The 66,415-nt window shown below is 37.0% G+C and overlaps 1 protein-coding gene across 3 annotated transcripts; it reads right to left on the reverse strand.

The window, feature by feature from the left end:
- Nucleotides 1–1,345: 1,345 nt before the first annotated feature.
- TMEM156 (transmembrane protein 156) lies at nucleotides 1,346–53,596 on the reverse strand. Of its 3 annotated transcripts, XM_089911791.1 has the most exons (8): nucleotides 53,466–53,551; nucleotides 32,168–32,246; nucleotides 29,916–30,185; nucleotides 28,697–28,957; nucleotides 25,377–25,496; nucleotides 23,093–23,176; nucleotides 3,951–4,056; nucleotides 1,346–1,908 (listed from the first exon to the last, which is right to left on the reverse strand). In XM_089911791.1, exons 3-8 carry the CDS (start codon nucleotides 30,061–30,063, stop codon nucleotides 1,896–1,898), a joined length of 732 nt encoding a protein of 243 aa, XP_089767917.1. In that variant the 5' UTR covers nucleotides 30,064–30,185; nucleotides 32,168–32,246; nucleotides 53,466–53,551; the 3' UTR covers nucleotides 1,346–1,895. The 3 variants fall into 3 exon arrangements, with proteins under 3 accessions (XP_089767917.1, XP_022421620.1, XP_089767916.1); XM_022565912.2 differs by lacking the exon at nucleotides 32,168–32,246 and having other exon boundaries at nucleotides 53,466–53,596; XM_089911790.1 differs by lacking the exons at nucleotides 32,168–32,246; nucleotides 53,466–53,551 and adding an exon at nucleotides 49,067–49,228.
- Between the last annotated feature and the right edge of the window lie 12,819 nt (nucleotides 53,597–66,415).

Raw genomic sequence — 66,415 nt, forward strand, 5'->3', positions numbered from 1 at the left:
TCCAAGAGCGTATTCATAAGTCCAATTTGTTCGTAAGTCCAACAAAGTTAGCCTAAGTACCCAACTAACACAATCGGCTATATACCACTGCTTTTACGCTTGCTTCTGGACATCCTGGGCTTGAAATAATGATACTGTACTCTATACAGTACTGTACACAAAAGCACAACCACTTGTAGAGGATGCACACATGTGACAAGGTATGCCAGACACATGAATTTACATGATTGGACATGCGAACACATGTTCGCATCTTTGAAAGTTTGCAACTTGAAGGTTCATATGTAGGGGTCGTACTGTAATTAGCAATGTTGAGCATCTTTTCATGTGCCTGTTGGCCATCTGTATGTCTTCTTTGGAGAAATGTCTATTTAGGTCTTCTGCTCATTTTTCGATTGGGTTGTTTGTTTTTCTGTTGTTGAGTTGTATGAGCTTGTATATTTTGGAAATTAGGCCTTGTTCATCTCATCATTTGCAAATATTTTCTCCCATTCCATAGGTTGTTTTTTCATTTTGTTTATGTTTCTTTTGCTGTACAAAAGCTTGTAAGTTTCATTAGATCCCATTTGTTTATTTTTGTTTTTATTTCTATTGCCTTGGGAGACTGACCTAAGAAAACATTGGTAAAATTTATGTCAGAGAATGTTTTGCCTATGTTCTCTTCTAGGAATTTTATGGTGTCATGTCTTATGTTTAAGTCTTTTAGCCATTTTGTGTTTATTTTTGTGCATAGTGTGAGAGTGTATTCTAACTTCATTGATTTACATGCAGCTATCCAACTTTCCCAGCACCACTTGCTGAAGAGACTGTCTTTTTCCCGTTGTGTATTCTTACCTCCTTTGTCAAAGATTATTGACCATAGGTGTGTGGGTTTACTTCTGAGCTCTCTATTCTGTCCCATTGATCCATATGTCTGTTTTTGTGCCAATACCACACTGTTTTGATTACTGTAGCTTTGTAGTATTGTCTGAAGTATGAGAGGGTTATGCCTCCTGCTTTGGTTTTTTTTTTTTTTATTTTTCCCTCAAGATTGCTTTGGCAATTTGGGGTCTTTTATTTTTCCATATAAATTTTAGGATTATTTTTTCTAGTTCTGTGAAAACTGTCATGGGTATTTGATAGGGATCACATTAAATCTGTAGATTGCTTTGGGTAGTAAGGCCATTTTAACAATATTAATTCTTTGGAAAGTATTTTTCAATGTTAAGAACTATCCTCTTTTTTATATATGATTTTACTGTAATTAATAACTATAATTATTCTTGACATCAATGATAGCTATGAAAAGATGAAAGCCAAAGGAAACAGAGGAAACATGTTGTTATTAGATTTAAACATTCAAGTATTTCACTTAAATTCATTTTATTTTGGTGTTTTGAATTTTTTTTAAACATCCCAGTGCCAAAAGGAGGAAAGCTTTACACATGCAAACAAATGTATAAACAAACAACCCAGGTCCTCTTAAGCAATTTGCCAAATAGAAACAATCCATCTATATAAGAAAACACATCAAATCAGAATCTGCAATGTGGGCCAGTGAGAGAAAGGATTTGCATCCTCAACCCTGTTTTTGGTTCCTCAAAATCAAAATCTTGGGACTAGTGTAAGCTGTATAATGATGGATAAACAAAGAGAGTAAGTGTTCTCTTGCTTTTTCCATGGGTTTCATTAGCTTGTTTTCCATGACTCATAATGCCTTCCTGAAAAAAACTCTTGTGCCTTTGATCTCCTGGGTCAAATGAGTGCTGTTGAGTTAGTTTCCATCAACCAGTCAGCACTCCTACTGGTTCCTATTGTGCATCCTCAGCCAGACCAACTATTACCAGTTAACTCATTCCCAGAATAGAATTATGAATACTCTTCAGAAGGGTTCGGTCCAAGTCGCCCAGAGGAATTCATAAGGATAGTCTGAAGATTTAAAAAAAGGCAAATATTATTCACACAAAAATGTTGTTGACCTGAAAATAATTAGTGGAAAAAAATTTTAAACCGTTTATTAAAACTATGTCTTATAAGAACACGAAAAACTTCCTAAAGTCACTGATTAAGGGCTCTTTCCAATCCTTTGTTATGCCATGGACCCTCCTTTATATCCCCAAGTAGACAGTGTGGTTAGTGGTAATAAACTCCTCAGCCTAGGTCCCAGGAAACCTAGGGTCTCCTCCAGCCTCTGCCACTATATTTTTTTGGCTTATTTTCTACTTATATAAAATAAAAGTGAAAGTGTTCACACAAGTTTCTTTTGGTTACAGGAGTCCATGATTCTAGTAGAGAGACACAGAAGTTGAGATTTATCCATTCACTCAATACTTATGTCCACTAAATATTTATTGGACATCTATTAAATGCTAGGCAACATGTCCTCTGAATGAGGGGTCTCCCCATAACACTCCCCAAGTCCCTTGTGGGTGCCTCCATCATGGTACTTGACACTCAGTTGGAATTAGGGATTCCCTAATCTGATTCCTCCACTGATGGACTGCATGTTATTTTGCCAATGAGTAGCAGAATTCTTGGCACACAGTAGGTGCTCCAAAAGCATTTGGTAAAAGGACAGAGGAGAGCTCTTCACGTGCAAGCTTGAGCATCCAAGAATGAGGACCAGAATGAGAAATGTCAAGCATAATAGCCAGTAACATTTCATTAAAACAATTATATGATGACATTATATTCTACCTAGGAATTTCTGAGCCAACAGCACACCCTGATTGCACTAAAGACCCAAGCACGAAGACCTGCCTCTCTCTAGTCCTGAAGACAAAGTGTTCCTTGGCACTTAGTTTCCAGTTTGATGTATTGGGCCATCTATGCTGGATCCCTTTGGTTGTCTCTCCAGATCTTCCCTCCCCTTTTGTCCACTTTGCTTGGTGCTCTGGGAGGCCAATCTATATGAACTGTCTCAATCAGCTCCAGTGTCCTCTGGCTCTGGTTGGGTTTGGCCAATGGGGAGTACTGGACATTGGGAAAAAAGGAGAACAGCCAAGCTAGGATATTCATTCTCTCTCCTCAGGGCAACCACAGGCTGTTGTGTCCATGACCAAACGCCACAGCTCCTATCAGGCAGCCCTCCCCACATATTCCTTCTGTGTGTGTATGTGTGTGCTTCTGTCTTTGTCTCTCTGAGTTCCTTGTCCCTTTAGTCTTAGGGACAGTAGCAGTGCCCCCAGTTACTAGTCCTAGGATGCTACACTGTCCTTTTTTGGTTTTCCCACATCCTGGCTTAATAGGCCCTTTATGAAACTCTCCCCAAATTATTCAATATGAGTATACCATCAGTTTCCTGCCAGGACCCAAATATTATAAACAGTAAATGATCTAGTCTATTACCACCAAGCACAATAAAAGAATACTAAGAAATGCTAGCTTCCCTTCTAGTCCCTGTTATAATTTTTATACCCCCTGCAGTGGTTATCAGTAGTGCCTTTAACAAAATAGCTATTTAATAAATATTTGTTGAATGAAAGAAAAAGATTTCTAAGACACTTCTGATCACAGTTTTGTATTCAAATACATGGAAATCAATGTGCATTAATCTAGGTTATCAAGTATTTAATTTAGAGAAGTTTTTATTTCAGTAGTTGAAAGTCAGTGAGTAGTTCTGCTTTACAAATTTACATTCTCTCTTTTCTCATGTTCCAAGTGAAATAATGATTAGCCTACTGGACTTACGACTCAACCCCAGGAAACAGTACCAAGAGATGAGCAGACATCTCAGGGCACGTGTTGTTCAACAAACTAAGAGATTAGTTTACTGGTCCTTCCTAGACCTTGGAGGAAACAGTGATTTTATTTCATGCCATCTAATTCATATGAACTGATTTTGCAAGTTCATCACTTTCTATCTCCTACACCCGGATAGAAATGCAGTTTGGGGAAAACTATACCTCCTTGGATCTATTCACGTTTATAATGAACAGTCAAATCGTCAATAAAGCTGAAGCATCACTCACCGTGTATATTGACCTTGCTGATGCGCCGTGGAAGTAACTTCTAGTTCTGGTATTGGAGGAAGCACGTCCTTGACATGAGCCATAGGCAGCCTCTGCATGGTCTCTGCTGTTTAAGAAGGAGAGCTGTTCTAGTCTGTATTTAGTCAAGAGCAATGTGAAAGTAGACACAGTATATTCCAATGTAGTCAGAGAACCATGCCCTCCACCTAGACAGGACTTTGGCAGTTTCCACGACTTACTAAATTTCCTGCCTGCAACTCTGACACTCTTTTTTTTTTTATTAGTCATCAATTTTATACACATCAGTGTATACATGTCAATCCCAATCGCCCAGTTCATCACACCACCATCCCCACCCCCCAGCGGCTTTCCCCCTTAGTGTCCATACATTTGTTCTCAACATCTGTGTCTCATTTCTGCCCAGCAAACCAGTTCATCTGTACCATTTTTCTAGGTTCCACATACATGCATTAATATACGATATTTGTTTTTCTCTTTCTGACTTACTTCACTCTGTATGACAGTCTCTAGATCCATCCACATCTCAACAAATGACCCAATTTCGTTCCTTTTTATGGCTGAGTAATATTCCATTGTATATATGTACCACATCTTCTTTATCGATTCATCTGTCAATGGACATTTAGGTTGCCTCCATGACCTGGCTATTGTAAATAGTGCTGCAATGAACATTGGGGTGCATGTGTCTTTTTGAATTATGGTTTTCTCTGGGTATATGCCCAGTAGTGGGATTGCTGGGTCATATGGTAATTCTATTTTTAGTTCTTTAAGGAACCTCCATACTGTTCTCCATAGTGGCTGTATCAATTTACATTCCCACCAACAGTGCAAGAGGGTTCCCTTTTCTCCACACCCTCTCCAGCATTTGTTGTTTGTAGATTTTCTGATGATGCCCATTCTAACTGGTGTGAGGTGGTACCTCATTGTAGTTTTTATTGTTGTTGTTGTTTTTGGTTTTTTTGCTGTACGCAGGCCTCTCACTGTTGTGGCCTCTCCCGTTGCGGAACACAGGCTCCGGACACGCAGGCTCAGCGGCCATGGCTTACGGGCCCAGACACTCCGCAACATGTGGGATTTTCCTGGACCGGGGCATGAGCCCGTGTCCCCTGCATTGGCAGGTGGACTCTCAACCACTGTGCCACCAGGGAAGGCCCCTCATTGTAGTTTTGATTTGCATTTCTCTAATAATTAGTGATGTTGAGCAGCTTTTCATGTGCTTCTTGGCCATCTGTATGTCTTCTTTGGAGAAATGTCTATTTAGGTCTTCTGCCCATTTTTGGATTGGGTTGTTTGTTTCTTTAATATTGAGCTGCATGAGCTGTTTATATATTTTGGAGATTAATCCTTTGTCTGTTCATTTGTTTGCAAATATTTTCTCCCATTCTGAGGCTTGTCTTTTCATCTTGTTTACAGTTTCCTTTGCTGTGCAAAAGCTTTTAAGTTTGATGAGGTCCCATTTGTTTATTTTTGTTCTTATTTCCATTACTCTAGGAGGTGGATCAAAAAAGATCTTGCTGTGATTTATGTCAAAGAGTGTTCTTCCTATGTTTTCCTCTAAGAGTTTTATAGTGTCTGGTCTTACATTTAGGTCTCAAATCCATTTTCAGTTCATTTTTGTGTATGGTGTTAGGGAGTGTTCTAATTTCATTTTTTTACATGTAGCTGTCCAGTTTTCCCAGCACCACTTATTGAAGAGACTGTCTTTTCTCCATTGTATATCCTTGCCTCCTTTGTCATAGATTAGTTGACCATAGGTGCATGGGTTTATCTCTGGGCTTTCTATCTTGTTCCATTGATCTATGTTTCTGGTTTTGTGCCAGTACCATACTGTCCTGATTACTGTAGCTTTGTAGTATAGTCTGAAGTCAGGGAGTCTGATTCCTCCAGCTCCATTTTTTTCCCTCAAGACTGCTTTGCTATTCGGGGTCGTTTTTGTCTCCATACAAATTTTAAGATTTTTTGTTCTAGTTCTGTAAAAAATGCCATTGGTAATTTGATAGGGATTGGATTGAATCTGTAGATTGCTTTGGGTAGTATAGTCATTTTCACAATATTGATTCTTCCAATCCAAAAACATGGTATATCTCTCCATCTGTTGGTATGACCTTTAATTTCTTTTATCAGTGTCTTATAGTTTTCTGCATACAGGTCTTTTTTCTCCCTAGGTAGATTTATTCCTAGGTATTTTATTCTTTTTGTTGCAATGGTAAATGGGAGTGTTTCCATAATTTCTCTTTCATATTTTTCATCATTAGTGTATAGGAACGCAAGAGATTTCTGTGCATTAATTTTGTATCCTACAAATTTACCAAATTCATTGATTAGCTCTAGTAGTTTTCTGGTGGCATTTTTAGGATTCTCTATGTATAGTATTATGTCATCTGCAAACAGTGACAGTTTTACTTCTTCTTTTCCAATTTGTATTCCTTTTATTTCTTTTTCTTCTCTGACTGCCGTGGCTAGGACTTCCAAAACTCTGTTGAATAATAGCAGTGAGAGTGGACATCCTTGTTTGTTCCTGATCTTAGAGGAAATGCTTTCAGTTTTTCACCATTGAGAATGATGTTTGCTGTGGGTTTGTCATTTATGGTTTTTATTATGTTGAGGTAGGTTCCCTCTGTGCCACTTTCTGGAGAGTTTTTATCATAAATGGGTGTTGAATTTTGTCAAAAGCTTTTTCTGCATCTATTGAGATGATCATATGGTTTTTATTCTTCAATTTGTTAATATGGTGTATCACATTGATTGATTTGTGTATATTGAAGAATCCTTGCATCCCTGGGATAAATCCCACTTGATCGTGGTGTATGATCCTTTTAATGTGTTGTTGGATTCTGTTTGCTAGTATTTTGTTGAGGATTTTTGCATCTATATTCATCAGTGATATTGGTCTGTAATTTTCTTTTTTTGTAGTATCTTTTTCTGGTTTTGGTATCAGCGTGATGGTGGCCTTGTAGAATGAGTTTGGGAGTGTTCCTTCCTCTGCAGTTTTTGGAAGAGTTTGAGAAGGACGGGTGTTAGCTGTTCTCTAAATATTTGATAGAATTCACCTCTGAAGCCATCTGGCCCTGGACTTTTGTTTGTTGTAAGATTTTTTTATCACAGTTTCAATTTCATTACTTGTAATTTGGTCTGTTCATATTTTCTATTTCTTCCTGGTTCAGTCTTGGAAGGTTATACCTTTCTAAGAATTTGTCCATTTCTTCCAGGTTGTCCATTTTATTGGCATAGAGTTGCTTGTAGTAGTCTCTTAGGATGCTTTGTATTTCTGTGGTGTCTGTTGTAACTTCTCCTTTTTCATTTCTAATTTTATTGATTTGAGTCCTCTCCCTGTTTTTCTTGATGAGTCTGGCTAATGGTTTATCAATTTTGTTTATCTTCTCAAATAACCAACTTTTAGTTTTATTGATCTTTGCTATTGTTTTCTTTGTTTCTATTTCATTTATTTCTGCTCTGATCTTTATGATTTCTTTACTTCTACTAACTTTGGGTTTTGTTTGTTCTTCTTTCTCTAGTTCCTTTAGGTTTAAAGTTAAATTGTTTACTTGAGATTTTTCTTGTTTCTTGAGGTAGGCTTGTATAGCTATAAACTTCCCTCTTAGAACTGCTTTTGCTGCATCCCATAGGTTTTGGATTGTCGTGTTTTCATTGTCATTTGTCTCTAGGTATTTTTTGATTTCCTCTTTGATTTCTTCAGTGATCTCTTGGTTATTTAGTAACGTATTGTTTAGCCTCCATGTGTTTGTGTTTTTTACATTGTTTTCCTTGTAATTCATTTCTAATCTCATAGTGTTGTGGTCAGAAAAGATGCTTGATATGATTTCAATTTTCTTAGATTTACTGAGGCTTGATTTGTGACCCAAGATGTGATCTATCCTGTAGAATGTTCTGTGCGCACTTGAGAAGAAAGTGTAATCTGCTGTGTTTGGATGGAATGTCCTATAAATATCAATTAAACCTATCTGGTCTATTGTGTCATTTAAAGCTTGTGTTTCCTTGTTTATTTTCATTTTGGATGATCTGTCCATTGGCGTAAGTGAGGTGTTAAAGTCGCCAGTATTATTGTGTTACTGTTGATTTCCTCTTTTATAGCTGTTAGCAGTTGCGTTATGTATTGAGGTGCTCCTATGTTGGGTGCATATATATTTATAATTGTTATATCTTCTTGGATTGATCCCGTGATCATTATGTAGTGTCCTTCCTTGTCTCTTGTAACATTCTTTATTTTAAAGTCTATTTTATCTTATATGAGTATTGCTACTCCAGCTTTCTTTTGATTTCCATTGGCATGGAATATCTTTTCCCATCCCCTCACTTTCAGTCTGAATGTGTCCCTAGGTCTGGAGTGGGTCTCTTGTAGACAGCATATATATGGGTCTTGTTTTTGTATCCATGCAGCAAGCCTGTGTCTTTTGGTTGGAGCATTTAGTCCATTCACTTTTAAGGTAATTATTGATATGTATGTTCCTATGACCATATTCTTAATTGTTTTGGGTTTGTTTTTGTAGGTCCTTTTCTTCTCTTGTGTTTCCCACTTAGAGAAGTTCCTTTAGCATTTGTTGTAGAGCTGGTTTGGTGATGCTGAATTCTCTTAGCTTTTGCTTATCTGTAAAGCTTTTGATTTCTCCATTGAATCTGAATGAGATCCTTGCCAGGTAGAATAATCTAGGTTGTAGGTTCTTCCCTTTCATCACTTGAAGTATATCATGCCACTCCCTTCTGGCTTGTAGAGTTTCTGCTGAGAAATCAGCTGTTAACCTTATGGGAGTTCCCTTGTATGTTATTTGTCGTTTTTCCCTTGCTGCTTTCAATAGTTTTTCTTTGTCTTTAATTTTTGCCAGTTTGATTACTATGTGTCTCGGCGTGTTTCTCCTTGGGTTTATCCTGTATGGGACTCGCTGTGCTTCCTGGACTTGGGTGGCTATTTCGTTTCCCATGTTAGGAAAGTTTTCAACTATAATCACTTCAAATATTTTCTCTGGTCCTTTCTCTCTCTCTTCTCCTTCTGGGACCCCTATAATGTGAATGTTGTTATGTTTAATGTTTTCCCAGAGGTCTCTTCGGCTGTCTTCATTTCTTTTCATTCTTTTGTCTTTATTCTGTTCCGCAGCTGTGAATTCCACCATTCTGTCTTCCAGGTCACTTATCCATTCTTCTGCCTCAGTTATTCTGCTATTGATTCCTTCTAGTGTAATTTTCATTTCAGTTATTGTATTGTTCATCTCTGTTTGTTTGTTCTTTAGTTCTTCTAGGTCTTTGTTAAACATTTCTTGCATCTTCTCAATCTTTGCCTCCATTCTTTATGAGGTCCTGGATCATCTTCACTATCATTATTCTGAATTCTTTTTCTGGAAGGTTGCCTATCTCCACGTCATTTAGTTGTTTTTCTGGGGTTTTATCTTGTCCCTTCATCTGGTACATAGCCCTCTGCCTTTTCATCTTGTCTATCTTTCTGTGAATGTGGTTTTTGTTTCACAGGCTGCAGGATTGTAGTTCTTCTTGCTTCTGCTGTCTGCCCTCTCAACTCTGAAACTTTTGACCCATTTCTCTCAACTCTGTATCTATCCTTTAGTTGTTTTTCTGGGGTTTTATCTTGTCCCTTCATCTGGTACATAGCCCTCTGCCTTTTCATCTTGTCTATCTTTCTGTGAATGTGGTTTTTGTTTCACAGGCTGCAGGATTGTAGTTCTTCTTGCTTCTGCTGTCTGCCCTCTCAACTCTGAAACTTTTGACCCATTTCTTTCAACTCTATATCTATCCTTTCAATTCCTCCTCTCCCATCTCCTTCTGAGCACAAGACCTGCAGTATAGTTAAGGTGGAGCAAAGTCAAGAAAAAATTTAAGGTACAATGTCAAGTAGCAAGAAAAGAATTTCAGTTTGGAAAGTACAAACACTTCCTTCTTTGCATATTGTTGAAATATGTCCCTAAGAATAATATTAATAAATAACATCTTTGATTTCAGGGACAATTTTACCAAAAAGCAAGATTACAAATTAGATGAACTCTAACCTGTCTCCCTTTGCTATGACTCTGTGACTTTATAAAACTCTTCTAATATTATCTTCAACTGACTTCAAATAGAAGGTAAAACTTGATGTCCATGGCTCAATGGTATCTCTTTTACTCCACTGGGGTTCTGGGTCTTGCTTTTCTAGTCTTTATATTGAAACTTGAGTTCTACATAATACACGTGGTTTTTTGCTTCACAGATGTCTCTACTTTTTATACAAAGCCCTGAACATGGATGGAAATGAGGTGACCTCTAATTTAAAGAGAAATTTGTGTAGTTGCTTCTTAAGAATAGATACCAGAAAGGAAGATTTAAGTATAATCAAGAATATGATGCTTTTTTTCCTAGAAGATTATTAAACACTGGTGTAGTTTACCAAAAGGGAAATCCTGTCAAAGCTTCTGTCAGAATGTTATTCCTTTAATTAGAAAAAAATTTTTGATAAGAAAAACTTATTTTTTGGATTTAATTTTCTGTATAAGGAATATTCACCTGATTAAAAATTTTTAAACTATGAAGGGATATTCAGTGAATATTCCTTTTTACCCCGTCTCCCAGGCAATCACTTCCCACCATATCACATAGTTCTTTCCCTTCTAGATACCTAGATAGATAGATAGATGATAAATTTATACTTTAATATATGTGTTATTAAAATGTTGTTTTTGTTCTTCTTTACACAATTGGTAGAATACCATACATATATATCATGAATGATATATCTTAGTGATCTTTCCACATAAGTGCTTCCTCTTTCCTTTTTACAACTTCCTGGTATTCCACAGTATGGATGTAACACCATGTCTTTGAACAGCCTAGATGGTGTCTGCTTAGATGGTGTCTAATCATTTTTGATCTTATAAATACACAAGCAATAAACATTGTATAGATGCCATTTCTCTCCTATGTGAGTAAATCTATAGGATAAATTCCTAGAAATAGAATTGCTGGCTCAAAGGGCTTATACATTTGTAACTTTGATAGTTATTGCCAAATTACCTATCATGGAAGTTGCACCAATTTTGCCTCTCAGTTTACCTTAGTAAAGTATGAGAGTACCTCTTGCCCCTTGCCATAGAGTGTAATGTCAAACTTCTGGATTTTTGCCAATCTGATAGATGAAAGTGGCATCTCAGTGTAGCTTCAACTTGCTTTCCCACCTGAATGAAGCTCCATGAGAGCAGAAATCTTTATTTTGTTTGGTTCACTGCTGTGTCTCCTATACCCAAGTGACCAATATTATTGGCACATAGTAAACAACAACAAAAAAAATTTTTTTTAAGAATTTGGTCTGAGTGAGACCAAACAACCTTTCATATGTTTAAGAACTATTTGTATTTCCTCTTTCTGTAAACAGTCCATTCTTGTCCTTTACCCATTTGCCTACTAGGTTATGGTCTTTTCTTCATCAATTATTAGAAGCTCCTTATATACTAGGAAAGGTTGCTTATCTGTGATGAACTACAAATAACTTTCCCTCAATTGCTTTTGCTGTGTACATTCTTTTTCATAGGGTCAAATTTATTAGTGTTTTAGCTGAGTTTTGTGTCATGATTAGTCCTGCATTAGTTGTAAATGAATTCTACCATTGTTTCTTCTATTACTTTTGTGGTTTCATGTTTTCATTAAAATCACTGATCTGTATGGAATTTACTCCAGTATTAGTGTGGGCTCTGGATTAAGTAAATTTTTTTTCCTAGATGATTATTCAGTTGTTCCAACATCATTCATTCAGTATTTCTTTGTTTTCCTACTGATTTGATATGCCATTTTCATCATTTACTAAAGTCCTGAACTTTCTAATATTTCATTGGATATTTTTATCTAGTCTGTACCAGTACCATAATGGAATGGATACTTCTGTTTATTCTTCTATGTCCATTTTTTTCCTGTCTACTATTGACAGTTTATTTTTCATTGGGATATGGAAATGAACTTGTTTATTTATTGGTTTAGGGAAAATTGGCATCTTTTTATATTCATCTTACTTTCAAGAACATTATATACTATTCCTTTTCTTCAAGTCATTTTTATGTCTCTCAGGAGCATTTTTCTGAAGTTTTCTTCAGAAAGATCATGCACATTTCTTATGAAGTTTATTCCTAATTACTTTATTTTCTGCAGCTGTTTTAAATGCAGTATATCTTCTAACTGGTTGTTGTTTAAATATATAAATGTTGTTTGACTTTTTATATTAATTTTGTACCCTACCCCTTACTGAACTTTTCAAAGATGTTTTCAGGGAATTAGATTTTTTGGGTACATATCATCTGCAAAATAAGTGATCATTTTACTTATCCTTTCCAACTTGTGAACCTTGTGGTTTTGCCTCTTATCTAATTGTGTTGACTAGTACTTCTAGGATAACTGTAGATAAAGTGGCAATAGTGAACATTCTTGAACGTTTCTGGCTTTAGCTAAGCATGCTTTCAGTATTTCCCTACTAAGCATGATTCTGAGTTTTTGTTTGAGACAGATATATTTTATCATATTATTTATCTTATTTTTATTAGGTGTTTTTATGAAGAATGGGTATTGTATTTTGTCAAATATATTTTTTTCATTTTTAACAACTTTATTGATATCTTTGACATATAAAAATAGTAATTATATAAGGTGTACGTACAACTTGATATTTTGATATATGCATACATTGTGAAAAGATCACCACGATAAAGCTAAATAACTTATCCATCACCTCCACATAGTTACCATTGTGTGTGTGTGTTGAGAAAATTTAATTTAAAATCTATCCTTTTAGCAGATTTCAAGTATGCAATACAGATTAAATAACACTTATACAAAATACCCAATTGTTTATACTTAGCATTATATCTTCCTTACTTTGTCTAAATTTTATACATTTTGCTTTTTGTGTGTGGTTTCTGGATTTTTAATTTAGATTTTACTATATGAATTATGCTTTCTGTAATTTAGTCTTAGGTGTTTTGATCGTTAGGTAAATTGTTTTTAATTTTACTAGTTTTACTAAAGGTTTACAAAATCCCTACAGCTATTGCTGTGAAATGACCTAAGCCAATCTAACCATGCACAACCCTTAGGTTCTTACCAGTAGATAAAATCAACCACCAAAAAGTTTGAGCATGGGTAGTCTCACCAGGAGAAATTTTTCCTCACATACGGGCATTTATTAGGTATTTGTTAGCCAGTAGAGAGAGGGCAAGGACACAGCTTGGGAACCCTGCTGTATAGGCTTGATGTGAGTCCATGCTCCCTGTCACTTGGGCTTCACAGCTCACTTGGGGAGGACAGGACAGGCTCCAGAGGTAGGACTTGATTAGGCTTGCAGTTGGCATCATGCAGCCAGGGACCTGTGCAAGGAGTTGGACGATTCCTAAAGTAGAGGTTACAGTGTTGGCTGGGTTCTCATACCCCATTAGTGTAGCCATGGAGCATTTTTCTACAATATTTTATCCAGCTAACAAATCTTGAATGCCTCTAATTTCAACACTGAACATACAATTCGGACTTTGATTACCACTAATTTTACGAATGAAAACTCATTTCTAATATTCATCATTCTACTTAGCAAAGTCTCTGGTTGATAGCTCAGACCCTTGTGGTGTGCTTAATATTTAACTGTAACATCATGTTATCTATGCTGAAATGTTTTAAATCAATTGAATATGGCATAACAGCTATATTTGTCTTTTAAAAATTAGAAGTAAATTTGTAGAATAAATAATGAGAAAAGTAGGTCTTCTAAGTCTTCTTCTTTTGTGCATATAATCAAATACATTTTTATCATCTATAGAAATGATCCAACAATCGTTCCCTTAGATCTGTTAATATGGTGAGTGATATTAATAGATCTCCTAATGCTGAACTGTTCTTGTATTCGTGGAATAAGCCCCACTTGATCATAGGAGTGTGTGTATGTATGTATGTATGTATACATATTTTTTTAAACTGTGCTACTGGATTCTTTTGCTAATATTTGTTGAGGATTTTTGTATAGATAGACATAAGTAAGATTGATACTTTCATTTTAGACAATCTTCCTTGGGCTTGAATATAAATGTTTATTTCATAAATAGACGTAGGAAACATCCTTTTTTTCTATGGTCTATAACAGTTAAAATACCACTGGAAATATCTGTTGTTTAGAAATTGTTAAAATTCCGCTGTGTACTGCTCTTCCTGTTATTTTTTGAGAGATAACTGACAAATTTTCTATTTCTTCTATGACAATGGTTTTGTTTAGATTTTCTGTTCTTCTGATGTGAGGTTTTGTAAGTTTTCTCAGAAAAGTATCCGTCTTAACTAGACATTTTAAAAATTAAGGTAGCAACTACTCTTTAAGGGAATTAGATGCCTTTTTGAGGCCATGTCCAGCAGACACAGAGGGCCCTTTCATTCCTATAGGAATGCTAAAATCACCACCAAAGTCCACATTTTTTCCTATGGAGCCTTTAGCTGTAAAGAGTAAATGACAAAGCTTTCCTGACTGATTAGAGCAAAGGTGGGAAAACAAGGCCAGTCTTTCCATTTTTATTTTATTGTCAGTAAGGACCAACCGCACCTATGAGACTAGATCTATCAGCCTTATCTGTGTCACACTGAAAGTTCCCAGGCGTCTGTGATTTTTGTCCTCTGAAATCTGTGCTTCTCAAGGGTGGCTGTAGCAAGCAGGATCTCAAACAGCCCCCAGATTCCCACCCCTGGTGTATATGGCCACCCTCGTGACTCCCTTCCCTTGAGCATGGGCAGGGCGGTAAATAGCATCTCATTCCGGTGACTAGGTTACACTAAGATAAGAGATGTTGCAGGCGTAATTAACATCCCAAATCAGTTGATTTTAAGAGAGACTATCCTGGGTCGGTCTGACTTAAAGAGGTGAAAGCTTTTAATAGAGAGACTGGGCCCTCCCTGGGGTCAGAGAGCATCCCTCCCTGGGCTCAGAAAGCATGCCGCCATGTCTGCACTGTCTATGGAAAGGGTCATGTATCAGGGGTCTGCAGCTGGCCTCTAGGACCTGAGAGTGGCCTCTGACTGAGAGCCAGTTAAGAAACCAGGGCCTTCAGTCTACAGCCTTAAAGAAAGGAATTCTGCCAACAACCTGAACCACCTTGGAAGGAGAGCCTCCAGATGAGAACACAGGCCAGCTCACATCTTGATTTCAAGCTTGTGAGTCCCTGAGATCCAGCAAAGTTGTTCCCAAATTTCTCACCCAAAGAAACTGTGAGATAATGAACATGTGTTGTTTTAAGCCCCTAAGGTTGTGGTAATTTGTTACACAACAATAGAAAACGAATAAAGTGATCAACAGAGCCTTGGCTTGAAAATCCCCGGAGGTAGTAATTTAAAATGCAGGTTCTAGGACCCTGCCCCAGATCTACTGAATTACAGTCTCCTTTCATAAAGGCCCAGGAGTCTTTGATGGTTAATTCTGATGCACATTAAAGCTTCAGAATGAATTTACCATGCGAATAATTGTTTAGACATCCTTGACAAAGCCTCTTTTTTTAAACTTTTTACCTTATATTGGAGTATAGTTGATTAACAATGTTGTGTTAGTTTTGGGTGTACAGCAAAGGGATTCAGTTATACATATACATGTATCTATTCTTTTTCAAATTCTTTTCCCATTTAGGTTATTACAGAATATTGAGCAGAGTTCCCCGTGCTATGCGGTAGGTCCTTGCTGGTTATCTATTTTAAATATAGCAGTGTGTACATGTCAATCCCAAACTCCCTAACTATCCCTTCCCACAACCCCTCCTCCCTGACAAAACATCTTATAACCTTCCAGAATTTGAGATTTGGAGATAATTCTTTTTAAAGGTTAAAATCTCAAAAGAGCCTATTCATGAAACCAAATAATTATCAAAGAAAATTAACAGAGCTCTTTTTGTTGGAAAGCCAAACTGCTATCAGTTGCTTATTCATTAGGTTTGCTGATGTTCTATAGTATGGTATAACCATAATTCAGAAAGCCATTATCTGTCCAAATGACAGCTAGTCCGAAGTAACTCTCTAGTGGTACGTTATCTTCTGTTTCTCCTAGTATCCAAAGTCATGTAAGTTACACGCTAATAGGAAAACTTCTGAAAAATTGATAAAAAGGCAAAAAGGTGGGATATCCTGTCATTTTTATACCTTCTTTAGAATAGCTGAAACAGGTGGAATTTTTTTCTCGTTTTACACTGAGATATAGGGTTTCTTTCAAATCATATTAATTCAGCAACACTAGTTAAGTCAGCAGAAGCGGTCAGAAGTATTTTAAAACCTCACAGAAGTCTTTTCATGAATTTGTCAAATCTCTAAACCAAATATTTCTTTGACTTTTTCCAAGAACCTTAGCAGAGCCTAAAAAATTAAAAAGAACCCCAGTCTGAGTTTTGACCTGGTTGAGTCTAGTGAACAAAATGGATTTCCAACAGTAGAAACTTTGATTAAAAATAAAACTCCATGCCTTAGGTTCTTGAATAAAGCCCCTATCATTCCATCCATGACAGTGTCCAAGCTGACCTCTGATATTTCTTTCTCTCCTTTTTAAAAAAGGTTATCACTTTTCAAAATGCTTTATATCTATGTCATCTGGTATCTAACCTCAATTCATCTTTCCAAAGTAATTCTTGATTCCCACTTAGTAATGGAAACTTATGAGGTATTTTCTTCACTTTGTTCCTGATGATTTTCATGTCAAAGACAAGGTACATCTCCCACACTGAAGACACATCTAAAACTTCCCCATCCTAGTCAGTCTGTCTTGGCTGCTAAGGGAATTTGCCCCATCAATGTTTGATATTCGTTATCTCCAAAAATACTTGTTCAGCTAAATTTTACTTGGTTATTAAATTGGAAAGCCAAAAAACAAAAGAAGAACAAAACAGATTTATGTATCCGTACTATCTATGACCCTCTGTGACCTCTACTTTCCCAATAGTGAATTTATCCAATTTTGCATAAATTTGCATAATTTATCCTTATTTGTCTGCCCACTTGTGTACAGAGATTGTTTTGTTTTGTTTTGTTTTGTTTTGTTTTTGCGGTACGCGGGCCTCTCACTGTTGTGGCCTCTCCCGTTGCGGAGCACAGGCTCCGGACGCGCAGGCTCAGCGGCCATGGCTCACGGGCCCAGCCGCTCCGCGGCATGTGGGATCCTCCCTGACCGGGGCACAAACCCGCGTCCCCTGCATCGGCAGGCGGACTCTCAACCACTGCGCCACCAGGGAAGCCCCAGAGATTGTATTTTTATGCATGGTTTTACTCCCCAGAACCCACCTTGGAGCATGACACATAATAGGTACTCAATAAATACATGTTGAATGACTGAAAGAATGTTATTTAACTTCTTTGTGCCTCATGTTTCTTAATAAAATGGTGTGGGTTCAAGCAGAACAAAAAGTCAACTCTGGGGTACCACCCAGGAATTTGGAGATAAGGAAAATAAGAGTGCCCTGTGAGAAAGCACCACCAAGTGCAAAACAAAGTATTTTTACTGGCATCTTTTTAAGCCCACTGGAGGGCCCTGCTCAGAACTTAGTAGGACCTGTGTGTGAACTCAGCAGAGAACTATGGATAGCTAAACTCGGAAGCGATGACCTTGGGCGCTTCCTTCTCTCCTTCACACTTCAGCCATGACTCTTTGTGGAGACAATGACTCTTTGTGGAGATTCAGCCATGACTCTTTGTGGAGACAATGGCAATAAATGTCTAAACTGTTACCCACAAAGTACTTGGTTTCCTCATAAGAGCCTCTCCAAAAAGGAAGGAATTCAAGTTAATCGTCACAGATTTCTTCGGTCAAGACAGATGTGGACATTTTCAGATGGTTTGGTGATTCTTATTCAGTTCTCTAATCAGGCTTCAAAAAAACTTTTGTCTTAATTATTTCTTCTTACTGTCATAGGAATGCAGAATTTCAATATTGCTATGCATCATTCTGACCTTTCCATCACATAAAAACACAGGCACTTTTGTGCAAGTCCAAGATAGCTAGTAGCCTTTTAGGGTTAATAGAACCAATTATGGTGGCCTAAAATAGATTTCCATTATTCAAGAGGCCAACACCCTACTATGTTCAAAGATCCATCTGTTATTTTTAACAGTGATCCTAAAACTACTCAGCTATTCCAAATCTGGCCAGTGTGAAAGTCAAATGAGGATGGAAAAATAAATGACTGCAGAATTATCTAGAAATAGCAATTAAAGAGGAAAAAAAACCCTCCTTGAACAGACAGCTGCCAATATTCTGAGCCATTGACTCAGTTTCCAATTCACTCACACTTCAGGTATCCTTAATACTCCAAGGAATAAAACTGATGAAGTGTTTAACCATTCTCCTTTTGTTATTTTGGGTAGGCATTATCAAAAGTTATACTCTGGGGGTGGGGGAAAGTATTTGAAAGGTCTTTGTAAGACAGCAGCAGTCATTCTTTCAACATAGACAGTGTAGAGTTGTATTTATTTAACAAATATTTATTGGGTACCTATTATGAACTCATATGCACTGTGCCATGAGCTGGGGATGCAGTGATAAGTATTATCAGGTAGTGTCCCAGATCTCAAGGAGCTAACTGGCTCATAGGAGAGACATCAATCAAATAATAACAGAAATGTAAAAGAGCAACAGTGATAATTGCCACAAAGAGAGAAGTGTGATGTTATGAGGGTGTAATTTACCTGGTCCACCAGCTCTGAGACAACTTCCCTGAGGAAGTGTTAGTTAAGCCAAAATCAGAGGACAGGGTTGGACTTAACTAGATAAAGGCAGGGTGGGAAAAGGGGAGGATTGCAAGGGAGGTGGCGAGTGAGGCCAAATGGTTCAGGCAGGGGGAGTCTGTGCGAAGATGGAGAAGATGTTTATCTGCATGTTTTATCATCAGTTTTTTCAGACCTGGCACAAATGGCTGTCACATAAAGTCATTCAATGAATGAATAGAATAAATCATCCTATTTTGCCTATAGATTCTTCACACTTTATGAATTTCCTCCTGCATGTAGAGTCACCCTCTGAATCTTGATCTATTCTGTAACCAAGCAGATGGCTATAACCTTTACTGTTTTATGGACCCCAATCTGTATTTTGAGTCTTAAATATTATAGTTAAGCAAGTAAAAATTAAATTTTCATGTTATCTTGCTTGGTTGCTAGACATCTGGCACCAGTAATTTATCTTCTCTTTGGCAGAAAATTGAAACCTGCTTAGTCTTTATTATGTTGGTCTTAAACGTGTTGCAAATTATAATTTTACATTTCCACTAGTTTTATTTTGGAGTAATATATATTACTGGGTCATCCACTTCCCTTTGGCATTTAGCAATTCTCTTTCACAATGAATTTCCGTTTTCTTTGCTTTGTGGTCCCTAAGAGCCCACCCACATTAAGTGCCAATGCTGAAATGTTACTTTGAGGATGACTCACATTGTCTCACACAAGCTTCTGATACCTTACAGAGAAAATGTCTCATCTCAGTTCCCAGCACTAAATGTAAAGTAGCGAGAAAAGTTTTGATCTGTGGCTTGAACCAGCAGGAGTAAACTCCCCAGTTCATCTTGCCATTAAGTGATGCGCTGGAAAGTGCAGCCATTGGACAGAACTGAGTTTGAATCCTAACCCTGCTGGGATCTGGCAGTGGGTCAGTTACTTTAAACTTCCTTAGCTTCAGTTTTCTCACCAGGAAAAAAAGTGAGGCTCTCATGAAATGAAATCAAATGGTGTGTGTGGAAGTACTGTGCACGTGGAAGGTGCTGAATGAGTTTGTATAGCTTAATTAGCTTCCCTTCTCCTAAGGAACTAGGAATTGAATCTCCTGAAGGGTGGTGTCAGCTCCATGGAGGCGGGGACTGCGCTGTGGTACAGCCACTGTATCGGCAATGCTTAGCACAATTTCTGGCCCATAGTCAGTGTTCAACAGATTTTGGTTGAATATTCGAAGGTGAAGAACTTCAAGTTTTAAAGATCTCACCATTTTTGATGGACAAAGTAGAGAGATGACAGGACTCCCTTGGCTGACCCATGCAGTGGAAGCTCGAATCCTAGGAACCTAGTGTCATGCTTATAGATATTTATTTGTTGGCTGACCAGCATGTGGACATCTCAGGGGTACTCTCAAGTATGCAGGAAGCCAGAGGGGCATATATCTCCTCTCCCTGCCTCCTGGTACCCAGAGTACCAATCTGTGGCCTGCATTCAGTCAACCAGATACCCCTCCTTAGGGCTTGCAATGCTGGACAGTGCTGCAAAGTTGCAAGGTGGTCAAAGGGAAGCTCTAGCAGCCCAGAGGGAGCATCCAGTGGTGGTGACACCAGCAGAGGCATTCTCACCAGACCATTCCTATGGGGCTGTATTTTTGGCTGCTTGGCCTCTCTTGCCTCCTGCATAAGCTCAGCTTGCCTAATGTTCCTGTTGCTTGCATGGGTTACCTACTGGTTTTCCAATAAATTTCCTTTCTGCCAAGTCAGCCAAGTTGGTTTCTATTGTCTGCATCCAATAATTCGAGTCCTAGTACACTGCTCCTGCCCCTGGCCTTGGTCTCCCAATGTGGTCAACTCATTAAGCACTGTTTCTAGGGATGCATTTCAAAGTTACTTTTGCATCGTTCTCAAAATCTCTTCTTCAAGACTTTTTTTTATTATTCTTTGATATCCTTAGCAATTCTACAAAGTGAATTTTATGTTCTTCAATGAAATGGAATTATGTTCCCTCTGAACACTCTTTGTTTCCCCATTTGTTTTCACATTTCCCAACCCCCAAGATTCATTTCTCGTTCATCTTCTCTTTTTACTCATCTCCCCTTAAGGTTTGTGCTTAAGCTTTTATTGTGCATGAACTACATGCCAGATATTATGCTAGGGACAGGGATCCAAAGATGAATAAGACAGAGTTATCACCTGTGTGAAGAGAATAGTTGAGCGAATAAAATGTAAAATAGATTAACACCAAGGCAATCAACAGAAGGTATCACACTTCCCCAAGCAAGGAAGAAAATATCAGAGACACATAAAAGCTTGGGATTTGATTCTGTATGATATCTCTTTCTACAGCGATGAGGCTCATTTACTCTATCGGTGTTTAACCTGCGCCAGTAAATGCCAAGCCCCGTGCAGTGCCAGGGTGTTGGTAATCTCTCCTTATTTCTCTCTTATCTTTTTGAGGGTGTGAGTTATCTATAGCTCTGTGTGTATGTGTGTCACAATTCTTACTTTGCAATACATGAACAACTAGAGAGACATTCTGGAATGTACAGCCAGAGCTGACAGCAAGCTGCTCGGCTGAATGTGACTATATTCACTGCTCTCTTTGAAATACATTTTTTTTTTTCGCTCGTGTTACTGCTTCTCCCGAGAACCACGCTGGCACATTTTTTCCCCTTAGATTCTCACTGCTGCCTATAATCCATCATTACAAAGAGAGGCCTTAAAAACAGCACTCGGGGGAGACATTGTTTCCTTCCCATTTTGCTCTCAGAAAGAGCAACTTATAATGGGAGGGGAAAATTGCATTTAGGTTAAAGGAATATATATAACAAGAAAGCATCTGCTTCTACCCCTCTTTAAGATGCTAAGCTTCAAAAGGCCTCTTGGTTTTAAAAAAGGCCATCACCCCTTGGCCTGCTCTAAACATTAATATTATATGCCTGGTAATAAAGCCAGAGGATTTTTTTGTGAGAGCCATTAAAGGGAAAGGATGGCCGAGACAGATTTCTCTGGTGAATGAAAATCACAGGCTCATAAATAGAACCTGTGAGGTTAGTCGTGTGGTTAGCTAGTACTTTAAATTTGCGATTCCCCCGATTATATTGGTTGATGGGAACTGCTGACCTTTTCTCAGACGAGGCTGTGATGCTCAAAATTATGACTTAAAAAGAGAAAGTACCAGAATTCCTAAGGCAACCAAAAGCCCAGCAGCACCAGGTTAAAACACGCCTGGTACATGAACGTCAGAGTACTGATAAGAGGGGAGAACAGAGTAAATGCAATTTTCTCCCCATAAAAGTTAATTTTGCCATTTGAAACCGCCCTATGATATTTATGTCATTCATCAAACAAAATTATCACTGACCCCACAAAATGTTCATCAACTTTCTTCACATTTAGCTGGTGTCAAATGACTACTTAGCTAATGCTTATTATTAGCCATAGGTTAATAATTTTACTGCTAATTATGAGACTAGAAAGTCTAAGTTTTTTTAAATTGAGCTCTTTAGGTGCACCCAACCCAATTTTTCCTCACGCTAGGCGTGTGGGTATCTCCTAGTTTAAATAACTAAGGAAAGTCTCAGCACAGTTCCCAGTGAAATGCTGTGCGAATCTCCACGTGGTTACAGATGCAGCTATGGTGGGTGCTCGGGGTTTGTTCGGTTTCCTTACATTTTTGAAAACCGTTTACATACTGACTTGAAGCTCCTTATCTAACTTGTCACAGAGTACGAAGGCGCCCGCTCCCTGGCTGTGTGCAAGGTGCTGTGGTAACATTAGTCATAATTCTGTGGTTTTCAAAGAGTCAAGGACATTATTTCTCCCTGATGAAAAAGAGGCCTTTGCCCACATTGCATTCTCTCTCTCTTTCTTTTTAATGCGGTTTGACAACTTGAATTCAGAAGGTTTCACAATTAGAAGAACGAGATCGAACCACAGCATCTGTGCTCACAGCCCCCTTAGCTGCTCTAATTAGGATTCCCTTATTCCATTTCTAGTTCTCAGGAGAGGACAGGGGACTTTTTAATTGGAGCTATTAGACGTTCTCTTTGTACAATGACACCCTCTGCTAAGCGAAGGCTCCAGCAAAAGCCATGCCCACTCTGCAGTTATTTCTTGCAATTCCGAGGAATAATGGTATCTTGTCTCATTTAAAAATAAACCTGAGGCTTATTCCTTATTGCTTTCTCTCCTCTGCCTACTCACATGAATTTCTTCTTGCCAATTAAACCAACTTTCCATTATTTAAGGAGGTAGTTTTGATCATAACTGTCGCCTGATAATAAGACATATTAAACTAGATTTCATTTGCTCACAGCTCCTTTCTTCCAGCTACAAGACTAATTTAAATGAGCTCAGATCACTCGATCTTATGTTTACTCAATAGTGAGTGGTGAAGTGTTGGAATTTCATAAGTGGTACTCTGCATGTCACAGAACTCACCTGAAATGACCTGCACGTTCAATGTTCGCAGCTTCTCAGAATCACTTCCCTTTAAGAGGACAGATGTAGGTTTGTATTTATGACCTATTCCAAGAAAAGAAATTAAATATTTAGATGATAAGCAAGCACATTCTTAATATATATTCCCCATGTTGGTTCCAAGGATTACCAAGGAAAATGGGCCATTCACAGCAGAGCCTGGAGTAACAAGACATTAACAGCCTTTTCTTATTATTTTCCATTTAACAAATAGGTACTTTCTAAAACCAGCGGCTTCTCCACTGCCATAAATGCCATTATGCATCTCTTCTTAAATGCAGAATATTATTTACATTATTACATACAATAGATAAATACAGAATATTTGATGTATATTTAATATTTAATAATATTTAATGTCATAAATGGCGTGGTATTTTTCACTACTTCATATGCTTGGATTTGCAAGGCAGCTTTTGAAAGCCAGTAAGCCTGTCATTTAGGTAGATGTTCATAAAAACTTAATGTCACTCCCCACTCTTGGTCTCTTTCTAGGCAGTTTTTTCTATCTGGCTTCTATTCTCTCTTTCCTAATATGTAATCATTTATAGAAAAACAGATCAAGAAACTCAAAACTATGCACTAATTGCAAATGATATACATTTATTTAAAATAATATAATTTTCAAAACTAGAAAGACCCTGGGTCTTAATTCTGTCATTTTATTAGCTGTATTACTTTGGACAAAACACTTAATCTCTCTGAGGCTCAGGGGTTTTTTTCATCTATAAAAAATGAAAGGAATAGCACATACCCTGTTTATAAACTTTGAGAATCTAGTAAAAATCTTATGAAAATGTTCTGAAAATGTTTATTCTACAAATATACAATACTGATGATGTTATTAACCAATGCATTTAGGACCGTATATACTAAGGTACCAATGACAAGACTTGATATGAAACTGCTCTCAGAAATATCTCCAACAAACAGCCAAAAAAATTAATGAAACTTTCACTCAACCCTACAGGCAACCACTCTTTCTGCCTACTGAAAGGACTAACACAGCCTTGCCTGGTAAAAACACAAGAGCCTTGGGAAATACTACACCAGCACAATGCTACTATCCTTTATTGAGAACTACTAGGCACAGGGCACTGTGTTACACTTCTTATGTAATCTCTTTAGTTCAATCCTTACCTCAGCCCTGTGGGAATGGTGATTATTCTTGTTTTACAGAGGAGGAAAGGGACACTCAAATATGGCAAGTAACTTGCGCAAAGTCACATAACTAGTAAGTGGTAGCACTAGGATTCTAACCTAAGTCCACCTGACTCCAAAGCCTAGTTTTTTGTTTGTTTGTTTGTTTGTTTGTTTGCGGTACGCGGGCCTCTCACTGTTGTGGCCTCTCCCGTTGTGGAGCACAGGCTCCGGACGCGCAGGCTCAGCGACCAGGCTCACGGGCCCAGCCGCTCCGCGGCATGTGGGATCTTCCCGGACCGGGGCACGAACCTGTGTCCCCTGCTTCAGCAGGCAGACTCTCAACCACTGCGCCACCAGGGAAGCCCCAAAGCCTAGTCTTATAATGACACATTTTATCCTGTCTTTAAGAGACCAACTACTCATATTATAAACTGTCCATCAGGTCTGATATTCAGCCAGTATGTACATGGGTGCACACCAGAAGGGTCATGTATACATGCTCACACACCAGTAGGGCCAGTATATACATGGGTACACACCATAAGACCACGATAGTAGTTGACAGTCAATGTCCATTCTGATAGGTGGATGCCCGTGTTATACTAGTTAATTCTTTTTTAATATCATCCCTACTTCCTGATTTCCAACTACACATTTTAGTGCTTCACAGTCAAAAATCTACTGTCCCCCCACACTTATTAAAGATTGACTCCTGCTCATCACCTAGAGCCTAGAGCTCAAGACCTCCAACTCCGAAATTCTTTATCACCACTCCTTATTCTTCTACCCCTCTTCTGCCTTCACTTCCACCAAGCTCTGCTCAACCTCCAGTCCACCAACTCCTTCCAGTTCACGCAGCCTTTCTTCCCCTTCTATTCACTTGTCTGGGCTGGAGAAAGACACATGAAAATCCCTGAGTGCTGGCACTATGTCTTACTTATGCTTATGTTCCTTCGGTTACGTAGAATCACCACTTACACACAGTAGGTGCTCAGTTAGTGGTAAATTGAACTAGAAAAAGAAATCGAACCTACAGATAAGATTAGGAGTACCTTGATACTAGATGAATTCTCCCAAGATGGATTTATTTTTCAATACTTACCCTGCCACTTCTGCACTCTCCTGTGGGCTTCAAGTATTTTGTGGATAATGAAGATGAGCAAAAATATAAAAACTAATAGAACCAGGACATACCAAGTGATCTTCATGGAACAAATAAAATCTGCAAAAAAAAATGTACTATAAAAATACGGTAAAATGATGCAGCAGATAAGAGGCAATATGGTGATGTAGCTGGCTTCTACTATATATTCTGCCCATAACTGAAAAGTTGAATGTATAACCATCACTGTTACAATGTCACTTGCTTTCCTGAGCTCTTTCCTAACATATTAAATGAAGAAACATGACCAAGTGGTTTCCAGGGATCCATTTAGTTTCAAAATTCTAGGATTAATTTCACTTCCAAGTTATATTGATGTTAGTTTTGCTATCATTGCTATCACTAGGTTAAGACCACAGCAAGCAGAGTGCCAGAATCAGAGCCATTTGTGATTAACAATTTGGCCCTGGACCAAGCAGCCAAAAACTGTATCCTCAAATCAACAAAGATGCAGTGTGTAAGATGAGGATGGGGAAGAAAGGGAAAGGCAAAGAAAGAGGTTGGATTGAGGCATATAAGAGACCAGGGTAGATGATGAATCAGACCTTCTTTCCACAGGGGCTCACATGGCAATGATCAGATCAAGTGCATGCATTAGTTAAACATACAGTTACTCTCGCCTGAATTTAATAAGTATACAGGTAAAAAATCGCTCATTCAAATGACAGTGAGGCAATATGGAAGTAGAGTCACCATCAGCAATAGCTTAGCACGATATTCTTTCGTCCCATAAACACACACTGGCCAGCAGACCCAGGAATCAGTGACTTAAAGGAGGTTGACTTCATTATATCCAAAACACAATTATCTACTGATTTTCTAAGCCACCCTATGTACTCTCTTCCTTGTATGCAAAACACAGCTAGTACTTATTCAACTTAGCAGGATATATAATTTCTTAATGCCCTTAGATGACTGCTGTTTGGGGGCTCATGATCTGGGTACCCCTTTTACAGGTCCCCCACTCCATAAGCAGATGTACGTTAAATAGGCAGTGAACATTTATTTAGAGAAGACACTGAATGGAGAAGGTAGAGGTTGACTGGAATGGCAGCACTCGGCCTTCCTAACATCATTCCATACTACTTAGACTTGCATACCTCACTCAGCAAAATAAAAGCATGCAGTTAACTGGCATAGAAAATGTGCAGTGCCAGCAGGAGCCAAGGTGGGCCCAATACCAAGGTATCATGGGGCACTGATCAAGCTATGAAAAAAGGACCATGCATTTACCAAATTTATATTACAATAGCAGAATGTACACAGTTCGGGCCAAGCCAGCCAGAACACCCACCAAAGCACCAGTGAGAACACAGATGAGTGTATCTCCCTACATCCTATGCTGTCCCCCTACTCCCCGTCCCTGTAGCTGTCTTGGAGAGGAACAAGGGGAAATGGACAGGAGTCTGAAAAAAATCTAAAGAGGTAGATTAAATTATTTTTTCTGAGTAAATTTACCAGACTGGACTAAATTTAGTCCCCGCCCCCCCGCTGCCCTCCAGTAGATAGGACTTTTAAGGGAGATCAAATTAGTCTTTGGACAGCAGAGTAAAATATGAATAAATTTTTAATCTTCTACACATGGCAAAATAGGTATACTTTTCCCCAAATACAAGACTATATATTTGCACTACTATGTATAAAATAGATAACTAATTCGAACCTACTGTATAGCACAGGGAACTCTACTCAGTGCTCTGTGGTAACGTAAATGGGAAGGAAATCCAAAAAAGAGGGGATATGTGTACATGTATAGCTGATTCACTTTGCTGTACAGCAGAAACTAGCACAACATTATAAAGCAACCATACTCCAATAAAAATTAGGTTAAAAAAGGCTACATATTTGTACACCTCTGTTATCTTTCTGATTTATGGCCCCATAAAAGCTGTCAATTACTACTTCACTTTGGAATTTATGATTTTTTCCATTAACACAAAAATTAATTCTCAAAATAAGGAATATGGTAATGCTTATTTTTCCTTCATGTTTTAGAAAACATAAAAAGCAATTAGATAGATACATAAATGGACATTGAAACAAATATAAGTTTTAAATATCTATAATCCAAACCTCTTTATCTTTCAGATTTCATCATAGTCTCCTTCTCTATGTGGTCTTTTCAAAACCTCCAACCTCATTCCTGAGCCAGAGGGAATTAACCCCTCTGTTCAGCTTCTCAGATCCTCTCCCATACCCCCTACACATACACACACCTTGAAATACCCCCCTAACTGCAGAGACTGTAGGGCCTTGGGCAAACTAACTCACAGGAGAAATTTATTTCAAGTCTTATATTTCACTTTAAAAATGCATGCATATTATATATTTGCGTTTGCTTTAAAATAAATATAACATTTTAAAATAATTACCTCTAATAGAATCAAAGCTTTAGAAACTCATTCTAAGGCAATCTGAAAGGCTTCCCTATGTCTGGAACCTCAGAAAACACAGCAAGTTACTCTGCCATAGCACCTGTCCCACTGATTGCACTGACTCCATTGTTTTACATACATCTATCTCTGTGTCTCCAGTGCCTGGCACACTGATTGGCATACAGCAGGCACTCTTTAAATGGTTACATCATAAAATGCTCTTCAAGAGTAGAGTTTATGGGTCAAGTGAGGGTACCCTGCTTAGTAGTGAGGATCAACTGTGTTAATTTAGAATAGGGTGACTAGAGTGTTAATCAACCTTAAGCAGAATTAAGATATATGTAAGTTTTATATTTCAGACTCCTACCTTTCCCTCAGAGTCATCCAGTGCCTCAAAATGCTTAATCTGTACCCCACCTAACTTCACAGCAATATATCAAAAATCCCTTTAATTCAGGTCTGTTTCTCAGCTCTAAGAGAAGACATGTTAAATCAATTCAAAATTTAATAGCACATCACAATACATATGTATATTTACATTTAAAAAGAAATATCATCCTTTAATACACAAGTGTGATAGTGTTACCTCAAGCACAGCTAATAGGCATTCCCAGAAGTTATTCTGGGGCAGAGGGTCTTTCTAATGCCCCTCAGATCACAACCCATAGACGTCTCCTCCACCTCTGAGTACAGCTGGGTTCCACAAAAAGCACATTTTGAAAGAAAAATAAACAGATAAAGGGCTAACATTCTTTCCAGTGTTGCTATTTCATCAATAAAATTCTTCAACTATTCAACTTTCAATGCAGTTAATATGATAGTCCTTACTTAACTTTGTGTCTATATTCCATTCTCCTTTTCCCTCCAATTTCCTTAAAAACTTACATTTTACATCCATTTCTAGGTGCAAAGAAATATTTATACAATTAGTCGGGTGTTCCATAATTCTACAAGTATGGTTTATATCTGTTTCCTTGTTTGGATCTTCCTCTTCGATTGCTGACCTTCTAGTGTGTGTTTTTAGATTACAGGTAATGTTACATTCCTCCAAGTGGTCAACCACAGGAGTTACAGTGAAGTTAAAATGTTGACAAGGTGAATGAAAATCATTTGCCTTCACTTCCGTTGATCCTCTCATGATAAGAACTAGAAAGAGATTAAGAAAATGTTATTCACAAAAAATAGTAGTACATAGTAAGAAAACACATACAACTCAAAACTAAATCCCCTCCTTCCTATACAACAAAAAAGAGTAGAAACAAGAAGTTACCAGCACTAAAAATAACAATTACAGTGCTTACATTTTTTAAGAGAGTGAAAGCTAGGTGAGTTTGAAATAAAATTGGAGCATCTCAAAGAAAAAGCAAACATTTTCCTGATGACTTGTGGGACAGATTTTATTTTCCAAAATGACCACAACAATATTTCCCATCCCACATTATACTAGTGTGCTAGGGTTGTCATAACAAAGTACCACAAAATGGGTGGCTTAAACAACAGAAATTTATTGTCTCACGGTTCTGGAGGCTACACTTTCAAGATTAAGGTGTTGACAAGGTTCCTTCCTTCTGAGGGCTGTGAGGAACAATGTGTCCCATGCTTCCCTTCTAGCTTCTGGTGGTTTGCTGGCAGTCTTTAGTGTTCCTTGTCTTATAGAAGCATCACCCTGATCTCTGCTTTCATCTTCACATGGCATTCTCCCTATGTGTGCATGTCTATATCCAAATTTTTTTTATTTATAAGGATGCATCAAGGATTCAGTGACTCCTTGGGGAATCAAGTGTGATTTTATATGAGAACCTGCAAGTTTACTTAGAATTTTTTCAGTACTTTTGAAGAGAGCTTGCTAAATAATACTTTAACCATTAAATGTACATGGATTAGTGGCATTTTGATGTATTTTAAGCATAGATATTTTGATAAAGTAAACGAAGAACAAGTTATTATCCTATCTCAAAGCCTGTAAGTCACTCATTAAGCACCACATGGCTGAGTGTTCCAGGGCCACTAGACTTAACATTGGGATGTATTATTAATACTTTTTTAACAGAATGAGGTTATTTATCCTTGATAATTTTAATTCTCACTTTTCTTTTGCATTTACCTTTTGATGTTTGTTCCTGAGAAATAAAATCCATGTTTCCTTTGGACTCACAAGCCAAACATGAGGAGCACATTTTAAATTCACTTGTGATGTCTTGGCAAATCCTGGTGAAGTTTTGAAAACTGGAGTGATTTAGAAAGATTCCCATAATAGTCTGAGTTTCTTTTATTGGTTGCAGAAAAGTCACGAAAGAAAAATTTAAAGAGGAGAATGAATAGGTGAAATTAGGTTGTAAACATACTTCCAGGCATGATAGCTCCAACGTGTTTCCTATAAAGGAAAAAACAAAACAAAACAAAAAACAACTTTCTTTACTGTAAAATTTTGAGTTTTTGGCATTCAAATGAATACACAATAAGCTCCCAGTTTTTCTTAGGCAGATTCAGTACATTTCAGTTTATCACTGACAAGACTTTGTTTTCACATGAATTAACAATATCTAGTCCATTTAAATATTTTTAAAAAAATTTGTCAACATTCCCTGTTAATTTTCAGAGAAGAGAAGTCCTGCTGAGAAGTTCTTTGAAACCCTAGCATTGTAACCATTCTCCTTTCTAGGAAAATTTTAATGGACAAACCTTAGTTTCCTCTGAATCCACCTGTTCCCAAATAGAGGTTCAAGTGAATTGCATGGAGTTGAACAGGGAATGGAAAACTTGAACAGTATATCTGTATTAGTTTCTGAGGGCTGCTGTAACAAACTACTACAATCTTGGTGGCTTAAAACAAGAGAAATTTATTCTTTTACAGTCCCGAAGGCCAGAAGTTCAATGCCAGTGTTACTGGTCTGAAATCGAAGCATTCCCAAGACCACACTCCCTCTGAAGACCTTGCACCTCTTCCAAATTTTGGGGACTGTTGGCATTCCTTGGCTTGTGACCACATCACTCCAATCTCTGCTTCCATGGTCACATTACTTTCTCCTCTGTATCTCCATCTTCTACTCTTCTGTCTGTGTCAAATCTCCCTCTGCCTCTCTCTTATAAGGACACTTGTGATTAGATTTAGGTCCCACTGGGATAAGGCTCAGGATAATCTCCCCATCTCAAAGTTCTTAACTTAATCACATGTATAGAGACCCTTTTTCCCTATAAGGTAACATTTATAGGTTCCCAGGGATTAACACCTGATATATCTGGGTGACCATTATTCAACCTACTTGAAATTTAATAGGATAACATCATAATTTTTATTTTGGTGTGAAGACAAGTATCAGATTTGGAAATAATGGCATAATAGAAGGAAGACTGAGTTCAAAGCAAAAGACAAAGACTTTAGTGCTAAAGCTGTTATTAGCCAAGATACCTGAATAATTTACTTTGTCTCCACAAGTCTCATTTTCTCATTAGCAAAATAGAGATAATAACAAGATCCTGCTAACCTTGTAGGGTTATAGTAGCATCAAGTGATATATATGAAAATATTTTTGAAAATTGTTCAAATGTATATTATTAAAATGCAAACCCATATTCCAAAGTAAAAATTTAAAATTCATCCTTTAGTTAAGATGAGATTTAATCCACATGAGTAATTAAAGCTCACTATATGAAACTTGGGAATCCCTATGTAGCAGTAATGATAAACTAAGGAATAGGTAACCTCTCTTTCAGATATTCTCAATTTGACAGTCATTTACTCGCATGAGAAAATAGCTGACACGCTCAGTTCCACATTTATGTGGCTTTCTTTACCATTTCTCATAATCACATGGGGCAAAATATATTTTTAAAATTTTCTAAATAATGTGGAGCACAATGAAAGAATTTCTTCATTTTTAAGAATGATTACTCCTAGTCATACATCTTGATTCAAACGTAAAAGAAAATCAAGCTATTGATTTATATTAAAGCACATTTTTTACTTGTTGAATTTGTACTTTGATAGTAATTTCATAATTGTTTCGTTACTGATGATATTTTTATTACTTAACAAATTAAAGGTTCATTTACCAGCCCTCTACATTTGAAATTGCTTCTGTAATAATTCACATGTAATTTCCAGCTATAAACACATTTCATACTTGAGTTGCTATAAAAGTTTTGGGAGGTAGAGATTGTATTTTAGTCAAATACACAATTTTGTAATGTCTCAATATATTTGTAAACAAAGTTGTAATCAAATTAAAACTATTTTAAAAAAAATTGTCTTCAATAATAATGTCTCAAAAAGAAGATAGGAATGTATCATTTGATAGAAATCTATAATCTGTAGATTTTTTGTATTACTAAACACATGAAAAAATTATTTCTTGCCATCTCTCCATTTTCCTCACTGGCATTTTTCATCTTATGAAATTTTCAACTTCTTGAATTTATATTCTTATGTTATGACCTAGAAGGGAGATAGAGAAATTTTTACTGTCATAGAGAAATGTTTACTGTCAATATTGCAGTCTTCTTATCCAATAAGTGACAAACTTGGCTTTCTAGAATTGTTGAGATATATCCATTGTATTTGGCTATGAGGTCATTTTATGATAGTTTTTAAATCTTAGTTTTAAATAATTCAATTAGGAAAGAAAGAAATACAGGACATATCCTTCCCCAGTATAATTTTAAGAAATAAATGAATTCTACTCAATCATTTTTGTTATCAGGTGGGCTGTATTCTCATCTTCATAAACAAGGATATATGAATTTAACTACTGCCATTAATATTGCTGAGAGTCAGACATCTAAATTCTCACTCCCAGAGATAGAAATGCATTCCAGAATTACTCCAGTACTAAGACTGCAATCTTTCAAGATAAGGATATAGAATACTAACTAGAATTAGGAAAATAAGTTACAGTATAGGACAAATGCCCAAGTCAATGATTTTTTCTTTTTAAAGAAAAGCAAAGAGTAAGGTTAAACTGTCTTTATTTTCTTTTTTAACTTTTATTGTAAACATATATCATATACAAACCTATATAAAATGTATTGTTCCAGTTAAAGAATAATAAAAATAAACGAACACCCATGTATCTATTACACAGGTTAAGAAATAGAATATTAGCAACATCTCTGAAGCACCCTATCCCTCCCTGCCCCTACATACTCCTTCTTTCACAGAGGTTAAGCACCACATTGAATTTTGTTGCATTAGCATACTGTATACATATATATGGGCTATATTGTAGGTATTCATCTATGACTTGATTTTTTTGCAGAATATGTTTTAGTCGTGTTGCTACACATGGCTGTAGTTAATTATTTGTGGTACGTTTTGAATGAATATACTACAATTTATGTATCTATTCTTCTGACAGTGAGCATTTGGGTTGTTTCTATTTTTGCTGTTCTGGATAATATTGCTGTGTACCGTAACTCTTATACATTGTTGGTAGGAATGTAAAATAGTACAACCACTTTGGAAAACATTTTTATTTTCTTTAAGTTAAATATATATTTAGCACGTGACCCAACAATTCTACTCCTAGGAGTTTACAAAAGAGAAATAAAAACATATGTCCACACAAATACCTGTACATGAATTTTCATGGCACCTTTAAAATTTATAATAGCTAAGGACTGGAAACAATCCAGAAGTCTAACAACTAGTGGATATATAAACAATTCCTGACATATCCATAGAATGAAATACTACTCAGCAACAAAAAGGAAGAAAATGCTGATACAAACAACAACACGGATGAATCTCAAATGCATTATCCCAAAGGAAAGAAGCCAAACACAAGTGACTATATACTAATGTGATTCCATTCATATGAAGTTCTAGAAAATGGAAAACTATATCGATAGTGGGAGAAGGGTTCTTCTGCAAAGGAGAAAGAGGGACATTTTGGAGGTATTGGAAAGTTGTATATCTTGATTTTGTTGATAGTTACATTGCTGTAAACATTTGTCAAACCTCAAACTTTATACTTAAAAATGGCAGCATTTTATTATATATAAATTATATCTCAATAAAGCTTATTTTAAAATAGTGCTACTATGAATATTCATGAACATGTCTCCTGGTACACAAATACAGAAGTTTCTCTAGCATACATATTGAATGAAATTGCTGGGTATTCAGTATGCACACCTTTGATTTTACTAGAAAATGCCAAATCATTGTACAAAGCAGTTGGACCAATTTAATCTCCCACCTGCAGTGTATAAAGGTTTCCCATTGACGCATATCTTGGCCAGCACTTTTCAAGTTTTGACAATTCAGTGAATGCTAAATAGAACCTCATCATGGTTTAAAAGTGTATTTTCCTGGTTTTCCCTACTTTTTCTATTTTTCTGGTAGGTTGTTTGTCTTTTTCTTATTAATGTTTAGGAGTTTTTAACTTTCCTTTTAAAAATTTTAAGAAGTTCTTTACATTTTCTATTAAGATATCTTCTCACAGTTTGTACCTTGTCCATTCATTTTCTTCATGATCTTTTAGTTAAAGGAAGCTCTTAACTTGAATGTATTGAATTTATCAATCATTTTCTTTACAATTTGTGCTTAGTGTCTTGTTTAAGAAATCCTTCTCCTGGACTTCCCTGGTGGCACAGTGGTTAGGAATCGCCTGCTAATGCAGGGGAGATGGGTTCAAGCCCTGGTCCGGGAAGATCCCACATGCCGCAGAGGAGCTAAGCCCATGTGCCACAACTATTGAGCCTGCACTCTAGCGCCCATGAGCCACAGCTACTGAGCCTGCGTGCCACAACTACAGAAGCCCGCGCACCTAGAGCCCGTGCTCTGCAATTAGAGAAGCCACTGAGGTAAGAAGTCTGCACACCACAACAAAGAGTATCCCCCACTCGCCACAACTAGAGAAAAAACCGCGCGAAGCAACAAAGACCCAACGCAGCCAAAAATAAAATAAATAAGTAAATAAATTTATAAAAGAAAAGAATCCTTCTCCTTTAAAAAGATCTTCACCCACATGGTCTTCTAAAAGTTTTGAAGTGTTGCCTTTTATGTTTAAGTTCTTAATCTATCTGATACTGTGTACAGTATGAAGTAGGAAACCAGATTAATTTCTCCCACATGTGATAATCAATTGTACTACCAATTATTAAGTAGTCTATCTTTTCCCCACTATCTGTAATGACATCTCTATAATCTATCAAAGTATCCATGTATGTATGACTGTGTTTCCGGGTTCTCAATTTTGTTCCATCAGTCCATTTTTCTATCTTGGCAAAGATATCTTACTAACTTAATTACTTTTGCTCTGTAAAGCTCTTATATCTGACAGGAAAAGTCCCCTCACCTTGTTCATTTTCTTTAGGAACATCTTAGCGATTCTTGACCCTTTGCTCTTTCCAATACATTTTAGAATCAGCTTACTAAGTTCAGTGAAGAACCCAGTTGTGATTCTGACTTGAATCTCAAAATCAGTTGGAGAAAAAAGATATGCTACTGAGTTTCTCCTATCACTCCTTTCTTCCTTTTTTTCTCTCTATTTATATAGGTATTCTTTGATATCTTTTAATAAAGCTTCCAAATTTTCACCATTATGGTCCCATATATCTTTTGTTAGATTTCCTCCTGGCTACCTTATTTTTTGTTGCTATTGCCAATAGTACCTTTCAAGAAATATGTTTTCTGTTTATTAGTGGTACATGGAAATACAGTTGACTCTTGGATATCAATTTTATTTTTTACCACTTATAAACTTCCTTATTAATTTTAATTTTTCCTATAAATCTTTTGAGTTTTCTATGCAGATATGCATGTTGACTGCAGATAATGACACCTTTATATCTTGCTTTTCAATCCTTATACCTTTTATTTCTTTTGCTTGTCTTAATGCACTGACTAGGACTTCCAGTACCATGATAAATAGAGGTGTTGAGAGCAGACATCCTTGCTTGCTCCTGCATGCTTATGATGTTCAACGCTGAGAGTGATGTATAACCATTTTTAGATATCCCGTTTCACTTTAAGGAAGGTCTCTTCTATTCCTAGTTTGCTAAGAGTTTTTAATTATAAGGGCTGTTGAATATAATTGAATGCTCTTTCAACAACTATTGAGATGATTATATAGTCTTTCTTCTTTAATCAGTTAATACAGTGAATTACATTATTAGATTTTCTAATGCTAACTCAATCTTGCATTCCAGGAATAAATCTAATTTGATCATTTTTGTACATTGCTGCAATCAGATTCTTAATGTTTTGTTTAAATGTTTTTTACCTATATTTATAAATGAGATTGGCCTGTAAAGTTTTCCTTTTTGTCTTTGTTGGGTTTGGATACGAAGATATACTAGCCTTAAAAATAAATTGGAAAATGTTCCCCTTTTTCTATTTTCTAAAAAGGTTTATTATAAAATTGCATTTATGCATTGCACGGGGAGATCAGCTCGGTGCTTTGTGACCACCTAGAGGGGTGGGATAGGGACAGTGGGAGGGAGATGCAAGAGGTAGGGGATATGGGGATATATGTATACGTATAGCTGATTCACTTTGTTATACAGCAGAAGCTAACACAACAATGTAAAGCAATTATACTCCAATAAAGATGTTAAAATAAATAAATAAATAAAATAAAAATAAAATTGCATTTATCTGTTCAATCCATTTCTTTAAAGTTTGACAGAACTTGCATATAAAACCATCTGAACCTAGTGCTTTTTCAGGAAAATTAAACCACTGGTTCAATTTTCTTTATTGCTGTAAGATTCTTGGGTTTTCCATTTCTTCCCAGGTAAGTTTTGGTAAGTTATATTTTTCTAGAAATGTGTCTTTATATTTTAACTTTATTGATTTAAAGTTATTCATAATAATCTCATTATATTTTAAATTTCTATGTCCCTTTTTCATTCCTAACATTTGTTACTTGTGCCTTCTCTCTTTTGATTATTCAGTTTTAGTAGGCAGAATAATGGCCTCCCTAAGATGTCCGTATCCTAATTCCCAGAACCTGTGAATATGTTATATTATATGGCAAAGAGGAATTAAGGCAAAAGGTGGAATTCAAGTTGCTAATGAACTGTTCTTAAAATAAGGAAATTATCCTGGATTATCTGGGTGGACATAATGTAATCATACATGTGTCAGATGGGAGAAAAACTCAACAGGCTTTGAAGATGGAAGGAAGCCACAAGCCAAGGAAAGCAGGCAGCTTCCAGAAGCTGGAAAAGACAAGAAAATAAATGTATTCTTTCCTAGAGCCTCTGAAATGAGGCTCTAACACCCTACTAACACCTTGATTTTAGCTCAGTGAAAACTCTGTGGGACTTCTTACAGGCTGTAAGATAATATATTTGTGCTGTTTGAAGCTACTGTTTGCGGTCATTTGTACAGTGGCCATAAGAAACTAATACATCAGTCATTCCAGAAGTGTGTCCATTTAATTAGTCTTTCCAAAGAACCAACTTTTGACTTTATTGATCCTTTCTATTGTATCTTTTAATTTCATTGACTTTTGCTTTTGTCTTTATTATTTCCTGCCTTCTGCTTTCCTTGGGTTTATCTCACTGTCTTTCTTCTGACATCTTACATATAAGTACTTAAACCTATAAATTTTCTTCTAAATATCTGCCATTTTTATAATATCCCACAAGTTTTAATAGATGTTATTTTATTATCATTAATTTTTACCATTTTCTAATTTCCATTATGATTTCTTCTCATCCATGGCTTATTTTTACATTTCCAAATACAGTGTTTGTTTTTAGTTTGCTTTTTGTTACTAGATTCTAGCTTAATTGCATTTAGTCAGATACATATTAAAGATTGTTTGAAATTTATTGAGGCTTACTTACTTTCATAAACTAGTATATGGTGAATTTGTATTAATGTTTCATAAGTGTGCCAAACTAATATGTATTTCCAGATGTTGAGTTAAGTATTCTAAATATGTCATTAGATAAAACAAGTTATATAAATTATTTGAATCATCTGTATTCTTATTATCTGTCTGATTATATTTTATACTGGAGGATCATGTTTAAAATCTCCCACTCTAATAATGAATTTATAAATGTCTCTTTTAAGCTATCTCATTAGGGGCTACAAATTTAGAACTGATAGATATTTTTGTGAAGTGAACTCTTTTCCATACATACTGATCTTCTTTATTGCTAATAATGACTTTGATCTTAAAATCTTATATTAAGACAGTGATACATGCTTTCTTCAGTTACTATTTGCACCTTATATTTTTCTCATCCTTTTATTTTATTATTATTATTATTTTTTTGCGATACATGGGCCTCTCACTGTTGTGGCCTCTCCCGTTGCAGAGCACAGGCTCCGGACGCACAGGCTCAGCAGCCATGGCTCATGGGCCCAGTCGCTCCGCGGCATGTGGGATCTTCCCAGGCTGGGGCACGAACCCGCGTTCCCTGCATTGGCAGGCGGACTCTCAACCACTGCATCACCAGGGAAGCCTCATCCTTTTATTTTTATCTTTCTCATATTCTAATGCTTTAGATGCATCTCGTTTAAATGTCATATTGCTGAAAATTTTTAAATTTAACCTGATAGTTTTTTGTCTCTTTACCTGGATAGATTTACCTACTTACATTTACTGAGATCATTCATATATTTGGATTTAACTCCATCATATTATTTAGTGCTTTCTATTTTTACCACTTTCCCTATTACCTTTCTTGCTATCTATTGATTTAATGATTTTTTAAATTCCATTGTTTTTCCCTTTAGTTATTTGCAGGTTAGACACTATATTTCTATTATTTTAGTAATTTTTAACAGGCATCCTTAACAAGTCTAAAGCCAATCAATAATGTTACCCTCTTTCAAACAATATAAGGATCTTAGAATACTTTAACTCTGATCACATCCTTCCTGACTTAAATGCTATTTTTGTACAACATTTTAGTTCTACCTTGTTTTTTCATTAACACACAAATTAGTAGTTAATTTTGTTTTATACAGTAATATTTTCAAGATTTATTTGGATTTACTCATATGTTTATGATTGTTGTTGAGGGTTCTTTTCCTGCCACTTCTTCTTTCATCTCTGTCTTTTCTCCTGGGATTATATTCTTTCTCCTGAAATTAATTCTCTAGCAGTTCCTTCACTGAGGATCTGCTGATTATACACTCCCCGTTTTTGTTCATCTGAAGATATATATCTCACCAATTCTAGATTGACAATAATTTTCCCCAGCACTTAGCAGACATTATTCCATTGCCTTCTGATTTTCATTGTTGCTTTCAAGAAGTGAGTTCTCAGCCTAACTATTGTTCCTTTGAAGACAATCTGCCTTTATCTCTGGTTATTTTTAAGATCTCTTTAGGTTTCATGTTCTACAGAATTTCTTTTTATTTATTCTATCTAGAATTTATTGGGTTTCCTGAATCTGAGGATTTGAGTCCTTCATTGCTTCTGTAAAATTATCAGCCACATCTCTACAAACATTTTCCCCATTCTGTCTCTTCTCTCCTTTCATAGGTTTAATTAGAAATATCTCCCTTTGCTCTCCCATGGAGAGCTATTTCTAATTCAACTCTGTTTCACATTTTCTATTTCTTTGGTTCTCTGAAATGTGTTCTAAGTAATTTCCTTACTTCTACTTCATTAATTCATTATTCAGTTGCATCTAATCTATTTATTGCATTCCTTGTGTTTCTACTTCAAATTATTATATTTTCATAATTAGAATTTCTAGTAGGGTTCTTTTTCAAATCTGCCTGGTTATATTTAATAATCTTGTTTCTTAATCATACATTTTGATACCATTTTTAATGTATTGAAACAAATTAAATACTTATTTTATATTTATCTCATAATTCTGATATCTGAATTCTTTAAAGATCTGATTATATTTGTTGTTTCTGTTGACTCTTGTCAACTGGAGTCTTAATATGTTTTATGATTTTTGATAGTAGCACATGTTCCTTAGAATTTTATTCAGGAATATCTGAGATCTGGTTTGAAGGTATTTTCCTCCAAAGAGGATTGTGTTTACCTCTACTTGATGTCTAATGGCACCATTAATCCAAAAAGCACTTTAAATTAAATTTTTGGATTGGGCTTTTCACACCTCATAGACAATGACCCTCGGTATCCAAATTATGACCATCTTGTGTTCACAGACTCTCAAAGGAATTTTTTCCTTACTAAATTTACTTACAAACCAACAGGTTATTTTCCTTGATTACTCTTTCATGGAGCATATCATCTTTTGGGTCCCAGACTTACATGTCCTGCCCATGCATGGCCCAATGAAACTGAGACTCTAGCCACCAGGAATTGGTAGATGCTCCTGAGGTGACCAATTTCTTCACTCTTGCTTATCCACCTAGATTTGTAATTTCTAGTCATTTTCCATCTTTAAGGAGTTTTTTTATTTTCTTATCAGTTCAACTATGTATTTTTAAAGTTTTTAATATGTTTAATCTCGTATTTTTAGATATTTTGTGCCAGAAGTGTTTTTTAAAGTATGACTACAAGAACAGAAGTCTCATCTATCTGTTGAACTTCAAAAGTAAGTGATAATTTATAATAAAATCTTCATTGTTTGGCCCACAACAGGAGCTCCAGAAACTACTTTATGTCATATTTTCCCAATACCTAGGTTATTCCTCTGTTAATCAGTTGTCAGGGAACTCTAAGGAAGCATGGATTATTTCAGACAATATATATATTCTAAGTGTTATTGGTCCAATATATTAGATATAAACCAGAGAAGATAAATTTTACCATGAGTTATAGTGAGTACAACTCCTCTGGAGAAGCATTTGGTGATTTCTTATAAAATTAAATATACTCAGTTATTTCACTACTAGATGGTTATCCAATGAAACGAAGATATATATTTATTCAAAGATCTGTAGAAGAACGTTCATAACCACATTTTTATAATAGCCAAAAACTGGAAACAACCCAGTGGTTGAAAGGACAATTGTAGTGTATTCGGACAATGGGCTACTTGGCAATAAACAGAAGGGAACTACTGATACACTCAATAACATGGATTAATCTCAGAAACATTACACTAAGCTGAAGAAGCCAGACCAAAAGTAGATACTTTGTGATTATTCCATTTATACAAAGTATAAGGGACTTCACTGGTGATCCAGTGGTTAAGACTCCATGTTCCCAGTGTAGGGGGCCTGGGTTCAATCCTCTGGTCAGGGCAGTAGATCCTGCATGCCGCAATTAAGACCTGGTGCAGCCAAATAAATAAATATATTTTTTAAAAAATACGAAGTATAAGAAGGGACAAAACTAAACTATGGTGAGCTAGGCCAGAAAGTTGCCTTGGGGTTGGAAGGAGAGTTGATCGGAAAGAGCAGAAGGAATCTTCCTGAGAGTGATGACAATCTGTACCTTGTATAGGGTGATAGATAGGTGCTTACAACTGTGAAAATTCATGAAACTGAACACTTAAGACCTTTCCATTTTATTATATGTAAATTATGTCTTTAAAAAAAGAGTCAAACCGAACAAAACGTAGCCAATTGTTTCTAAAGATCTTTCATCATTACTGGATATTCTGTAGCTAAATTCAGCAATTTAAAAATATTAGCTGCCAGAGGTGTAGACAAGATGGCAGAGTAGGAAGATCTTGAGCTCACATCCTTCCATGGGCACACGAAAATTACAGATATTTATAGGTCAACTATCAATGAGAACAACCTGAAGACTAGCAGAAAAGATTTTTCACAACTAAAGATATAGAGAAGAAAGCACAATTAGATGGGAAGGAGGAGCAGAGACGTGGCACAGTCAAGACCATGCCTCCAGGTAGGTGGCCCACAAATGGGAGCATAATCACAACTGCAAAGGTTCTCTCCAAGGAGCAAGGGGTTTGAGCCCCACTTTGGGCTCCCTAGCCCAGGGGTTCTGCACCAGAAACATGAGCCCCCAGAACACTTGGTTTTGAAGGCCAGAGAGGTTTACATATGGGAGAGTCAGAGGGCTGTAGGAAACAGGGACTCCACTGAAAATTTCACACCCCCCAAGTCTCAGCACAGAAGTAGGCTTGAAAGAAGCCTGGGTCAGGCTGATCCTGGAGAGCCTCCCAGTGACGTGGGAAGCACCTGAGATTCTTGCTTGTGGACGTAGATGCTGGTGGCAGCCATTCTTGGGAGCTCATTCTACCACAAGAACACAGGTGCTGGAAAGTGCCATTTTGGAGTCCTCCCTCCAGCCTATTAGCATCGGGGCTTACCCACCCACTAGCAGGCCAGCCACTAGCACCAGGCCCCCGCAGGCCCCACAGCCAGCTGCACCAGGACCTGGCTCCACCAGCTGGCCAGCAGCCACCACACAAGCAGAGCCTGGCAGCCAACCAGCCAGTGGCCAGCCCCGCCTACCAGAGTGCAAACAGTAGTTGGCCCCAAAACAACGGAAGGGCCCACACAGCCAAGTAGGAAGTACCCCTAGAGCATATCGCTCCAGTGACCATGAAGGAGTGTTCTGTTGGGCCCCATGAGACTTCTCCTACATAAGGCCACTTCTCCAAGATTGGGAAATGCAAATGGCCTAACAAATACATATAAATAAACACAGAGAACTGGGCAAAATCCGGAGACAGAGGAATATGTTCCAAACAAAGGAAAAAGACAAAATCCCAGAAGAACTAAGTGAAGTTGAGATAAGCAATCTACCCAATAAAAAATTCAGGGCAATGATCATAAAGATGCTCAATGAACTCAGATGAATAAATGAACACAGTGAGAGGTTTAACAAAGAGAAAATATAAAGAAGAACCTAAAAGCTAAAGAATACAATAACTGAAATAAAAAACACACTAGACGGAATCAACAATAGATTAGATGATACGGAGAAAAAGATTAGCAAACTAGGAGACAAAGTAGTGGAAATCATCCAAGTTGAACAGAAAAAGGAATTTTTTTCAACTTCAAGCATACTAACATTTGCATTATAGGGATCCCAGGAGAAGAGAAAGAGAGAAATGTACAGATAATTTATTTGAAGACATAATAGCTAAAAAATTTCCTAACCTGGGAAAGGAAATAGACATCCAGGTTCAAGAAGTACAGAAAGTCCCAAATAAGATGAACCCAAAGTGGTCCACACCAAGACACATTATAATTAAAATGGCAAAAATTAAAGATAAAGAGAATCTTAAAATCAGCAAGGGAAAAGCAACTAGTTACATATAAGGAAACTCCCATAAAACTCTCAACTGACTTTTCAGCAGAAACTTTGCAAGCCAGAAGGGATATATTCAAAATGATGAAAGGAAAAAAACCTACAACCAAGAACACTCTATCCTGCAAGGCTATCATTCAGATTTGTAGGAAATATAAAGAGTTTTACAGATAAGCAGAAGCTAAGAGTTCAGAACCACTAAACTGGCTTTACAAGAAATATTAAACGGACTTCACTAAGTGGAAAAAAAAGATCACAACTAGAAATATGAAGTTACAAAGGGAAAAATTCCATTGGTGAAAGCAAACAGTAGATCAACCACTTATATTATGATGGTTAAAAAACAAAAGTAGTAAAATCATCTATATCTACAATAAGTAGTTAAGGGATACACAAAACAAAAAAATGTAAAATATGATGTCAAAGGCATTAAACATTTGGGGGATAGTAAAAATGCAGGTTATTATAATACATGCAAACATAAGAGATCATCAACTTAAAACAATTACATACATTATAGGTTGTCATATATACCTCTTGGTAACTACTAACCAAAAATCTATAATAGATTCTCATACAAAAAACAAAAAAGGAACCCAAACATAACACTAAAGATAATCATCAAATCACAAGAGAGCAAAAGAAGAGGAAAGGAACAAATAAGGACTGCAAAACAACCCCAAAACAATTAACAAAATGTCAGTAAGTACATGCCTATCAATAATTACTTTAAATTTAAGTGGACTAAATGCTCCAATCAAAAGATATAGCATGGGCTTCCCTGGTGGCGCAGTGGTTGAGAGTCCGCCTGCCGATGCAGGGGACATGGGTTCATGCCCCGGTCTGGGAAGATCCCACATGCCGCGGAGCAGCTAGGCCTGTGAGCCATGGCCACTGAGCCTGCGTGTCCGGAGCCTGTGCTCCGCAACGGGAGAGGCCACAACAGTGAGAGGCCTGCGTACCGCAAAAAAAAAAAAAAAGATATAGCAGGGCTGAATGCATACAAAAACAAAACGCATATATATGCTGCCTACAAGAAACTCACTTCAGATCTACAGACACACGCAGACTGAAAGTGAGGGGATAGAAAAGAATGCTCCATGCAAATGAAAAAAAAAAACTGAGGTAGCAATAATTATATAAGACAAAATAGACTTCAAAACAAAGACTATAACAAGAGCCAAAGAAGAACATTATGTAATGATAATGGGATCAATCCAAGAAGGTAAAACAACTCTAAACATATATGCACCCAACATAAGAGCACCTAAGTACATAAAGCACATATTAACAAATGTAAAGAGAGAAATTGACAGTAACACAACAACAGTGAGGGACTTTTAACACCACACTTACATCAATGGACAGATCATACAGTCATAATATCAATAAGGAAACTGGCCAACAGATTAGAGCAGACAGACTTAATAGATATACATAAAACATTCCATAGAAAAGCAGCAGAATACACATTCTCTTCAAGTGAACATAAAATGTTCTCCAAGATAGATCTCATGCTACTCCACAACACAAGCCTCAGTAAATTTAAGAAGATTGAAATCTTATCAAGCACCTTTTCTGACTACAACAGTATGAGACTAGAAATCAACTACAAGAAAAAAACTGGAAAAAACACAAACACATGGAGGCCAAATAATATGCCGCTAAGTGACCAATGGGTCACTGAAGAAATTAAAGAGGAAATAAAAAAATACCTGGACAAATGAAAATGGAAACACAACAATCCAAAATCTATGGGGTGCAGCAAAAGCAGTTCTAAAAGGAAAGTTTATAGCAATATAAGCTTACCTCAGGAAACAAGAAAAATAAGTAAACAATCTAACCTTACACCTAAAGGAACCAGAAAAGGAAGACAAAGTTAGCAGAAGGAAAAAACTCATAAAGATCAGAGCAGAAATAAATGAAATTGAGACTGAAAAAAAAAAAGAGAAGAAAAGATCAATGAAACTAAGAGCTGGTTCTTGGAAGAGATAAATAAAATTGATGACCCTTTCACCAGACTATCAAGAGAAAAGAAGGGCTTCCCTGGTGGCACAGTGGTTAAGAATCTGCCTGCCAATGCAGGAGACATGGGTTCGAGCCCTGGTCCGGGAAGATCCCACATGCCGCAGAGCAGCTAAGCCCGTGCGCCACAACTACTGAGACTGCGTGCCTAGAGCCCATGCTGTGTGACAAGAGAAGCCACCGCAATAAGAAGCCCTCACACTGCAACAAAAAGCAGCCCCTGCTCGCTGCAACTAGAGAAAGCCTGTACACAGCAACGAAGACCCAACGCAGCCATAAATTAAATAAATAAATAAATAAATAAAATTTTTAAAAGAGAGAGAGAGAAAAGGAGAGCCCAAATAAATAAAATCAGAATAGTTACAACCAACATCACAGTAATACAAAGGGATCATAAGAGATTAGTACAAACAATTATATACCAATAAAAAGGACAACCTAGAGAAATGGATAAATTCCTAGAAACGTTCAATCTCCCAGGACCAAATCAGGAAGAAATAGAAAGTATGAACAGACTGATTAGCAATAATGAAATTGAATCAATAATTTTAAAACTCCCAACAAACGATAGTCCAGGACCAGAGAGCTTTGCAGGTAAAGTCCACCCAACATTTAAAAAGAGTTAATACCTATCCTACTTAAACTATTTCAGATAATTTAAAGGGAAGGAATGCCTCCAAACTCATTGTACAAGGACGGCATCACTCTGATACCAAAACCAGATAAAGACACCACCAAAAACAAAAAGAAAATTATAGGCCAATATCACTGAAAATGTTAGCAAACCAAAGTCAACAATACATTAAAAGGATCATACACCATGATCAAGTGGGATTTATCCCAGAGATGCAAGGATGGCATTTTTCACAGAACTAGAACAAATAATTCTAAAATTTGTATGGAACCACAAAGACCCCGGATAGTTTAAAAAAAAAAATCTTAAAAAAGAAAAGCTTGAGGTATCACACTCCCTGATTTCAAATTATACTACAAAGCTACAGTAATCAAAGAGTATTACTGGCACAAAACAGATACATAGATCAATGGAACAGAATAGAGAGCCCAGAAATAAACCCACACTTAAATGGTCAATTAATCTATGACAAAGGAGGCAAGAATATGCAGTGAGGAAAAGACAGCCTCTTCAATAAACAGTGTTGGAAAAACTGGACAGATACATGCAAAAGAATCGAACTGGAGTACTTTCTCACACCATATACAAAAATGAACTGAAAATGGATTAAAGACTTCAGTGTAAGACTTAAAACCATAAATCTTCCAGAAGAAAACATAGGCAGTAAGTTCTTTGATATGGGTTTTATTAATATTTTTGGATATGTCTCCTCAGGCAAGGGAAGCCAAAGCAAAAATAAACAAACAGGACTATGTCAAACTAAAAAGCTTTTGCACAGTGAAGGAAAATACCAGCAAAATGAAAAGGCTGCCTACTGAATGAGAGAAGATACTTGCAAACAGTGTATTTGATAAGGGATTAATATCACAAAGAGCTCATACAATCCAACAGCAAAAAATCCAACAACTAAATTTAAAATGGGCCAAGGACCCAAATAACATTTTCCAAAGAAGACATACAGATGGCCAACAGTCACATGAAAAGATGCTCAACATCACTAATCATCAGGTAAATGCAAATCAAAACCACAATAAGATACCACCTGTCAGAATGGCTGTTATAAAAATACAACAAATAAGTGTTGGCAAGAATGTGAAGAAAAGGATACCCTTGTGCACTACTGGTGGGAATGTAAACTGGTGCAGCCACTATGGAAAATAGTACGGAGGTTACTCAAAAAATCAAAACAGAACTACCATATGATCCAGCAATTCCATTTCTGGGTATTTTTCCAAAGAAAACAAAAATACTAATTTGAAAAGATATATGCATCCCTATATTCATTGCAGCATTATTCACAATAGCCAAGATATGGAATCAACCTAAGTATCCACTGACAGATGAATAGATGAACAATATGTGGTATACACAGTTGACCCTTGAACAACACAGGTTTGGAACTGCATGGGTCCAAACTTTACATGGATTTTTTTCAATAGTAAATACTACAGTACTACAAGATCCACAGTTGGTTGAATCTGCAGATGCAGAACAGTGGGTGGATGTGGAGGAACTGCGTGTTTGGAGGGCCAATTATAAGTTATGCATGGATTTTTTACTTTAAGGAGGGTCAGCACCCCTAACAACTGTGTTGTTTAAGGGTCAATTGTATATACAATGGAATATTGCTCAGCCATAGAAAATAACGAAATCTTGACAGTTGTGACAACATGGATGGACCTAGAGGGTATTATGTAAGTAAAATCAGTCAGACAGAGAAAGACAAATACTGTATTATTTCACTTATATGTGGAATCTAAAAACAAAACAAACATATCAAAACAGAAACAGAGTCATACAGAACAAACTGGTAGTTGTTAGAGGGGAGAGGGGTGAGGGGAAGAGTGAAATAGATGAGAGAGATTAACTCTCAGGGATGTAATGTCCAGCATAGGGAATATAATCAATAATATTGTAAAAACTTTGTATGGTGACAGATGGTAACTAGACTTATTGTGGCAATCATTTTGTAATATATAAAGATATCAAATCACTATGTTGTACACCTGAAACTAATATAATATGGTAAGGATTTAAATTAATTTAAAATTTTTAATTAAAAAATTCTTGTCTCTAACCACATAAACTGCATAAAAGATATGCCATGATAAATTTCTATTCCACAAGAATTAAAATATGCATATTGGTTGCCAGGATAGAAGTTCATGGCTTAGCTGCCTAATTTACAAAGACGTTAGTTAATATATATTGCTTTCCTTTGGTCACAGGTCTGCTTCTTTAACAACTGGCATAGACTCAAAAGAGTATCAATTTCAATAGCAAAAACTCAATTATATTTCCATTTGAGTACAATAGTTGAAGCTTCTCTAGCAATATTGAGCGGGAAAGGGTGAAAAAATATCATGTTGTATATGTATATATATAACTGATTCATTTTGTTGTGAAGCTGAAACTAACATACCATTGTAAAGCAATTATACTCCAATAAAGATGTTAAAATGAAAAAAAAAATCATGTTGTGTATGGATATACATCCATGGTGTTAACCAGATTAGGAAAAGGGCAGTCTAGAGAGAATATGGATTTATTCAGAGATCATTTGGGGAAGACAATATAAAATATTTCCTAGGAGGAAGGGGCAAGGTTTGGGATCACTTTTAACCTATGGTCGCAGTATATGAATGGCAGGTTTGGGACATAAGAAAGAGACTACTGGTTTTATTTGTCAAAACAAGGAAAGTAAATGCACACTGTGAAATTCTCCATTGGGGAAAAAAATGGTAGGTAAATGATTCAGGGTAAAGTGATGCATATCTTTTAAGTAAGAGATTCTGTGAAATAAATTTCAGAGGCTGCACAACCTAAAAGTTCTAGGTTTGTGGTGAAATTTTATGTTTCAAAATGTAAGATGAGGATAATAATGCCTGGCCTACCTAAATTAAAAGATGGTTGTGAGGGTCTGATGGGAAATACTTCCTTCCAGAAAGCATTTTCTTTTTTATTTCCTTTATAATATTTTTAATTTCCTTTACAATATGACTCAGAAATTTCACCTAAGCACAAATTGACTGCCTTCTAATGTGGCGGGTACGTCCTAAGTGCTTGAAATATGAACAAAACAGACAAAAAAACCTCATTTTCATTGAGCTTACATTCTATTTGGAGAAATTGGGCAACAAAAAATATAAACAATAAATAAGTAAATAATATAGGTGGTAAGTGCTATGGAGAAAAGAGAGCAGTGTAAGGGGAATATACATTACCATATTAATGTTTTAGAGAAAGCCATTTTTTCTATAAAAACAAAAAAGATATTCCGAGAGAACATTTATCTACCAATGCAAATGAATGAGACATGTAGTGAGAAAGCTTCCCAAGCAAGGGTTATTGGTATTGTAACCTCGCCTATGAGAGAATAAGGCCAATTCTGCCAAAGCAGTGATAAGCATTATTTTCAGCAGTATTTTTTTTTTGCCAGTACGTATGTCTAAGATATATATGTAAAAATACCATGTCCAGGGCTTCCCTGGTGGCGCAGTGATTGAGAGTCCGCCTGCCGATGCGGGGGACACGGGTTCGTGCCCCGGTCCAGGAGGATCCCACATGCCGCGGAGCAGCTGGGCCCGTGAGCCATGGCCGCTGAGCCTGCGCGTCCGGAGGCTGTGCTCCGCAACGGGAGAGGCCACAACAGTGAGAGGCCCGCGTACCGCAAAACAACAACAACAAAAAAACCATGTCCATTAGTAGCCATTTTAAAACTATAATGATTCAGAAAAATCAGTAAGAAATAAAATCTTAAAAAAAAGCAAATTTATCCATCTAGGCTTATTCCTTCTTCCTGTAGATTTTCAGAATAGTCTCCCTTGAGAATGATGCTTCACCATTAATGAGTTGAAATCTTTAATGAGTTAAAATGAGTTATTATATGTAAAAGTACTTGGTATATAGTACCTGCAGATGTATGTATAAATATGTTAAATTTTTAAAAAACTTTTTTTAATAGTCATGACTATATCCCAAACCTGATTGGGGATTACTGATTAAATTATTAATGCATCAGCCAATAAGAAAATAAAGTGCCCATTTTTTGAGAACTAAGATAAGAATTTCTCAAATTAATTGCAGTTACCCTGATTACACTGGTCTTTATAATATAGACATAAGTAATATGTACATACGCTCATATACTTCAGGGTTTATCCTATAGTTTGTAAGTATTTGAGGTTCCTTTATCCTTTGTTTTCTTCCATTTCACTGCTCACTATACAGCCATTTCCATCAGAAAGTGTGAAGTGGAAGGGAAATGAAAGCTGGTAAACATAGTGTATGTCAGTTTGGCTCTTAAAAGTAAGAGAGGTGGGCTTCCCTGGTGGCGCAGTGGTTGGGAGTCCGCCTGCCGATGCGGGGGACACGGGTTCGTGCCCCGGTCCGGGAGGATCCCACATGCCGTGGAGCGGCTGGACCCGTGAGCCATGGCCGCTGAGCCTGTGCGTCCGGAGCCTGTGCTCCGCAACGGGAGACGCCACAGCAGTGAAAGGCCCGCGTACCGCAAAAAAAAAAAGTAAGAGAGGAAGTCAAAACAGCTAGATGAAATTAGGTATGAGGTGTTTTCATCTGTGCTCTTCCTGGTCCTCGTCACCACAGTCAGGAATATACTCACATAACTCACTAAAATTTCTGGCTTCAAGAATTTCTGAGATATAAATACGAATATATTTTATTTGAGAATCAATAACAATTGCTTCTTTTAGAAAGTGCTCCTGCAAGTAGTGAAGGAGAAATATTGGGTGATCATTAGAACTCTGACAATTATTTCTCTTTGTGAATGAAAATGGAAGAAACATCCTCCCCCAGACAGGATTGGAAGCAACTTTTATGTTTCCATTGCATCTTTTTAACGTTGCTATTTTCATGATTACAGTATTGTATTTAATTATTTACCAGTCAGTCCTGCCCTTGACTGAAAACTTTTTGAAGGAAGAATTGCCTTCATTTTTGTAGCCTTGGGTTCCTAGTACAGTTAGACACTATTCATAAGTGAAAGAATAAATAAAGATCACTGAGATTTATATGAGTTAACCAGGTCTCTCTCTCTCTCTTAAACACTGTAAGTCCACCTAAAGCAGGTTGGTAAAACATCTTTTATTTGGAACAACCCAGCTCCCTTAATTTCAAGAACTCTAAATAAAAATATATCCATACCCTTTTATATCTCTATTATCTAATGCAATATAAGAGTATGAAACCGTTATATTAACTACTATGTCTTAGTATAAGCTGCCTTTCCAATAAACTGAAAACTAGAATAAGCTATCTTGCCAGTGCAAACCAATGCAAAGTCATTAGAAGTCCCAAACACCATTAAAGAAGTTCCCCATCTTTGCTAAAGTTAGACTAAATAGCTTATACTATGTAATTATAATAATTGAATATTCTGTGTAATGATTATTCAGATACCTTCTTGATGAAAAATGATCAAACACAGTGTTCTATTTTTAACTTAGGCCTTCAGAGGATTTATTATTTTGAAATCAAATCTATTAAACCTGGTGAATACATTATTCCTCATTAAGATTCCTTTTGAATTCATTCGACATGTTAAAGACAGTGTATCAATAAATAATTTGCAAGTAAAAATCATTTTATAATATTTATCTTAGAAATTAAAGTGAATAGAATATAAGAATGGAAAAAAGACACAAGTAACTGATAGGAAGGGTAAGACTACATGGGAAACTCTCAAGGTTAATTTTAGCACTTCTGGAACTCTTTTATCATCTAAATAATCTTACTAGATATTTTATTTTATGAAATACATCAGTTAACAAGTCAACTCATTTCATAAGGCAACTTATTGTGATTAAAAATTATTTTAGGGTTTCCCTGGTAGCCCAGTGGTTGAGAGTCCGCCTGCCGATGCAGGGGACACAGGTTCGTGCCCCGGTCCGGGAAGATCCCATGTGCCGCGGAGCGGCTGGGCCCATGAGCCATGGCCGCTGAGCCTGCGCGTCCGGAGCCTGTGCTCCACAACGGGAGAGGCCACAACAGTGAGAGGCCCGCATACCGCAAAAAAAAAAATTAAAAAAAAAAAAATAATTTTTTTAAAAGACAAAACAATTATGTGCCCTTAGTTTAATCAATATAGAACTGTATAAAATGAAGCTATATAAACTTGCTCCTGGTGATCCATAAACCATTATAAAATATAAAGCATTATTATTACACTATTGCATGTGTAAAACATTTTGCCTAAGAATCAACTTATCTTTTATGGCAGCTCTGTGCAAAATTCCTTCTACCACAAAATGATATTAGGACAAAATGGTGGTTTTCAAACAGTTTTGTTTGTTGGTTCCAAGGAGAGTTCCTTTGAAACAAAATTCTCAGATAAATCCATCACTCTAAAAAGAGTTGGAGGAAATATCTACGTTGCTCTTGGACAAGGAAAAGAGAAATGGGTATTTTAAATTTTAGGAGGCAGTAAAGGTAGTATTGGAAGCTATTGTAATCAGTTAAGAAACTAAGAGTACAAAATCATTATCAATGATGGTTGATTATTGTCGAGACATCTGCCCCCAAAAGAAAAACTTTTAACATGCTCTTGTAGTCACCAGTTCTCACAAAACACTAACCAATACTTAGCAAATAGATCATTAAATCTTTTAGACTGATTACCTGGTTTTCATTAGATCCAATCTGATTTTCTTTGGAGTTGCTAGATACATCTATCTGACCTACCTTAGACAGCTATTAAATGAGCTACCCCTCAGCCCACAATAGCTTAAAAATTGAAATAGGTTATCTCCATTCCAATTCTAACTATTCCTTTTATATTTTCACTCAGTGAAATCAAGAATTAAAATATATGCTATGATTGCTTAATCTAAGCAACATAATGCCAGAAAACCAAGAGTAATTTGAAAAATTCAATTATTCACAAAATGGACATTCATAGTGTTTACCAAAAAAAATTTTATCTGCTACTTCACATCATGTATATACAATATTAAATAATCATTGCAATATGTCACCAAATGTTATTAGCAAAAGTATTTTCATCTGGTCACTTAGTATTATGTATATGCAATAATAAATAATCATTGCAAAAAGTCATGAAATATAAGCTTTTGTCTGATTTTAATCAAATTCATATGATAACTTTTTACTGATAGAACACAACATTTTCTTTTTACTTTTTCTTCTTATAAAATGCTAGGGAGCACAATTACCATTCAAACAATCACACTAATATATTTTCAAATCTTTTACTGACACATAAACATAGTTTAAATTTACATCTATTTATTTTCCTACTCTAGGTTTCAGCAATATCACAATTTTCTGAAATATACACAAAGCTAATTTTGTTCCATTTTTCTTTATTTGCAAATATGCACAGGCATACACCTGCTTAAATTTGCACCCCTCTTATTTTGAAAAAAATCTAAATACATTTCCATAAAGTGACAGTAAGTGATGTGTGTGAAATAGTTGTGATAGAGGGAATTCAAGCATTTTTAACATAGTAAATGTTACTTTCTTTATAAAATAATTCCAGAATGTAAAAGCATAATTAAAACTCTTTTGAAGGAAACTTTCAAAGAGCAAAATCATACGATGAGATTATTGTAAACTCAATGTTTGAAAGCTAGACTACAGATTTCAAGTATTTCTTTTCATTTTTTCATTTCATTGTTGTATGCTACAATACTTAAGTACTGTAAGTACTGTACCATACTGTACTATATAACAGTCAACTAAAATTGCAATCTCATTTTATTAGCTTTTCAGGCATAGAACTTCAGCCCACACAACATGTACTCAAAAACAAAGGCCTTTCCTGTAACCATTAGCTGACGTAAGTTTTAAAAATTAAAAAAGAAAAAATAGATTGTAATTAAATACTCACTGTTTGGTGTCTTGAAATATTCTGGCAAAATTAAAATGAACGTGATCACCATGGCCAAAAGTAATTTAAGGAGGGCTGTATTTGTCATGTCTCTTCACATGACACATGTGTTCTCATCAAGTACATTGATGGCATGTTTCTTCCTGGTTTAAGTTTCATCTCTGCGGTACTTTGTTTATACAGTTTACCTCATACTCACTTCCTTTTTTATAAAAAGGAGGCCTTGAACTGAGACTTCATTTCTGAGTCACTTTCCACTAAGAAAACTGTTTTCTAACAAGCACTTTCAAACTGTCTTCTAAACAAGAAAGAATAAAGAAATGATCTCAGGAAGTAAAGGGGTCTTGTTCTCATCTAAATTTGAAGCTATTTTCCTACACTTACCAATCTGTGTGAGTAAATATAAACCCACAATATACTCACCAAAAGTGAAATGATGAATGTCAGTTATGTCCAGGTTGTAAGAACGTCATTCATTCATTTACTTATTAAGTGATTATTGACCCACTTTTAAGTGCATTGTCCTGGATTCTGGTGTTCAGAAAACAATATGTCTAGAAGACAGTAAACAGTTAAAATGTAAGGATAAATTAAAAAGACACATGTAAAATTTTGGCTCTACTACATTGTATAAAAGCAATAGAATGGTACTTATTATCATTATACCTATAAATACAGTGATTATTGTTACAGAATCCACATTTTCAGTTCCCATTTCAGAAAACGATCTTTCATTACAATAATTCCAGTGAAATAAAATGCATCATCTTAGAATATAAATGAAGGGCAGGTAAAATTCATGGTGAATATAGAATATGTGCAAACAAGTATTTTTATTCTATTGTTCTTGTTTTCTGGTTTTAAAAAAAAATGGTATCAGATATGTCCAATCTTTTCTCCCTTCTCATTCCCTCTTGTACCCTCACCACCCATCCATTTCCATCTATCCTATTTCTTGTTCTTTACCCACCCAGCCCTGAGCTTTATGGAACAATGGGTGAGCTGGGGGTAGGAAGCAGGGAACAAAGGTCATCCTGTGAATATATTGTGAATATGAATTAACTGTCTTTTCTTCTGATTGGGTGCAACAATTTTTTGGACAAATGGGAATCATGGACCTTAGGACTTGAGTCTAAGAACAGTCAAAATGGGTGTATGACTTCAAATATAGGACTTATTTTATGACCAGCATCAAGAATCATTCAAAGGAAGAGAGGAATTGATGAGAGTTACGGCCTGCACCAATTACTGGACTGAGATATATTGGATTACAGGTCAGGCAGTGTCTTCAGTAGAGATTCTGGTAAGGATGGATGGGAAACCCTGTTCCTTAATTCTTACAGGTATCACTAAGTGGTCAGTGGACTCTCTACTCCCCATTTTGACCCTGTTTTGATTCCCTCAGACATTCTAACTCTTATTTATGAACACAAACATTCCAACCATAACTTTACCAATGGCGATAAAATTGATCAAGAAAGTATTTACTTGACATAGCACTATTAAGTCAGTTTAATTCCTGGATGAATTTTCTTATAAGAGCAGTTAAACCACTTCTATATTTTTGCCCTTTAATTTTGATTTTACTGAAACTACTTTTTTTTTTTTTTTTTTTTTTTTTGCGGTACGTGGGACCTCTCACTGTTGTGGCCTCTCCCGTTGCGGAGCACAGGCTCCAGACGCGCAGGCTCAGCGGCCATGGCTCATGGGCCTAGCCGCTGTGCGGCATGTGGGGTCTTCCCAGACCGGGGCACGAACCCGTGTCCCCTGCATCGGCAGGCGGACTCTCAACCACTGCACCACTGGGGAAGCCCTGAAACTACTTTTGTTAGTACCTGTCCTTTTCTATGAACGACAGCACTTTGGTTCATTTATTAAATTTTTTTGTCCATATTAAATTTTATGGATTTGTGAGTTTTTTTGTTTGTGTAGTAGTATTTCTCATAGATCTGCTTCTTTCCTTGCTACTCCCTTCCCCGCAATATGAACTCAGGCTGCTAAACTTATTCCTGAACACCTAGAAGATAAACTTCCCTAGCGGCATCATGGGTCCTTTGTCAATAATGGGCTGTTCCATGCTCTCTGCAGCTGGCTTCTCTGGTGCTGTACAGATGGTGGATGTCAGGAGACCAGTCTAGGGTCCCTTAGTCCCAGGCCACTGCCTGGCTGCTCTGAGGATGTAGGGGTTCAGTGTCTCATACCTGGCCTATAATCCATTTGCCGGATACCAGTGTATCATCTCTGATTTAGCAAGTCATGAGAAAATTGTGATATTCCTTCAGATATTTCAAGAATCTTTTATTGTCCTTGATTGTTCTATTATATTTTAATTTAATTTTCATAAATACTTTTGATCTTTCTGCTTACAGTTACTAATAGCTTAAAGTGTTAGCAGAACAATAGCCAACAAGAAGTTCCAAGTACCCCTTGGGTCAAATCCTCCAAGATTCAATAGCAAGGGTGAAAAGAGCTGAAGTATCTTGCTTTTTCTGACTGCCATAATTCATCCACTAAAATGTTTTATTACTGACATGGCCACATAAAGTATGTCATTAAATATTTGCATTTTAAACACCACCAATCACTAAAATTTAAGAATTAGGCTGCAGTTTCTTGTAGGTAATCCAACTTAAAATGATAGTGCCTTAGAAATAAATAAATATGGGTTGTGCTAACTCTTGATTTTATTTAATTTTAATTTGAAGGTAGAACTGAAGCAGCAGAAAAGTAAGAAACAAATAAGTAGATAAGCATCTAGTGGTGTGTAAGAAACTTTGTTTAACAATGTTATTTGTGGCTTTGAAGGCCAGAGATGTAGTAAGCTCTAAACCTTTAAGTGTGTGACTCTGAGTTACTGTTAGAATTTAATGTGAATATTTACCCTAAGGTACTGTGAGAAGCCCAGGAGACTCCCAGAGCCTGAGAAGTATGTAAGGGTAAAGGACACTCCTCTTTAGATGTCTCCCCTTGCATCTGTGCTCTCCTTTCTTTCATATTTCTGTACCATCACCTCTCTGTCAGCCAAACGTGAAAACTCTACAGAATAAGTTATTTCTAAAGACTATTTGATGTAAAATAGATAGCTAGTGGGAAGCAGCTGCAGAGCACAGGGAGATCAGCTCCGTGCTTTGTGAGCACTTAGAGGGGTGAGATAGGGAGGGTGGGAGGCAGACGCAAGAGGGAGGAGATATGGGGATGTATGTATATGTATAGCTGATTCACTTTGTTATACAGCAGAAATTAACACACCATTGTAAAGCAATTATACTCCAATAAAAATGTTAAAATAATAAAATAAATAAAATAAAGACTTTGATTTTCTAATGGTTCGTAGATCGAAATTTATTTAAGCATACTCCATTTGTCATTAAAAATTTTTATATAGCACCACAATGTGAATAGTCACATGCATATATCTTTGTGCAAGTCTGATTATAGAGTAGAATTATGAAGACAAACAACATAAAGATTTTTGAAGTTCTTAATTCATATAGATAACTGTCTCCCAGCAAAGTTGTGTCAACATATACTCTACCCACAGTGGATGGGGGTGCCCTTGTATCACCAAACTTCAACACTGGCCATTTTATTCTTCTGACCTTTGTCAATTTGAAAGGGAAAAAAAAAACAAAACTTGTTTTAATTTGTGTTTCTCTGATTGCTAGTAGGTCTGAACATATTCCATATTTACTGGCAATTTGAATTTCTTCTCTTTTGAATTGCCTCTTCATGTCTTTTATGGGAGCACTCATATCCTTGTTGTTGCTCTATGGGCCTCTTTTCTCTATTGGGAATATGTATTTTTTGCCATATATGTTGCAAACATTTTCCCCAGGTTGTCATGTTCCCTTTTATTTTGTATATGGTGGGGGTTTTCTCCCCCATTTTGTGACAATTTCCAAAGCACCTTCACAAACATCAGATTATAAAAAGAGGATGACTACAAATCTGCAAACTCACTGTGGGCTTCTCTCTACTATCTCAATGAAGGAATAAAACCTTAGTAAATCTAAAACACAAGAGACTGTTGATACTGTACTAGTGTTTAACATTCCTAAGTTTATATTTCATATTTGAGAGTTGGATTCTGGAAATACTTTAGTGTATCTATAATTCTAATTGAAAAAAGTCTTAATTAAATAATCGTACGTTGCGTGCTAGATACAACTTTTTAAAATGAGAGAATCCTTTATTTCAAGGAGCTGCTCTACCAGGAAAGCAAGAGCAACATAGTTTTAAAAAATAATAGTCTTAAAAATGATGGTTTGGATTTAAAGTCTGTGTAGTTATCTCTTATTATATGAAATATACACTTGTAATACTTTATATGAGCAATATTTTTTCTTTGTTGAAACTACCCCCAATCCCTTCACTATATTCTGTGGAAAGATCTTTTGAGGTCAACAAAAACAATAGCAATGATCAATGACATTTATTAAATGTTTACTACGTGCTATTACACATTGTTGACTTAAAACAAGTAGACTGCCAATTATTTCTCCAGGAAAAAAAAAATGGGGGGTTGTTATTCAGGATCAGCAAAGAATTGCAATTCAGAGTCTGCAATCATGGCAAGCCACAAGCAAGTCCCCAGCAAAAGTGAAGAGGAGTACTCTTTTATAGAAGGGGAAAGGAAATTAGGAGGACTATAGTAAACAAAGAGTCCATGGATTTTCATTGGCTGAGTTGTGACAGTCTCTCATTGGTTGAGCTCTTGCCAGGCAAGAAGAGGAGTCTTTCTTCTTCCTATTAGGCTCTCCTATTGTTGTAGGACATGGGAGCTCCCTGCTCTGGTCTCCCAACTCTATTTAATTGAGGTTTCTGTTGATTAATTTTTTACAACATTACTGAGTGTTTTATATAGATTATTTTAATCAATCCCCAGCAGCTTTCTGAGGGAGTTTCTATTGTTATTCCAATTTTATAGGCAAAGAATATGAGGCATAGAGAAGTCAAGTAATGTGCTTAAAATCACATTGTTAATAAACAGTAAAGCTAAGCTTCAAACCCACAGAGTCTGACTGTAGATTTAATGCTGTCAGCCACTGTGCTATACCCCCAGTTACAGACTGTGTGAGAACATTTGTCTGTCAGAGAAGGATCACTTATAATAATAATAGCAAACACAAATACAGTAAGTCCCCTACATACAAACCTTCAAGTTGCAAACTTTCAAAAATGCGAACATGCGTTCGCATGTCCAATCATGTAAGTTAGTTCTCGTGTCTGGCGTTCACTGTCACATGCATGCATCCTCTACAAGTGGTTGTGTTTTTGTGTACTTTACTGTATAGAGTACAGTAGTACAGTATCTTTATTTCAAGCCCAGGATGTCCGGAAGCAAGTGTAAAATCAGCAGTATATAGCCGATTGTGTTAGTTGGGTACCTAGGCTAACTTTGTTTGACTTAGGAACAAAACTGGCCTTATGAACGCGCTCTTGGAATGGAACCCATTCATATGTAGGGGACTTACTGTATATCCCTTTCTGTGTGCCAGACATTGCTCTAGTCGAGGGTTTCTCACAGGTGGCACTACCAACGTTTGGGGCTGGATAAATCTCTGTAGGGGGCTATCCTGTGCATTGTAGGATGTTTAGCAGCAGAGGCCCGGTAGCAACCCTCCTCACCCCTGTTTGGACAACAACAACAAAAAAATGTCTGCAGACAATCCCAGATGTCTCTGGGGTGGGCCAAATAGCTCCCAGTTGAGAACTACTGTGCTAAAAACTTCACTTACATTAAGTCATTTAATCCTAATAACAACCGTATGAAATAGTTACTGTCATTATTTCCATTTTACCCACTTCAGACCAGTTCTATTCTAGATAATCTAATCATCCAGAAAGTGAATTTAAAAGACAATTCATAATTTGGATCAGTCTAATTACATCTAAATGTATTACTTGCAGATAAACCATCTACTTTGGCAACACAGCAGTGCTTGGATTAACACATTTTGTGGGCAGAAATAATCTTTTATCAATGAGGCCTGCCTAAGTATAAAGAGGTTTTGGGGAAGCTCCATTGTCCTCATTCATTTTGCAGTTCATTCAGCAGACATTTAGTGAACACCTACACAGTGTCAGGCAGTGTTCTGAACCCTGGAGATGAAGTGGGAAATGAAGCAAAGTCCTGGCACTCACATTCTGGTGGGAGCGTACATTCCAGTGACAGACAACAATCAAGAAAAAAATGACAATAGTTCATTTTCAGATAATGTTAAGTGTTCTGAAAAAAAATAAGAGTATGATGTGCTAACAGAGAGTTGGGCAAGGTACATGTTGGTTTAAATAAGGATGTTAAAGAAGGCTTTCTATGATTTCTTTTATATGACACCAGGGGAAAGCAGAAGTGCAGAGACAGAAAACAGGCCAGTTGTTGCCAGAGGCTGGAGGTAGAGGGAGGGGTTGACTACAAAGGCACATGAGGGAATTTTTAAGGTGATGGAAATATTATATATCTTGATTATATCTTGATGATGATGGCTATCATACAATTGTATGCAAAAACTCTAGAACTGTACACTGAAAAGGGTAGATTTTACTTTATGTAAATTTTAACTCAGTATACATAATTCTCTCTCTCTCTCCACATAGGCTTCTTACTGTTTTAGAAACAAAGATTATTGAGAAAGAGGCTGGGATGTTGTTCCTGAGGCTGGGAGTGTGGGCCAGAACTTGAACTTAATTGGAGAGAAATTCAGAGAAAGCCTCAGGTCAGGCTGACAGGAGACCACAGTGTTGCCCCTGCTTGCCTTGTTACCTTCAGTGGCTGTAGTGAGGCTGCTGCAAAGAACTGAGGTCATGTGGGCACACAGGAGGTCACCTGTTAGCAGCCAGTTGAGCCGGGCCAACCTGGGATGTACACCTGGCCCCTCAGAGAACCAGAAAAGATGCTCAGACCACAGGCTACGGTTCACTGAGCTGCCTTTTCTTTGTTCACCTCCCCTCTGGGGAAGATCTGGTTTGCTCTGCCACAGCTGTGTTTAGAACTCTCAAGACTGGGCAGAGTTCACCCAAGGTCTTCACCCACAGGCCTCCTCAGAGGGGTCAGGCCTTCACGTGCCTGGCCCACACATGGCTGCTTTCCCTAACCTGTCCCCACCCCATCACCTGTGGCAGGAAAAGCAGAATCTGTTTTCACTAACAAAACCCGTTGAACTGAGATAGCAGCCTGTGCAGGAAGGAACCTGTCGGGACCACTTTCCTTAAAAGGAATAAGAGGCAGGCTTGTCTGCCCAGACAGTACAGTCAGAGAGGGGAGGCTAGACGGAAAGCCACCCTGGAATGGATTCCTTGGACCACTGCAGTATTTCAGCCTGTGGGAACAAAGTTTCTGGCAACTAATTTGACCTTGAAATCTATTATCATGTTAATGACATGTATCAAGAGACAGAAGAGTACAACCGAAACATTCTTCATGATGCTAGAATATAACAACCTTTGACTCTTTAGGAAATAGAGTAAAATCAATCGCTGAGCATCTGAAAGTTTAGGTCCAATAGGTCTATACTCAGATAAAAAGAACTGGCTGCAATAGGAGGGCTCTTCTATATCTAAGTGACACTATTTCTTGATTTTCTTGGGAATGGAGGGGAGGAGAATGAAATGCATTCATAATTTGACATTGAAATGCCCTCTTGTTGCAGCAAGTTCTTTATATCTGAGACTGGACCTATTGCACCTAATACTTTCAGATGCTGAGCGATTGATTTTACTCTATTTCCTAAAGAGTCAAAGGTTGTTATATTCTAGCATCATGAAGAATGTTCTGATTGTGCTTCTCCATCTCTTGATACGTGTAATCTATAAGTAATACTATGTCTTGACTTTCTTAGGGACTGGGGAAGGAGAATGAGTTGTTTGTTTTCTTCCCTGTCTTGCTGAGACCATTGACTTTGTGACTGTCTTTGAATGTGTACAGAACATGCCACTTTCTAGTCACCCACTGTTTTTGTATCTCAGGTCAGCTACTTATTACTCAACCTGAATCTTTCCTCAAGAATTCTGTGCTAAGTATAGATATTGAATATAGAATGCTGGTGTGAACAAAGAGGGATTTGTGCTTTTAAAAAAAGATGAGCAAAATGGAGGAGGAAGAGGAAGCATAATGATTGATAAGAACTTTTCAGTTTACATATCTGTCTGAGTCATCTTTGTTTAATACTTTCCCCCATAACAAGTAGCATCGTGTCTTCTGTGCTGTAGGCCTCTTCATCACATCTGGTAAGTGTTGCTGCATGAATATTCGAAGAGCAAACCATCAGCACAGTGCCAAACCTAAATGCTTAACCCTGCATAGTGGTTATCAACTTTTTCTCTGAGACCATTGAGATGGAAGCCAGAGGAGTGGTTCCTGTCTGTTAGGCAGTGGACCCAGAAGTAATATACCAAATACGAAGATACATCAAGGAACATTTTTTAACTCATAAGAAATCAACATCAATTAGCAGTCTTGCAACTTTCATTTTTAAAAAGCACAACAAGTATATTGAGATGCTGGAAGAATTTTTTTAATGCATGAAAATACATACAAGTACTTTGTGCTCATTCTCTTGCCTTATAAGTTAATAGGATCCTAAATTAAGGACCTTCTAAAGTTTTATGAAACTGGTAGTGTAACACTATAAATAAGAGGAAAGTTTCCATTCATATATGTTATAATCCTAAGGGGTAGAAATGGCCATACCCTAATAAGTTGCTATTTCTCAAGGCTTCATAGGCAAGGGTTTTTTTCATTCATTCATTCATTCATTCAACAAATATTTATGAGTGTCTGACATCATAGACTTCTCAGCTTGTCAGGGAGGCAGACAAGTAAACCAATGTTCATAGCCCATTAAGTACCTGTGACAATAGAGGAGTATGCAGGATATTATGGGAACACAGAGAAGGAACAAGGTCAGCCTGGAAGATTCAGGATAAAGATTGCCAGATGAGATGCCCCTTGAGTTGAGTCTCAAGGAACTCACGCAAGCAGAGATTGGAAAGGCAGGACATTCCAGATGGAGGAAACATATTTAAAAGTATAATTATAGAAGAAATGATACATTCTGGACACTGCAAATCATTCAGAATGGGCACAGGCCTGGAGAGGTAATAAAGGGGTAAGGTTATAAAGGATCTTACAACCATGCTAAGATGTTTGAACTTTACCCTGAAGGAAATGGAGTCACTAAAGCTTGCTAAGCAGGGTCCTGGGGGATGAACAGAATTAGGTTTGTGTTTTAGCAAGGTTAGGGAGACTGGCAGGAAGTGTTTAAATTTGTTTTACAAAAACCTTTTTTTCTGGTTAGAACACAGCCTGATTATAAAAGGCCTACTTACGAATGAGTGGATGGAAATATGTGCATGAGTGAATGCACATTGTTTCCCAATGTCCCCAGCAGGTTTGGGGGGTGGGGAGGCTTGGGTGTTTTTGTGGTTGTTGTTTACTTTTCTTAATTTTTGGTAAAAAGTTGGCTTTATTTGTTACTCTTTCACCTTATCTCAGTTATGCCATTTTGGTGACCACCGTGGCAATCCCCTGGGAGCTGGGGCTGGTACCCGTCCACCATGATCATTAACCACAGAGCATGAACCTGAGCCTAGTAGGGCCCTGCTGAATGGTTACAAGCTTCAGGCAGGGCTGCAGGGCCCCCCCACGAGGCCCAGTGCCCTCTGACTCACAGCCCCTGAGCCTGAGGACTACTACCCTGCCTGCCAGAGGCCACAGTGTTCCCATGGGAAGGGGGTTGCTGAGCAGACCGTGTGTCGGCGGAGATGCCAGATCTCTGCTCAGGACCAGGTCTGATACAGCCATCTGTGATATGGTGGTATGTCCTGGACTGTGGGAGGACAGACCTGTTGGGCATATCCTGGTTCTGCTGCTGACTTGCTGGGCAGCTTTAGACAAGTCATTTCTTATCCCTCTGTCAGTCTGTTTCCTGATAGGCACTGCCAGTGATGTCTCCTAGGAGCCCCTCATGACTCAGACAGGTGCCAAGTTTGCCACCTCTGCTGAATTATGACCATGGATTTGTGCTTTGAAGGCCACTGTGTGTCTGTTGCTGAGCATCTCTCACCATAGGGCTGCTCTTGCCCCTGGTGTTCCCTTCTTAGAACTGGGGTGCCCTCCAGCAAGAAACCCTCAGGCAGTCAGTGCCTGACTTTGTTGTCTCTGCTGCCCAGCACTGCCAGACCCCTGTCCCAAGAGGGGAGTCCTTAAATGTTCTAATTCCTAAGATCTAGGTCACCTGTTATTGTGAACAGAACTTATTTTAGACATAATTGTGAGTCTTTCTATTGTAGAGTAATTCTTATGTGAATGCTCTGGGGACAGAAAGGAGTAACCTGACAGTGGGCTTATAATGACCTTTCCTCCATAAAGAGAGTCTCACCTGAAGAAGGAACTCTCACATTGTGACAGTCCCCAAAGTCCTGGCATTGGACTGGGACTATACCATAGCCCTCTGACCAGAAGTAAGCATTGAACAAGTAAGCATTGTACAAGCATTGTACAAGTCCAATAGTTGTGATTGGGACAAACCTGATGGCTCTCATGTGAAAGACAGAAAAAATGACCCTACCATGTGGAGAAAAAAAGGAAGTCAAGAGGGAAGGAAACTAGGTAGATTGCCTGCAAATTTATACCTGCCCTTTGGGGATGGAAATTTGATCCTGGAAGAATGGAAACTGGAGAAGAGCAGCTGAACAAATGAATGGAGTTATGGGTGTTGCTTATATTTTCCATAATAATTTCATTTTTATTTTCCTTTAGAATTTAGTAAAGTTCATTTTGAAAATTCTAGATTGGCTTGGCTGTGGTAAAGAAAGCCAAGGAAACCTTTAATTTAATTTAATTTAATTTGGTATTTGAACCAAGTTAAAAAGGGAAATGAAATTACCCTGGGGAACCAAGAGAAACCAGAGTGAGAATCTGAAGTGAACTTCAAGGGGACACATTTTGGGTTGGGTTTCTTGGCCATCTATCTCTCCCAAACTGGAGATTCTCCTTCCAGGGGTATGATCTGCTTAGACCTTTTAAAGCTCTGTATTGTCATAGGAAACTGTTTCATGTCAAAACATGGATAGCAGCAATACTGTTAAAAGTAATCCTAAAGTCTCTAAAAAAGATCCCATTCCTGGGATTTTGAACATACTGTATATAATGATATTTAAGCCTTTAATTATCCCCACTCACACAACTGGTAATCAGAGCAGAAAATGAAAAGTCAAAACACCTCTTTACTAAGGGCATCTATACACTAGGATTAAGTTCTGTTTGCTATCTATCAGTGCTACATTTTAACCAGATTAAAACATTAATTGTTAACCTCATTATCATGATTATTACCAACTAAAATCATCTGAGGACTCACAAAGGACATTGTATTGGCACCATTTATCAAGTTATCAGAGTAATCACATTTTAGGTTTAATTATTCCGCTTCTGATTACTGCTATATTGTTTCATCTCAGGGAAAAATATTAAGACTTTGACAACATTTATTGATCTATCATTATTCTCTGATTCTATGGATCCATTTTGGGCCAGGTTGTAAGATCTCAGCATAAATTCTTAGCTGGGAATACTTCTTCAATTCCTGTTTCTTAGTGTATTGCCAGAATAAGAGATGAAAACCTGCCATTTTCAAATTCTAATTTTAAATAGGGTAAAACCAGGCTGTATTTTAGACCTTATAAATATGTCTAAGTCATATGACTCAGTTATAAGATAAATTTCATGAAAGCCCTTTGGCCGTTACAAAAAGGGATACAAGCTATGTGAAGTCATTCATTCATTTAAAACATATATGTATATGTATGTATATATATTTGCTGAGTATCTACTATGTGACAGACAACAGTAAGTAATAAGACACTGGATATGGAACAGTGAACTAAACAGACAGGATTCTGCTCTCATGGAGCTTACATTCTCGTGGGAGTAGAGAAACAAATATATGTCAGGTGGTGCTAAGTGTTGAGAAAAAGGAGATGGGGTGGGGTGGCGGTTTGCAGGTTTACATACATAGTCAGGAAAGGTGACATGAGAAAAAAAGGGAGACAGTCATGTGTATGGCTAAGAGCCTTCCAAACAGACAGACATGCAAAGGCTTCACTGGCAAATTCTTGGTTTGTTGGCAGGAGTGAAAGGAGTCCACTGTGTGGAACAGCCTGAGAGCAAGCATGGTGCGAGCTGAGACCAACAGCAGGATGCCAGATCACAAGGGATGTTTTATTTGATTTGCTTTCACTGGGGTGGAGGAGCAAATAAACTGAAAACAGATTAGTAAGTCAAAGAGAATAGGTTTCAGGACCAAACAAACAATATACTTAGTATGGGGGAAAAAAAAAAGAGAGAGAGAGGGAATTCCTATTTCTTTTTTACTGCAATTGTAATCTGATTTGATTGTAATGCGTTTTTAGCCTTTCTCACTATAAACCCAAATGAAAAAGACTGAATTAAATTTCCAAAACTGAACAAATAACTATGAGAGGAAACAAAACTATGAGAGGAAACAAAACTATGAGAAGAATGTCATTTGCTGTCAATGTGCACAAATGTTAACACTGAAAAATCAAATGAGAGCTTAAAATTAGTACCAAATTCTATAAATTCAGGCTGTGGGTTTACACAGTTGTCTTGTGTACTTAAAGACAATGCTATTGAAGTAATTTTTATCTATGCATGGTAGGTGAGGTTGCAAAGAGGGAGTGGGGAGTCTCTTCCAGGTGGCTCTGATAAAAAATGTATCCTGAGCTTTGCCGTTGGAGCCCTCAGTGGTAGATTTTGTGAAGTATCTCTTCCTGATTTTGACAGTTTAAAATCAGGTCATCCACTTTGAACTAGCATATCAATGCTTCATTGTTTTACATTATGTTGCTTTTTCTAGCCACTTCCCCAAGAGGGAGTGTACAAAATAGATCCCTAAATAGATCTCCCAGGCACCCCAGGCTGTTGCCAC

This window comes from Delphinapterus leucas, chromosome 5, assembly GCF_059928025.1.
Source record: "Delphinapterus leucas isolate spDelLeu-1000000601 "Yukka" chromosome 5, BTC_Dleu_Yukka2, whole genome shotgun sequence".
Lineage (NCBI taxonomy): Eukaryota > Metazoa > Chordata > Mammalia > Artiodactyla > Monodontidae > Delphinapterus > Delphinapterus leucas.

Excerpts from the sequence above, each read along its gene's own strand:
- TMEM156 (XM_089911790.1), bottom strand. The coding sequence starts at position 49,190 with ATGGCTCACGGGCCCAGCTGCTCCGCGGCATGTGGGATCCTCCTGGAC. Across the intron at positions 25,497-28,696 it reads CCTAGAAATGGATGTAAAAT|ATTTTATTTGTTCCATGAAG; the intron begins GTAAGTTTTTAA and ends TTTTTTTTGCAG. Across the intron at positions 23,177-25,376 it reads GAGAGTGCAGAAGTGGCAGG|GTCATAAATACAAACCTACA; the intron begins GTAAGTATTGAA and ends TTCTTGGAATAG.